This window comes from Amblyomma americanum, chromosome 1, assembly GCF_052857255.1.
Source record: "Amblyomma americanum isolate KBUSLIRL-KWMA chromosome 1, ASM5285725v1, whole genome shotgun sequence".
NCBI lineage: Eukaryota > Metazoa > Arthropoda > Arachnida > Ixodida > Ixodidae > Amblyomma > Amblyomma americanum.
The window spans coordinates 204,954,219-205,015,166 of NC_135497.1; the positions used below are offsets into that span (position 1 = coordinate 204,954,219).

Here is a 60,948-nt window from a genome sequence, read left to right on the forward strand (position 1 = left end):
GTCACGTTGGCAGGACATGAATCGGCGTCGCACGCTGTGCTCCTTCGGCACAGACACACTCTGACGGCAGATTAAAGACGTCACCTTAGCCCGCGACTCAGTGAAGAAATACGACTGTTCCCATTAGGGTAGAAAACACTGCTTTTCAACTTCAACTTTTCATTTCGTTGAAGCTTTCGACAACGACCGTCCAACAAGGGCCGTAGAAAATATTGATACAGATGTGGCAGAAGTGAAACACAAGTTAGAGCACGCTATCGCCTAGTGGCGTTCGGTGCGGTGACGCGCCTAATATATCTTACCAAATAATGTCACAAAGAGTGATAAAAACAGGACGTCCCCCCCCCCCCCCCCCCCACACACACACAAAAAAAACGGGTGTAGTATGCGGTATGTGGATTTCACCGCCGAAGAGGGTCACTCCTCAACCCAAACTGTATGCCGTTGAAGGAGCGCTTGCATGGCGCAGCGATTATCGGTACCCACTGAATCCGGTGAAGGAAACAAGCAAATGTGGCAGCCAGATTAATGTTGTCTTCATTCTGCGTGCCTTAACACTCTCGAATTTCCTTGATCCCCAAACGCTAAAACTGGATGATAATCTTCACCAGATAAATGTGCAGCGCTTGATACTTGCAGCGTTTCTCACCTTGGTTGTCGTGGTAATTCGAGCCGCAATTTTGCTGTTAAATTACTTCAAACTGGGGAAGGTACTTGCGTGTAAGACGGGGTCTCAGAAATGAGAACGAGGCTTTCGTAGGGTTGCTGACAGTCATGAAATCCATGCCTTGAGCGGGAATAAATTAATGGTCGATGGACATCCTTTGTGCTCCTCTCAGCACGAAGGTGAGAACTTAACAAGGGCTTCAAACACCACTTCCCCCCCCCCCCCTAAAAAAAAAAGAAAGAAACCACGCAGCTCTTCCGGCCTACTCACATAGGCATACTTTGCGTGCAATCCGAGGTGAGCCTTCAGTGTCTTCATGTCTTTCATAAGTTGCCTGTAATTGCCCGTCTCCTCTTCGGAATGCGATTTCACCGAGTGAACAAAACAGCATTGTTGCTGGAGCGCCCCGGGAGAGGGGTAATGGGTCAATTTACAGACTGCCTTTGCAGTGGCTGCTTGGAAGTGCATCGTCCGTGCCTCTTGTTACCACCTCCATACTTTCGTCGTGTACAGGACGAAAGTTAGTGACTCAAAGTCATGAATAAAGGCAAAGTTAGGAAGTTACTGCTCTGGTGTGTCTTTTGTGTGTCTCTCCTCAGTACAATTCTTGTGCCTTCTTCCAAATAAATCTGCTGGAGTGCTGCGTGGTGTCTGCTCCATCCGTTTCTCGTTTGTTCTGCATTATTCAAAGCGGCCGCCTCGGTGGCTCATTGATTACGGTGCTCGGCTGCTGACCCGAAAGACATGGGTTCGATCGCGGCAGCAGCGGTCGCATTTCGATGAAGGCGAAATGCTAGAGGCCCGCGTACTGCGCGATGTCAGTGCACGTTAAAGAACCCCAGGTGGTCGAAATTATTCAGAGCCCTTCACTACGACGTCCCTCATAGCCTGAGTCGCTTTGGGACGACCCATTAAACCTAACGAAATTATTGTTCAAAGTGATCAAGTTTCGCCAGTCAACTAAACTGCACACATTGCAGTGCTCAAGATGACACACATATAGTCGGTTAATTGATGTGTGCGTTTCATGGTCTCAAAGTTGTTTTACATGGGGCTTCTGGGACAGGAAAACGGTGGCCAAAAACGCGCCGCTTTTCCTTCCCCATCGCTGCGCCTGGAACTGTGAACGTCTCTGAACGCTTGCAGACAGCAGACTCGGAAAGGTCTAAACTTCGACAGCAAACGCTGTAGTAAATGCAGTGGTGAAATAAGGGAGAGAAATGTCGTGCTGCAATGCGCTTGACTGCGTTTTGACTGGACAAAAATATAAGAATTCATCAGCCAAAGCCACTTTCGGTCGTTGCTTCAATGGTTGGATTACTTACATTGAGAAATAATACTGTATGAAATCGCTCCACGGTGACTCAGAGGCGCTCATTTTGCGAAACGCTCTGCAGACATCTTGAAACATCTAGAAAAAGCTAGGACGTCTGGAGCTTGAAAAGATGTCTGAAAGGTGTATTTGCTCGAAGCCTTACAGACGGTCAAGTAATGGAGAAGACAATTTCTTAGGACTTTTAGCATGTGGCACAACGTTTACTCGGCTCCGATTCTGTTACGTCTCCAGGTGCCGCTGTGTCATGTGCCGTTTCGTTGCTTTTCCAATACATCGCCGTACTTTCGTTGGGCACCCTCCTATTATTCACCAAAACATGAATGCGCGTGCGGATGATGGGAAGTGCAGTCGTTCTGCAACAGGCGCCCGCAAATTTAAAGTATCGCGTTGTTAACAGAGGCCAGCATTGATGAATGACGTCGCTCGGTGTTACCTGCTGTCGGAGCCAAGTGTTCTCACATATACAGACTGAAATAGCAGGCCATCCCTCATTTCATAACAATCATGACTAACTATACCTTCTCATGCCTACAATGGCGCAACTCCACAGGCTTCGCCACATTGCCCCCCTTCTCCCCAAAAAATCTAAGGACATCCATTCATCTACTTGCCTACTCGAGGATGTTTACGTGCGGACGTCTACGCGACGTGCATTTTGACACATAGCACTACATTTGTGAAATGAACGAATATTTCCATGATTTTCGGCAGTAAAGAGGTAACCACCGCTTTTAAATAAGAGCACACCGCAGGCGTGCGAATATGATGAACAGCACACAGCATGCGTAAATATCGACAAAATTCCTTCAGATAACTATATATTGATTACCAACACGCCACTAGCACATCAGTTATCTGCCTGAAATGCATGCATTAGGACATGGCCAGCAGGACCGCCTGCGCACACAGGCACCACCGTTTAGAAATACGGTATAGCGCACGCATAATTAATGCATGGCACTCGGTCTGCCGCTCTTTCTTGCATGCCCTCCTTCGTTCCCTCCACTGGGAATGAGACAGTTGGCGCGCTTTGCAAGGCGCCTGCATACGATTATACCGATCGAGTGTTTCGCCTAAGGTGTTCTGCAATTTTTAAAAATAGGTTTTTTGAGCTAGAAGAGTTCTTTTTTCGGTTTAGCAATTTCAGCGGTGTAGCGCGCCAGAATACAGCTAAGACGTGCTAACTAGGCTGGTTAACTAATACTGAATAGTTTACTTTTTTACTATTACTCTTAGTCTTCTTATTTACTGAGAGGCGTGTAGTCCATCGTAAGGAATATCTATTTCAGTTTTTTTTTTCATTTTGAAAACGCAGTCAAGCCCAACAAATTGGCTATTTCGACGAGTTACGTGCACTAGAGGGTTTGCTTTGGCTGCAAGCTTTTCGAAAGCACATGTAAAGTTTGGCGCGATGTAGGCAGAATTTGTTGGACCACAGTGCCGAAGGTAACTGCTTTTTTAAATAATTCTAAAGACTTATATGAATATTACTTACTGCAGGCTACACGCCTCTCGATGAATAATGAGACTAACATTAATAGTTAAGAGAGAGGGTTTATTTCCTGACTTTTTCCTGACTTGAAAGGCAGAGAGGTTGGCCTGAAAAATATCTGGCCTGCTACTCTGCACTGGGGAACGGGAAGAGGAGGTAAAAGAAGGTCACGATGGGGGGTGATGAGGATGATGGGAGGAGGCAGATGAAAAAATATATAAAAAGGCACACTTTCTAACATCACAAACGCGAGGCAAGGTCCGTGTCGCTTAAAAAGCGTGAGAGCGCTCGCGTTGCCTGTACAGTTTCCATACTATCTGGCCAAGCGCCGAGGATCAAATCCTCCGAGAGGGGCCTTGTGTCCATAGACTTCAAAGCAGATGCGAGCATGAGTCTTTCACATGTATATGCTGGACACACCACTAAAACAAGTTCTACAGTCTCTTGCACGCCACATGTGGTACAGTCCGGGGAGTCCGCTTGTCCTATTAAGTGCAACTATTTGCGCGCGAAGGCGACGTTTAAACGTAATCTATGGATTACGCATGCAATAGGGCATGGTATTCCGCGCGGAACAGAAAAGGTCATCGGCGGATCTAGCCGTTTAAGGCGTATGTGTCGAGTGTCTGGCAGGGCCCAGTACCTAGCCGTCGCACTCCTCATTGATTCCTAAAGGAGACAAGTGGTGTCCGGTCGAGAGAACGGCACAGCTGTACGCAGGCCACTGCTGAAGGCGCTCCTTGCTTCAGCGTCGGCGGTCTCATTTCCATCAAGTCCGCAGTGTCCAGGGATCCACTGAAACACTATACGGTGACCTTTTTCCTGAGCAAATGACAGGAGACTAATGATATCAAGAGCCAGAGCTTGGTAGGTGGTGTGGCGTAGGAAGCATCCCAAAATTTGTAGCGCAGGTTTACAGTCAGTGAAAATGCACCACTCCTGAGGCGGTTCTCCGCAGATGTGGCGAATAACTTCCCGAAGGGCCGCAAGCTCTGCAGCGGTTGAAGTAGACTTGTGTCCTAAAATTAATCTGCAGGTCGTGACTACCCAGTATTAGTCAACCAGCCGACTAGTTAGTACGTCTTAGCTGTATTCTTATGCGCTACACCGCTGACAATGCTATGCCGAAAAAAGCGCTCTTGTAACTCAAAAAGCCGATGTTTTTTAAGTTTCAGAACATCTTAAGTGAAACACCCGCTGTATAATCGCAGGAATGATTTAGGAAGTGCTCGTATATATTTCTATAAAAAGTATGAGCTATAATTAAACGCCTCTCAAACGTGTTGAGATCATCTTTGCAAGATGTCTTTTGTCCCTGATTTGGGGAAGAACAGTTGACGTTATGGGACATTTTGTGGAAATCTTGCTCAACGTCTTATACCTAGAAATTAGCGGTGAATTAGTGATGATACAGACGGGGCACAAGGTGTTATGAGATGTCTTTGCTATATACATTCTAGATGTTCTTGCAATTTTTGCTGAAATTTTTCAAGACATATATAGATATTTTTGTATTCACTAAGATGTATCGGTTACCTTGCCTAGACGTGTTTGAGATGTCAAAAATCTCTTCTTGTGTTGAGTGCAATTCGATACTTGGCCAACCCTAACAACAAGACATCACTTCCGCCTCCTCTCACAAAGCGGCGACGAAGAATAGCCGAGAAGTTGGAGTCGCAGCCACAGTGTGACCAGAGAACCAGCAGCACATCACGATACAGAAACAGGCCGAACCAGAAGCGCCGGCCGCTAACACCGAATACACCGACACAAAAACGTAAAACAGCATCAAACGGGCAACACATGCACAATGTCACCTGGGCAAGGAACACCCTAGTGGTTGCAAAGCCAATCAACAACGCTGCACTTGATGTCAGTGCGCGCCACGCAAGAAAACAACCCCTGACTATCGCACACTGCTCGGTGAGCGACTCGCCCCTAAAGCCATCTTCATCAACCTGCACTCCCATCTTCTTTCTCCCAAACCAGACACATCCCCCCCCCCCCCCTCTATGCCTCTTACTCTAATGTACATACCGGGGAACAACCTCCCCACTCATGAATATGTTCAAAGTATGACGGCCCATCTCTTTCAAACTTTTAAACCGATCTATAAAGCAAACCATCTAAAAATAAAATATCCCATCAAACTCAGTGAGAGTTAGTAAGAAAGACTACCTCGAAAAGACAAGTCATCAGGGAGAAGAAATAACCATCACACTGAACAGCTCGCACTCCAAGTCTAACGGCCAGCTCAAAAACAAGAAAAACAGCAAAATAACAATCTGGCAATACAACTAAAGAAGGGAAAAAGGCACGCCTTCTGTGGTGCTTGCTCAAACAGAGCTTCTATACGGTGACTTACAATATCGTGCATATCTTCGCGCAAAAGCACACAACATGGCTTGTACTGAGAGCACCTTCGCCAAAGACAGTTCACTCGCACGAACTCTTCAATGCAGCTTCAAGCAGAGCAGTGAAGCACAACAGAAAGCTATTCGGTCATTCCAGCTCCTATAGGTGGCGCGGTGGCTGTACGACATGGCGGACGAGGCGGTGATGGCGCCGATGCCATAGCGTGCGTCTCTACAGAACCAAAGCTTCTTCATGACGTTGTGGCACTTTCGTGTGATTTTTAGAGTCATAAGCAGCAGTACAATATTATTCGTTATTAATAAGATCCGATGCTTAACATTGGCTGCATTACAGGCTCGAAATAAATTTTTATCAATATGAGCATGGAATCGCCAGTTCGTAAGTGCCGCAAAAACTCCGTTGAAACTTTCGAACTCAGCATAGTAAAGTGCGACAAACACTTTGAACTGTGATTTTTTGTGCGTTAACTTTCTTGTTCTTTCGGCACTCACCCGAAAGCGGAAAGAAACTACTTTAATAACCCAGACAGTCTGACGCTATACTTGGTGCCTACCCGAGTGCGGCCCTTACCCGCATAAATACGGTATGTGTATTGATTGCGCGCTGATTTTATAAGGACACAATTGAAACGAAAATCAGCAGTTGGTAACTATGGCCGCGGTCCGCGGCGTAAAATAACTGTCCTTACCAATTACAACAGAGATCAAAATCAACCTTTTAATGTTAGGCTGCGCCAAACAAGCCAGGGAGATCAAAATCCTTGAGCCTACAATTTCGACTCGTGATTGGCTGTTTGTTTAGGTAAACAGAAAAGTTTTACCCGTGGTCTACATTTTCTCACGAATAAATTCTGTTCGGTTCTTCGAAATGTGGGCGGAGCTTTACTGCAGACTTAATTGTGTCCTACTATAGTCCATATGCAGCGTACGTTAGTCACATATATGCGGTAATAGAAAAGGCAATGTAGCTGTTGTTTGAAGCGGCAGCCAAGGGGTCAATCGAGTAATAGTTGAAATTAGCGCTCAAAGTGTGTTTTTGGCTAGCAGGGGATTAACCTGTACACATTTCTTATTGTGTAAATATTTTGTGTATATTACCTCTCCCGATATAGCCTCTCTTCCTGTCCCCTCACCTCTTTCATTTCATTTCTCCATTCTGCCTGCTATCCTTTAAATCCGCTTCCCCAGCTCAGGTGCTTCAGTATCGATAGCAGATGCCGGGGCTAGCAAAAATCTTTTCCTTCCTTTTTATTATTATTTTATTAAAATCCCTTAGTACTACTAGCGGATGAAAACGCTGTGATCGAGTGAGCAGATGACAGTTTCTAAGAAGCGTTTGCGGTTATTCATCCGCATTGCGCATTATATTCGAGAAATGAAGGTATAATTGTGAAGTTCTTGCCATTCATATCGCTAGTTAGCAATCACGTTGTGGCCAGAAAACAGTGTTTAATCTAGACCAGAATGGACAGCTTGATGAAAAATCTTTGTTTTCTGCAAACGTCCGCCTTAAAATATTACCAATATACTTCATATCAGCTCATTGTATAAGCATTGCACTGCTTTCATGCAGCTGTAATAGGCTACGCTGGTCGCATGATCAAAGCACCGAATAGGAATGCATTGACGACATGGTGTCGTGGCGTCAACAGAGTACGCCGCTGAGACGGCTCATTGGGCTGAAACTCATTACCAACCTGCAGAATGCACTTAATCACTGCTTTTTGAACTCTTTACTTGTTGGCGGAAACAACATGTTTGCTATTTGGAATGTTCGCGCATCGTAGAATAACAGAATATGCTCATTTTTGACGCGTATCTCACGCTGCAAACCACTGCGATTGCACTCGCCGCGCAGACGATCACCGGCTCGCCGATTAAGGAAGAGGCCGCGTGGCGCCGCCACCGTCGCTGGAACGTCCGAATAGCGCAGCGGCCGCATCATCTCTCGAGCAGTCATATTTTGCAGTGGCTCTCCTATGGCCCGCGAATGTTGCGAATACATCGAAGCAAGAAGCTTCAAACCAAACATAACGGGGTTACAAGAAATCAATGGCTACCAGGTGCAAATCTATACATTCAAACCAGCATCCCATAAATGGTCCCTGCCTCCCTCAGGCAGAAGTCCCAACTCTAACAGCCGCGTGCAATAAAATTCAGTTGCCAACGGTATAAGAAGACACCAATGACATCAGCATGAATAAGCATGTACTATCCCAAGCACAAGGGAAGCCAACTTGTTCATAACGAATACCTACCGAGCACCAAACAAACCAAACCTCACACTGCCAAACCTCCAACAAATAATCAAAACAATCCGCGGCGAGGAGACCCTAATATGCGGCTTCAAATGCGCGCATACAGTTTAAGGTTACGACCACGACGTCGTGACGGGCACAAAACTCACGAACCCCTCGGCAGTTATCGTTAGACCATCGAACCAAAAGTAACATTTAAAAGCTTAAAACGAAAGCATATTGGCAACCGTCGAAGTACTTCGCTCCCCGCCGCGGTGGCTCAGTGGTTAGCGCACTCGGCTACTGAGCCGGAGTGCCCGGGTTCGAACCCGACCGCGGCGGCTGCGCCTTTATGGAGGCAAAATGCTAAGGCGCCCGTGTGCTGTGCGATGTCAGTGCACGTTAAAGATCCCCAGCTGGTCGAAATTATTCCGGAGCCCTCCACTACGGCACCTCTTTCTCCCTTTCTTCTTTCACTCCCTTCTTTACCCTTCCCTTACGGCGCGGTTCAGGTGTCCAACGATACGTGAGACAGATACTGCGCCATTTCCTTTCCCAAAAACTAATTATTATTATTCGAAATACTTCGCAGATTGTGAGAAAGTTCAAATCTTGCTCAACCGAACAAGCTCCAGATGAAGCGCAGTGTGTGTTCCAGCCCATCAAAACATGCACAGATATTAATACCTTCAACTACAAAGAAGATTATCGAAACGTTGCCGCACATTTCATCATACTTCGCGCCAATATACAAAAATAGCCGAAAAACTGACAAGGCATCGTAACCCTTCAAAGAAAGGTCGCAGAAATGACTGCCCAATGCCAGAAGTACGCCACCTCTTTCACGCAGAACTGAAATCGTACATGCGACAAACTCAACGAAACACTAATAACTCCACTGAAGGGAGGTGTAAGGCCGCGCTTCATCAACGCGTACATTTTTTTTATTCCCTTAGCTTGCGGTCCCTGCGGGCCTCTGGCCTGCGTGTAGAGCTCTCTGTGAAGCTCCGAGCTCTCTCTCTCTCCCCCCCCCCCCTTAAAGCAGTGGCAAAGGCGCTGGAGGCACTGGCTGCTTGACAGCACCGCTGTGACGACCGAATACACCTGGCTTTGTTAAGCGCACCAAGAAAGCATGCGAGGCGCACACAACGAGCCCGTGGTGCCGCTTGGACTTAGGGCGCATTCACACTTGTCCAAAAATTCGGCGGATTCGCTCGCCGGGAAAACTCGGACCTGTTCTCATCTGTTGACGCCCGGGCGAGGCGGAACAGCCGCGCCGCTGCTGTTTCTCGCTTTTCCACACACTTCCCGGCCACCACGTCACCGCTCGCGGCGTACACAGATATGGTTAGAAAAGAGCATAAATCGATGCTGTCTGTGTACCATAACCGTATGCACGCTTGCGTACGTAAACGCAAGCACATTCCCATTTTTAGTTCAGCCTATGCAAACAGACTCGCAACGAAACGCCCAGCTTAGTGGCGCCATCTGCTTGTCAGGACGGGAACTAGTACTGTCAACAAAACCGGCGCTCCTCGTAGGCCTAGTGGCGGCAGAATCGTGACTCAAAATAAAAAAATAAAGCAAATTTATCACTTATACTTTTGCTTATAGTTGAGGTGAGACGAAGCGATGTACCGGTGTCCGATTATGGCCAGTGAACGCGCTGAACAAGGCCGCAACAACGACGAATTCATTCCGAGGCGAGGGGCCCTGCGTCGAAGGGCGCCGCCATGTTTTTCGCCGCGGCGGCGAACGCGGAAAATTTGAGTCCAGCCCACGGTACAAGAGTACGTTATTCTTACAACGTGGTCCAGCCCGATCGCCCTCGCCGCGCCGCTTTCCGCCTCGCTCTGCGTCAAAAGCGGCCGAATCGCTTCGCTCGCCGGATTTTTGGACAAGTGTGACGGGCATATTGGCTGACGAGATTCGGCGGATTTTTTTCCGGCGGCAGAATTCGGTCCTGGACCAATCGGCCTTTCCGCTGGGTATTTCGGCGGAACCTTCGCCCCTGCAGCGGATTCCGCTCGCTCTCGCCGCCGAAAGTACAAGTGTGAACGCGCCATTGGGCAGCATTCCCACAGCGGCAGACCGCCATACTGCGCGTCTGCGGAAATATGCGAACTACCTCGCATTCCGCGATGCCCTCCCCCCCCCCCCCCCTTTGGCATTCTCGATGGCACCAAAGCGTCGCGGGTCTACGCCGTCTGACATTCCTGCAGCGAGCCAGTGGATTAGTGGTCCCGCCAATTAGCTGAAAAAACTTTTCATCCTTCGAGAGGCGACGCGTGGGTGCGGCAGGGAAGGGGAAAGCATCAAGCAATAAGGGCGAGTACTCCCCCCGGGGAGACGGTTTTCAGAATGTTTTCGGTATGTGTTTCTTTTTCTTTTTAGCCAAGCCCCGGGCTCGAAGTTGGGTCCAACCTTCAGGGGCTGCGGCTACCTCCATTGGTTATCGAAGCTTAGGGCGGGCCTCGAAACATGACCGCCCTAACTTCTTTGTTTGCAAAAGCTTCAAAATTGCATGTAAAATCATTGGATTGAAAACTAAACATTTTGACAGTTTTGCCTGTCTGGTTGGGTTTGAAGACTTATAATAAACTGCACAACTCCAACCAAAATTTTTTTTTTGGTTTCGGGTGGAATTCCACCCGAAATCAAAGATTTTCCTCAGGTATGTCGACGACTGCTTCGCCGTCATCAAAAGATCTGAGACTCAAAATTTCCTTTATATCGGTCGAGGGTCGGAGGCCCCTCGACTTTAAGCCCTGATAATGACAAAACATGGAATCTCATAGCATATAGTCTGTTGAGTCTGTTGTATTTTTTTCTGGCGTGATATGAAATGTCACGCAAGGTTCGCCACATAAGAAAATTTTGAATGCAGACTTACCGTATTTATACTAGCATAGTGAGCGCGCTTTCTTTCCCAAAAATTCTCTGAAAATTTGGTGTGGGTGCGTTCATTAGTCGAGGTAAAATATTCAGAAAAAATGTGAGTGGTACAAACGAAAAAAAAAAGTTTGCAGGCGGAAAAATAGTACTTCATGCGGTATGACTCACCTTCTAAATGAAACAAAACGCACTCTTCAGCACGATTTCCGTGCTCGAGAACATAGCCAACAATAACCTTTCTGTTAAACTCACACGTATACCTCGCTCAGACCATATTTGTATCGGAAGAGAGCACAACTGGAATTTGCTCTAGAGTAACTGACATCATTATTAGCGAAGTCCAACTGCAACAAGTTGCTACAATCCTTACTGTGGCAGATCGAAAAGAGGAACCGTTTACGACCAGGCGCGATTTCTGTTGGTTCTTGCATTCCTCGCGGAAGTCCCTCATGGTGAGGCATAGTAGTCCTCACCTATTCGACAGCTGAGGCTTAAATTTATATAACTGCATAGTTTTTTCCGCGCGCTCCAAAAAAAGGTGTCATCTAATATTTACTTTTGTGTTGCTTTGGGTTTTATGGCAGCTGAGGCTATCTGGCGCCGAACACGAGGTTAAAATGTCTGTTTGCTATCTTTAATGGATTACACTTTATTCAACGTACAATTTGTTTAGAACATTTGCTATATTTAGACACCTAAAAAAACACACGAAAGATCAACGAGTGCGTTTTCACCTAAAAGCAGCGTTGGATGAAAAGAAATGTGCTCATTATAAAATAGAATAAAATATTTATTCTTAGTTTTTCATGTTTGTGCAAGAGAATAACACGTGGTTTGCTGTGACTTCGTCTCCACATTTTTTACATAGCTGGCTTTCTTATTTTATAAGAAGTTATTTGTACGGGGTATGTGTCCAGTGCGAAGATGGTATAATTCCCCTGTCACACGGACACTGTAAAGGTACTTTGAACTAATGCTCCATTACTCTAAGGACGAACGTGCGCTGCCACACGGACGCGCCAAAGGACACCTAGCTCAAAGGAGCTTCTAAACAAGGCAGCTCGAGTTCGTCCTTTGAGGCTTCAAGGGAGTACTCTCTCTCCCAGCGAGTTAACAGCATAAATAAATTGAGAAAAGAAACGTTCAATTTTCATTTTATAAATTCACTTCATAAGATTAGTGGTGTTTTAAAATATAAGATGGTCATTTGTTTTGTGGCAGTCTCACCACGCCATACTCTCGTTCGAGATATACGAGCGTCACGGTAGCCACGGTAAATATGCCGCCATGTCGGCCATGTTTGTTGTTTGTTGCTTTAACATATTACGGTTATAAAACTAATTTACTAAAAAAATGTGGCATTTCTGTATTTACATGTGCAGTGAGGTTTGCAATTTTAATAACGCTTTTCGCCGATGAGGGCGCTAAAAACTTCTTGTGAAGGTCGTTCCGCAACCGTGTATAGCACGGACGAAGTCCCTTGAAGTAGTGCTCCTTTGGGAGCATAAAGGAGCATTAGTTCAAAGTGCCTTTAGAGTGCCCGTGTGACAGAGGTATAACATTACTTCGATGAAGCGTTCCTGATACCTACATGACTTCTATTCTCCCAAGCTGGGCTTTAGAAAGTGCAGTTTGTTGTTTACTTCATTATCCAAAGCAGTCTGGCATTTGTCCTTCAATTTAGCCTGTATTAGTTTTATGTTGTTTACCTTTTCGCTTCACCAGTGCGAGCTCGTGCAGCACATAGTCGGCTCTCTCGTTACCATGTGCTTCAGTAAAACGGCAAGTTGAGCGAGTTGGTACATACTTGAACAAAAACAGCGCAGGAACAGGGACAAGAAAGAAGAACCCGGCTACGTGAGCACAACACTTTGGAGCGGCCCCTTCCTCAAACCTGGCCCTGCACTGCCAAGAATGTTGTAACACCTCAAGCCTTCTGAAGAACGTACTCCACTTTTTAACGATACTAAGATCTTGTACAATCACAAGATAAACAAACTATAGAAATCAGCGAAGCATTTCATATTCACAAAAACCGCGAAACATGCGTAAGAAACCCATCGTTCTCGTTCGTGACTGTGAACTATTTATCTCGATCCCCATGGACTGAAGTTGCCAGCTTACCAGTGTCGCTGCTGCAGCTCATGCGCGCTATTGGTTGTAAAGAGAGTAAATTTTATGTGTTCCTTTTCAATAAACCGTCAGTTGCTAGACAGCGCCTGTCCCGTGTCCTTTCTTGTCCTGTTCCTGCGCTGTTTTGTTCAAGTCGTTACCATATATCCCAACGTGGCTTGGGGCCCAGCAGAATCTCATCATGTGTCCTTGTGTTGCGCCTTTTCCAAATTTTGTGTGTGATGCTTTCTACCAAAGGTTCAACCACATTTCCGGAATGTAGCGGTGTGAATATAGGCTCAGGGAATCGGTATATATATTAGGCTGTATTCGATGTTCTGATTCATTATTTCGCCTATATCTTTACAGACAGCACAACGTTCGGAGGTAAAACTTGGTGCCTGCTTCGGTAGCCAATCTTTATTTTTCCCAGTTACCTTGTATTAGCGCGCTTTATTTATTTTTTCTTATTTTTATTTTTTTTAAATATTATCATCTCAAATAGGGCCATGATAGGAGTGATTTTATACAGCCTATTGTGGAAACGGGAAGGGAACAAGACATTTCAAAATAGTGCCAACAAAACAGTGGAAAATACACCAATAGGAGTGGTTTCAAACAACCTATTTATAAACTGGAAGGAAACAAAATTGTGGAAACAAATCACAATGCACAAATAATTCAAGACGAGAGGTTTCGTACAAGTTCGTATTAGAACATAAGAAAACAAAACAATGGAAAGCAGCGCAGCAAAACAAAGGCCAGCATGCCTCAATAACACGCATATATAGCATCACATTTTTAAAAAGATCGAGAACCAGCAATAGAACACTTTACAGCTCTCAGTCCTTACTGTTTGTTCTGGGAGCTTGTTCCAATCGCACGACGTCAATAAAAAAAAAAAAAATTCCGCAGAGACACTTTAGACTGGTTACGTGTTTGAGCGCGAAAGCATTACTGTCCCTGGGTGCATTGTTTACGCGTAATGTTTGTACAAGCATTAAAGTTCTTTTCTACGAGCGCATGTGCTTGCTTATTGGTTGCGCAGCAGACGGCAAACGTTCGAACCCTCTCGTTGCAGGGCGATGAGGTTATCCGAGTTTGCATGTCTTGGACGCAAGACGTAGGCGTTTGGCTGTTGGGACACCCACACACACACACACTGTACGACGAACGGTTGCATCACGATTTTTATACAAAAGCCTGGGAGGGCATATAGTCGAAGGTGCATATGTCGTCGGTTTGAATCCCTGTCTCAAGCTAGCCTCCAACTTGACTAGCACATGTAAGCTATATGTAACAAAAAATCGTACGACACCACCCAGCACGCTGTGCGACGAATGGTTGCATCACAATTTTGCTAGGAATGTCACCATATGAATGGCGCCACATGGAACTCAGCCAGTGACGAGTATATACGGGCTCCGTGCGCTGCGGTTAGGCGCGCGCGAGTAGCGCCACCTGGTTAACAGCGGTGGCGAAAGGCGGACGCAGCCAACGCAGCTCTCTGGTTCAGTTTGCAGTGAGCAAGGCGAGCGGTGAGGTGTTGCGTCCGAAGGCGAAAACAAACTTGGATAATTATGGGTACTCGACCTACTGCTGTCTTTACCAATGTGATAACAGCTATAAAAACGCTGCAGTCAAGGTACCGAATATATTTTAACGCTTCCTTGGACATCGTGCAGGCTCGCTCCTGCACAGAGGGTCTGCTGGAAAATGGGTGTACTATGGAATTAAATTCATGAGTGCGAACTGGGAAAGGGTTTACACCGACTGGGGTGTTTTGAAAGTGCCATCATTGGTAGTTGTTTTATGTCTTTATGTAAAGGGAAGGAATGCGCTCAGTCAGTCGCAGGATATGGTCCACGGTGCAGTTCTTGGATCTAGCATCTGCAGTTTGTATTCGTTTGTTATGCTCCTCTGTGGTTCAGCATGTCAATTTTGTTTCTAGTTTTTTGTTTCGTGCGTGTGTGTATGCTATGGAAGCGACGTCGTACTTCTGAGAGTGCTTACGTCGTTTTTCACATTGTTTCACCCAAGCTCTTTTGTATTTATTTATTGCATCATTTTATTTCCTACACTGGTTTAAAATTTTGTATCTTTATTTGTTGCATTTCTGAGGTCTCAAATCTTGTCCTGGACGAATAAACAGAAAAATAGAGGGCGGTTCAAATTTCCCTATATATATATTCCTTGGATTTCACAATACATCGCTAAACCCTTAATTTATGGAAGTAGGAGGTCCCAGATAATTTCAGCCACTAAGCAAGAAACCCGTCTTTTTCTATGCTTAGAGCTATGGTAATTATTCTCTGGGGAATGCGCAAAGTAAAGCAGGGTCAATCCTGCAGTACAGCATTATCATCTGATATGTGCAGCAAGTTTGCGTTTTTCGCCATTCTAGCCGACCATAGTGGATGTCACAGTGGATGCAAATTATACATAGCTGATTTCATTATGAGGAAATGAGAGCCTTGCTTCTCAAAACTGTAAAGGTACTTAATTAATCTCAATAAGCTCAACTGCGCTGCCGGATATTGCAGTGCGTCGGGATATCATAGTCGGGACTGCAACACAATCATGGTTGCTCGGAATCAGTGATCAGCCCAACCTGAAAGCAATTGAAACTAAATGTAGCAGCGGTGGCGTCAAGGCTTTCAATGCGTTGAAATCCGCATAGAAGCAGGCGTTGACTTAGAATGGCATCGCGGTCAGTGGGCATCTGCAATGGGGCCGGGCTGACGCGAACGCATCGGGCATGGAGGAAGGCGCAGGGACACCAGGGCGCTTGAGGGGGGGGGGGGGGGGGGGGGCGCTCTCCCATCGAGAGACCGGCCGTGACTGAGCGTCCGGTTAACGCGGCGAGTGCCACGAGGCGGCGCTGGCGATGTGGTCGCTGCTGGCGCCACCATACCAGCGCACGGAGACTATAGACGGACGACATGTATAGCATTGTCTGAAGTGGTGGTGCTGGACTTGCTGTATGTCTCGCTTAATGGCGTCAACTTATTTTTCTTGCCATCACTCGGATTTTCTGTGCGATCTGCGAGTAGACGTACACACGACGCCGGCTTTTTCCCTCTATGGGACTAGTAATGCTTTCGCATTAAAATTAATATTTAAAAAACTTTTGCTTCTCTGTGGTTTCAGAGTTCTTAATTCGCGTGATACGTGACAGTTTCTTTGAAGTATTTTCTATGAGTGGTTTGTTATTTATGCTATAAAACGGACGCAATCTTTTTATCTTCCTTCGAACCTTCAGTGCGGGTGAGTCAACTCTAATGTATAATGTTGTTTCGGTGCCACGAAAGAATGAAACTTTGCGCACGTCTTTGTGCATGCTCCAGTTTTGATGTTAGGCACTTAGTGCGAGGGCCGCAGACTTCACAAGAATACCCAACGTTGGCCGTACTATCATTTTGTAATAATTTTGTCTCTGATGTGGCAAGTCTTAGCGATCGTCGTAAGTATCCTAATTTTTATTTGCTTTCACTATTACCGGCTGGCATGCGGGCCGTGCGGGGTTCGAACCCCAGTGCCGCCGGGTACCCACCGGTGATACAATGGTTTGATTTAACGCCCCAAAGTGACTAAGGCTATAAGGGACGACGTAGTGGAGGGCTCCGGAAATTTCGACCACCTGGGGTTCTTTAACGTGCACTGACAATGCACAGTACACGGGCCTCTAGAATTTCGCCTCCATCGAAATTCGACTGCCGTGGCCGGGATCGAATCCGCGTCTTTCGGGACAGCAGTCGACCACCACAACCACTGAGCCACCGCGGCTGCTGGTGATACAATGGGTACAAGCTTTCCCCTGCCTGGTGCTCGGCTTGTTTAGGGTGAATTGCTCGGGAAATGGGTCTTTGACCCCCACCTTGAGCAGAAGAAAAGAAGAAACAACCTTGTGACATGGCGCTCCTTGGCCACAGATGCCCCTGCGCCGTAAAAATTCATCATCATCATCATCATGATTTCACTAGTATCTCATCTATATGAGTGGTTCACCTAAGGTTCGAATTAATTGTAATCTCAAGGTGCCTCTGTGATCCTTGATGGAGTGTTCTCTAACGTTTATGCATATTGTTGAGGTTGGTGCTTATTGGAAATTGTCATACACATCGTTTTTTTTTCAGGTTCGAGGACATTTTCCAGTCAGTACACCAGTCGTTTATTTTTATTAACTGGTCATTAAGTCCAATCTGGCTGGCTACTGATTTCACGTCAGTGTAAATAAAGCAGTGCATTTACACATGATTTTTTAATCAGGTCGTTTATGTTTTTATGTTTTATGTTTGTTTTTTGCGGGTCTTATGCATGTGCCACGTGTGGGTCGCTGCTGCAGCCGGAGGTAGCGTCACTTTTTGTGTTTCTTAAATTTTGCTTCGTATGCACGCTGAATTGTATACACGTAGGCGCAGTGCATGACAAATTAACTTGGTCGTAGTCAGCGCTTTGGGGTGTCCCTCTGTCGTCCTTGTCCATTTTTTGCGCTGTGGATTTAGAAGCATGAGATACGTACCAACCAGCCCAACAATTCGTTTTGAGCACGCTTCGTTCACACACACTAGGAACAGCAAGGGCTCAGGGACTGAGCCTTAATTGTGGCATGCCAGACTGCACGCTGCATGCGTCCGCCCTATACCCCACAATAACAACAAACTGGTGCTTCTAATTAATAAATTCTTCTATCCGTCGCACAATATTATTATTTCCTAGAATATTTCTTAATTTCAATAGTGATTTTTTGAGAATAACAGAATCAAAAGCACTTCTAAAATCAAGGAATATTGTATCCATTTGACTTCGGCGGTCCAATGGCTTACTGGCGTCGTGTACTATTTCAATCAGTCGTCTTAATTTGCTGTTTTTAATTTTATTTTTATTTATTATTCTAGAAAGGTCCCCTGTGGGACATTACATGAAGGATTTAAGCCGGCTCTATGAAGTTCTGTGTAGCTCACAGATTTTTTTTCCTTTAGTATCATTCATCTAAAGTGTTCGCGTGGTGTTTGCTTTTTATGAAAGCGAGTTAATGGGAAGTCACATACAGAGGGAAGGCTGTACCATGACGGCAGTTGATCATATGCCTTGGTGAGATATCGGCAGGGGCATCTATTATTCGTAACCCTCTGGCATATATCTCGAAGCGTAGTAGTAAAGGCATCATCGAGTGGAATCTATTGAACATTATTCTGGATGTGCACTTAGTAACTATGCGGTAAGAGAGACGTTTTTGTACGGACCTTATTTTCAGTATGCGTGCACATCTAAGCATTGTTATCCTGTCTGTGAGGAGCGGTTCTTTTGTTTCTACGTACGGGGGACGTTCTGCATGTTGTGTTGAAAGTTTCAAACCTAAGGTTTTGTACTAGATCCAGTCTTTTAAGTATGATGGCCTCATTGACCCGTACTCTACACACCCATATTCTAAGGAAGAGCTCACTGCGGAGCGATATATGTGTAAAAGGCACATCATATCGGACACACAGTGTTTTCGTGAGAGCCCTATGTGTATGTTCAGGGATCGGAAAGCTTTCTTCTTGAGAATGTTTATGTCAGCTAGGCCATCACAGCTGTGGCTTAGTCGATTGAGCATCCGCATCGAATGCCGAGGTGCGGGGTTCGATCCGCACTGCCGCCGGGCGCCCAACGGTGATACAATGGGTACAAGCTCTCTCCTGACCTGGTGCTCGGCTTATCTGGGGTTTGATGCTTGGGATATGGGTCTTTGACCTCACCTTGAGTAGACAAATGATACCTTGTGACATGGCCCTCTTTGGGCAAGCTGAAGCTTGCACCATAAAAATTCCTCATCTATTTGTCAAAAGTTATGCCTAGAAATTTATGTTCGCTTTTTACTGGTGAACAGCGACTTTTTTTTTTTTTGGTGAAGAAAACTGGATTTCATTTCTGCCTAGCTCAGGTCGCTAGTTTATTGTAAGCTGTACAGTCGTGCCCACACCTGAGCGCTCGAACGGCCCACCGGGGGGTGCACTTGTGTCATTTACGAGTGGCCTGAGGCTTAAAACCTGGCCTTATCGCGCATGCACATTCCCGTGGACTCTATTCAACTCCATAAGTCTTAAGCTACATTAGGCAAGCCAGGCAGCCGCGATTTTCTTAAATGCATAACAGAGCGCGCCGCTTAAACGATCCATGTGGACGACTGTACTTGTCTCTCGAGGGTTGATACTCTGGATGAAGTGCATGCTATCTGGAGGTGAACATAAACTGAATACATAATACACTTGTCAATTATTTTGGCTATTGAACTCACTTTCACTCTAAAGGTGGGTTCATGCGAGCGGACCGGATCGATGACGATCGGCGCGGACCGCCTACCACGTGAACCAAACCTCCCTCCGGTCCGCTCTTCGTAACTCGCCTTAAAAATAGTGGTGCTTAGAATACAACCCTGCGGTACTTCATTCTCCTCGATAAAGTTATTTAAAAAGGTAGTACCTAGCCGGACATGAAATGAGCGGCAGGGCAGGAAGTCGTTCAAACAGTTAAGCATGCTTCCAGATTGTGTAGTATGCTCTTTCCAGGTCGAAGAAGACAGCAAGACAAGTGTTGCCTGTGTGTCATCGCTTCTCGGACATCTTTTTCAAGGCGAACCTAGATGGCCAATTGTTGAGCCCGCCTACTTAAAACTCTGCGTTGATGAACTTCGAGAAGCTCACAGGATTCAAGGATGAAGGTTAATCTGTTATTCAGAACGCTTTCAAAAGTTTTGGCGAGACAACTGATAAGAGTTGTCGGTCTATAAAAAATGCTAGGAGAGGTTGGTAACTTTCTGGGCTTCACAAACGGTACAGTAATGGCTCTTCTTCCAAGCCTCATGTATAATTCCTAAACCATTTTTTTTTTAATTTTCAAAAGTTCTTCGACAGCGGGTTCTGAAATAAGGGCAGCAGTTTGTCATGCATTTCACCAGGGCCCGCTATCTGTTTACCGGCCCGCTATCTGTTTACCCTTTCATGTTCTTGGAGAGCAAATTAAACGATTATACGGCTCGTTTGAGCCACCACTTGTTGGAATTAAGTCTCTATTTCATCTGAATTTTCGTGTTTTAAAAATGATTCTGTACAGTGCGAAGAAATAGAACGTCTGAAAAAAACGTTCACCTAAACTGTTCACCTTTTCTTTTATACTTGTTTGCATACCAGGGACTGTCAGAAGAGCAACCGTGAATAGGGAGTATATGCCGTTTAGTTTACGAACCTGCTCCCACATCTTTTTAGATATGATTGAGCTCTTCGTAGACGAGACATGCCTCTGCAATGACACTCTTTCGGTATTGCGACAGGAATGCTGTGCTTTAGCTCTTGCCTTTCAAAAATTTAGAAGGCAATTCTTCTGTGTGGGGTATCTACGAAATATACCTCAAGCTTTATTTTGTTTTTTTCTCGCTTCCTCGCATTCTCGTGTCCGCCACAATTTGTGGGTCTGTCATACCGCTCCCTAGGACCGAGGAATAACTAAGTGTGCGGCATCAAGGATACATGCTGTGAATATTTCACTGAGTTCATCTATGCTAAAAGGGAAGCTGAAAGCACTTTTCGAAAAAAAAAAGTTCCCTGCGACATTTTACAGTTATTTTGTCTGCTGAAAAAGAACATCTCAATCAAAAAGAGGGGAAATAAAAGCAAAAAGCTATTTTTTAGAAGAAAACTCGCCCCATCACCTCAGGGCGCCGAGCGAACGCCGCTCTTGCCCGCGATTGGCCGGGACCGTCGTGACGTCATCCACGGGGATCTCCGGCCGACACGGACGCGTTGCTGCGTAGCGCGTTGCTTCAGCTGGCTTAGAGAACTGCATTTTGGAAATTATGGATAATTCAAGCAGTGTTGAACAATTTGGACTCTCTTCAGAAAACGGCGGAACCAACAACGCCGCGGAGTGCGCCGACAGCGAAAGTCAGGTCGCGACATTTTCACGTGTTGGAAATCTCAATTTGATTTTATTTAGGGAGTTTAACGTCCTAAAGCAACTCAGGCTATGAGGGATGCCGTAGTGAAGGGCTCCGGAAATTTCGACCACCTGGGGTTCTTTAACGTGCACTGGCATCGCACAGTACACGGGCCTCTAGAATTTCGCCATCATCGAAATTTGACCGCAACGGCCGGAATCGAACCCGCGTCTTTCGGGTCAACAGACGAGCGCCATGACCACTGAGACACCGCGGCGCTCGACTGATACGCATGTTTTTCGTAGATGCATGCACGGATATATCTTGTGTAGGTGCATGTGCAAATGGCGAAAAAAAAGGAAATTGCGTCGAAACGTTGTCGTGTACCACTTCTGCATGAAACCCTGGCCACCATCTTCTTGTAACGCCTGTAAGCATGATCGAATTAAGATCACCAGCATGCTTACACGAGTCGCGCAAGGTAAATCATTTGTTTGTTCATTTATTTATAGTGAAGTGCCTAATTACACCCGTAGGCCTTTTAGAACTACAAAAGAAAGCCAATTGGATGAGTTGGAGTGGGTTCACTGCTGTACTGCAACGCGAAGAAACGAGGCGACCGGGAGGAAGCTCCCGTGCGCGCTTTCCTTAATTATGGCTACGTTTCGGAGCTCGCAGTGCTGCTCATCATAACTAGCGTGCTGCGAGACATAGTTGCTGCTGTTGCGTATCGAGACAACCAGCAGAATTACTTGTGGCAGATATATGCGCACCGCAGCTCGACGACGTTGCCGTTCTGAGTGAAGGACAAATTTTCATGAATTCTGACGCCATTGTCGATCGTCAGCCATGACCAGGCGTTCGTGAATGCAAATGTTCGCATTGCCCAAGTATACTAGCTTGATATAATAGGTCTTTTATTCAGTTAGGTGCAGCTGCATGTGCTGCGCGCTGATGAAAGATTAAAGGGACTATGTGACGAATAAAAAGTCACTTGTAAATTTTTTCAATGCTTAGAAATGATGCTAAGAAGCATTCACACCAAGTATGAGTCTTCAGAACTGAGCCGGCAATTTATTATGAACTTTTAAAAACCGTGTTTTTCAAAATTCGCGGGCCGATTGGTTTACTCGTAGTGACCGATTTTGGAACTAAAATCGTGGAAGAAAGACGTCACTGTACCATGACGTCGCCAGGCCACCACACGCTCTCATTCGCTGGAGCCACGGCAGCCACGACGTCACGGGTACACTTCCGGTAGCCGTGAAAATCGTCTGCTCGTGCCGCCGCGCGAGCCTCTCGGGCAAGCGCGGGCCAGGACATTGCCTTCGCGCATATGGTTTCAATTTTCCTCTGCCGCCTCCTTCTGTCGGGAGTTCCGGAGCCACTCGCACGGCTATTCGTGCGCACGCATAGGGCTCGATGCCCATCGCGGCCGTAAAAGCGAGCAGTCGCACCTCGAGGTCCGGGTTTATTACTGCTAATTACCACAGATGACAAGCAAAGAAACCCGACGTGCGCCGCAAATCCAGGAAGAAGAAGAGACCGGAGAGATGCCGCCACGCCGCCGACGCTGCTGCTGGGGGGCTAGGAGCGACAACCGGAAGTTGCAGAATAAACGTCAGCGGATGACTTATTCATAGGCGGGGCCCAGTCCCAGAGCTGTTTTCTTTATTTTTGTCTGGTGCCCCGCGTGTACGAGTTGAGGGGGAGAGGAGGAGCGCAATTTTTAATCGTCTATATCTTCGCTGTTATTGATGCTAGCTCGAAAATTCTTGCAATGGGGTGACGAGTGATCGAATGCCTATCTCTTGTCTGCTTTACGTAATCTCAATTAATTTTTTGCATAGTCCCTTTAATAGGGTTGCTTGTGCTGCCAGGAGGTGTCTGAAATCAGAAAAAAGCAAAAAGGCACACAGTGCGTAACGAGCTCAAAGAGAGTTCAAGACTCTGCCTCAGTAAGGCAGTGCTGGAAGTGGCTTTACAGCTGGAAAAGGCAAAAAAGTTTACAAACAGGTAAGGAAGTAATATTACGAAAAGAGAAATACTGATGTACATATTTTGTGCTGGCAGTTTTGGTATGCTGCGTACCGCCAGTTTGTCTAGTTATCGTGCAAGAGGCTGGAGGAGAACAACCAACGTCTTCTACCAAGCTATGCCCTGAGCGCTGTTCGTAAGTACCATACCAAAACTGGTTTATATACAGGCTTCAAGCATTGCACAGCACGCCCTAACCAGGGAAAGCAAACGGCACTGCCAGAGGGAATTACGCTGATCTGTCGTTCACAAAAGCGCGGGCCTCAGAGGAGCAAGCACAGCCGGACGGCCGACTCTCCCTGAATGGTGTCACTTCCGCCAGTTCTCCCTTTTTGCCGTCCCCCCATCCGGCGCTTCCGGAAGTGACGAGGGCGTGTCGGCGGCGGGTTTTTAAGGAGCGACTGCAGCTCTTTTTTTCGGACAGAATCGAGAAAAAAATCGCACTCATGATTTTCAAGGTCCCTTCTTCCCAACCACAGCGTTTCATGCGACTTGAAAACCGTTTCAGCTTCTGAAGATGTTTTGACTAAACTGGCTTCTGCTCTAAACAGGGCCCAGTCAGCTAAATGCAGCTTCCAACGCCGTGTTGTGTTGTGTTGTGTTTAGTGGCGCATAAGCATCTAAGGCCATCATGCGCTAAACATAAGGTATAACGTCGTTGTTTTGTCGGAATTATTTCCGGTGAGAATGATAAGCTGAATTGTGACAGGCAGTGGCCGCTTCCATATGGGTTGTGAGTGACATCCCATTTAAAAGTGGCAAAAATGGAAGGTGAACTAAAAGCTAAAGCTATACAACAAATTTTCCCTGAGCTCGGAGAGCAGTATGCATGTTTATCGTTGTACAGCAGGCAAAGATGTTTACGCAGAATAACATTATCCGTAACGTGTCCTCTAGTGTCGGTTTTTTGGCCACCCGAGACTGGAGTGAGCATCAAAATTCTCAGCTACCAGACACGGCTCTGGTAGTTCCTATAAAAGGACTTCTATTTCATGGCTGATTACTCTGAAGTGTGGTTGGAGACATACACGGCACACTGTAGTTTTAAATGTAAGTAGGATGGCTGTCGCGGCTTCTAGTCTGGTTTTATAAGCTTGTGTTCCCGAATTGCGATGCCACTTTGTTCTATGATGGCAATGCCCCCTAAAAGCCTGCTTGCCTGCTGTCGGTCGCGGCGGAAGTCTATAGTATTTCTTGAGTGTATTGGTATGCTGAGGACCTAGGCTTGTTTTTTGTAAACATAGAGCAACAGTGCAGAGTACAGCTGGGATGTCTTCTATGTCACTGAACTTACTTAAAAGTCTCCTATAATTTCAGTGCACTATGAATGTCATCTAATACCATGTGTGTAAAGTAGGCAACTAGGTTGTTGTTTTCGACGCCTTGATTCTGGACTTGTCTTTTCTGGACGATCCAAGAACTTCCGCCGTTCCTCCGACGTCGACAGCACGGTGCTACCGCGTTCATCGCCTCTTCAGAAGCGCTGTAGAATCGTGCATAGATCAAGTGGTTTGACCTCACCTTGTGCGCGGAGGCCTTTGGCACGCCAACCTGGGTGCCCGCATAGCCTGCTTTGAAGGTGGCGAAGCAATATTAGCTACTTCCACCAGGGGCGTGGATAGCCCTACCATAGGCTCACTGCATGTGATCTGGGCAGGTGCCGAAGGCCGCGTCTTGGTTCATCGCCCCGTCGCACCACAGCGGCGAAGTTTGTGTTTGAAGTCAGTGAAAATGTATGCTTTTTGATTAAGGATCGTCTTCTCGCCTCTTTAAATGTGATATTTTTCTTATACTACAGTGTTATGATTTCGTTTTAATTTTTCTATGATGGACATGACCTGGGGTATGTGGGGTGCTCCCGGTCACAGTTCGCGCAGTGTGGCGCAGTGTGGCGCAGCGTCACAGTTGTCAGAAGGTTGGTCGTTCGAGGCACATTTCGCACATGTCTCACGGCCACGGCGACTCTGCGTGCTGTGGCCGCATCTCTGACACTTAAAACGCAGTCGGGGTTTAGGTATACATCGTCGGACATGGATCTTTGTGCCCACTTCAATCCAGTAGGGTGGTGTACTAGAATTTAATGTGAGAACAAGATAGTTTGTAGGTATTTATTTGTTTTCATTTCTTGTCTATATTCTATGGACATTGATGACGTTCTGATCTTGTAGTCCTGATAACATTTCTTGTTCTGTCAAGAGTGGCGTCACTTTCTGAGATAACTCCGCGAGTTCTATTCAGAAACTGGCGGGATGTAACAGCTACGACAATGTCCCCGAACGACGCAATGTTTGGAAGCTTAGATTACTGGTCTTTATCATCGATCTGAATGCATAGGTCTCCACTAGCTGGTTTTGTCACTTTGTAGCCGGGGCCAAGGCTTCTGACTGTTAGCAACAACAAATGGCGGTATTACTCTGGCCGACTTTTCTGCTCGTTCGCTGTATGGCGCGTAATCGCGGAAAGGTTTCTTTAGCTTTCTTGAAAAGCTGTGAAGCCACTTCGGCACACACTCTTTCGTAAGGACGATCACTCGGGGGTAAAAGAGGAGCCAGATATATACTGTTTGGACGCAGTGCCAGCCACCCACCGGATTTCAACGAGAGACAGGGACTGTGAAGCCACTTCGGCACACACTCTTTCGTAAGGACGACCACTCGGGGGTAAAAGAGGAGCCAGATATATACTGTTCGGACGCAGTGCCAGCCACCCACCGGATTTCAACGAGAGACAGGGACTGTGAAGCCACTTCGGCACACACTCTTTCGTAAGGACGACCACTCGGGGGTAAAAGAGGAGCCAGATATATACTGTTCGGACGCAGTGCCAGCCACCCACCGGATTTCAACGAGAGACAGGGACTGTGAAGCCACTTCGGCACACACTCTTTCGTAAGGACGACCACTCGGGGGTAAAAGAGGAGCCAGATATATACTGTTCGGACGCAGTGCCAGCCACCCACCGGATTTCAACGAGAGACAGGGACTGTGAAGCCACTTCGGCACACAATCTTTCGTAAGGACGACCACTCGGGGGTAAAAGAGGAGCCAGATATATACTGTTCGGACGCAGTGCCAGCCACCCACCGGATTTCAACGAGAGACAGGGACTGTGAAGCCACTTCGGCACACACTCTTTCGTAAGGACGACCACTCGGGGGTAAAAGAGGAGCCAGATATATACTGTTCGGACGCAGTGCCAGCCACCCACCGGATTTCAACGAGAGACAGGGACTGTGAAGCCACTTCGGCACACACTCTTTCGTAAGGACGACCACTCGGGGGTAAAAGAGGAGCCAGATATATACTGTTCGGACGCAGTGCCAGCCACCCACCGGATTTCAACGAGAGACAGGGACTGTGAAGCCACTTCGGCACACACTCTTTCGTAAGGACGACCACTCGGGGGTAAAAGAGGAGCCAGATATATACTGTTCGGACGCAGTGCCAGCCACCCACCGGATTTCAACGAGAGACAGGGACTGTGAAGCCACTTCGGCACACAATCTTTCGTAAGGACGACCACTCGGGGGTAAAAGAGGAGCCAGATATATACTGTTCGGACGCAGTGCCAGCCACCCACCGGATTTCAACGAGAGACAGGGACTGTGAAGCCACTTCGGCACACACTCTTTCGTAAGGACGACCACTCGGGGGTAAAAGAGGAGCCAGATATATACTGTTCGGACGCAGTGCCAGCCACCCACCGGATTTCAGCGAGAGACAGGGACTGTGAAGCCACTTCGGCACACACTCTTTCGTAAGGACGACCACTCGGGGGTAAAAGAGGAGCCAGATATATACTGTTCGGACGCAGTGCCAGCCACCCACCGGATTTCAACGAGAGACAGGGACTTGAAATAAAATCCTACCCGCGCCAGCTGAAATCAAATACGCGTCAACTCAAGGTAGTTAAAACCAAGAAGAGAGGAGAAGACAGGAAAGTGGTGAGAAAAAGGATAGGAAAGTGAAAGGCGGAGAGGAGGACAGGAAAAGGCGATTGTTGATTTCCCCCTGGTCGGGTCAATTCGGGTGTGCCGTCTACGGGAAGCGGGGGCCGAAGTGCTGCGTTGCCTCCACCGAGTTAAGGGCCCGAACACTCGACGTCGGCACAACCATCACGATCCCCTCTTCCCCGGATAAAGCCAAACGCCACGCACAGCTAGATGTGGGTGGGCCAGGCCCACATCTGCATCTGGTATCTGGTATACATCTGGTATGGGCATCCAGCATCCGGTATACCCCCATCTGGTGTTCACTGGCGTTATCAGCAGACTGCGAGCCAGAAGAAACGAGTACTTCTTACTCGAGGGAAAAATAAATCGTACTTTCTGGTGTTCATTATGCGAGTACATGACAGTACACGAGGTTTGCGTTTTCCGAGCAGCAGAGGTGGTGGCATGAGCGCCGAAATACAGCAGCTTGAAGTGACGAAATGCACGAGTCAAAGAGGCGACTCAGCAGTAGACTTCACCGATTCCCCTCGGTCAAAAGAAACAAAAGTTTAGGACGCATGCTGCCGCAGAGAGCGCAGCGAAATAACTAAATTAGCAAACTAATGAGTCGATAAAGCAACATAAATGCAGTAATTCATGCGCGTTTTCTTTAATTTTTTGGGCGTCCCTCATAGCCCGAGTCGCTTTCGGACGTTAAACCCCCATGCAGCTCTGCCCCCCCTTCAACGCCGGCGCGCCAGAAGAGAGATTTGAAGGAAGCAGGTAGGCAGTGCGCCCCGTCGCGCCCCGTCCTGCCCTCGTCATTTGGCACGTCCAATAAGAAGGCTAGCCCCGATTCCCCACTCTACATCAGGGGAGGGGAGGGGAGGCTAAGAACGCGTGGTGAGGTGTCTCCCAACATCGGTTGCGAGTAGAATTTTTGAGAAAAGATGAGTAAGTTACAGGGTCCACGCAGAGCTTTTAAATTTGACTCAGACACTCACAGAGACCATCTCTATACAGATCTGTTGCATTAGAATATGGCCAACAAAATCATTTCAGGGACCTTTTAACGTTCCTTCCTGCGAACTTTACGCAAACGCACACTCGCCTTTGAGAAGCAATATGCAGCACAGTCCGGTCATGTGAGCGGCGGCCATAGAGTTTCAAAACTGCCGACACGGGATTTATCCACCGCGCGAATGCTGAGAAGATGTCGTTTCGTATTTGGCTTGGCTAAGCGTGAATTCTATCGTAATGATACAACTTTTGTCGAGACGAACCTCAAAGAAATGCATTGCTTATTTTCACAGGAGCCCAGTACCAAACTTCTAATTACGCTAATTTTTTTAAATAACTAAAAAATCTTATCTGCACAGAGTGGACAGCATCGCGGCTATGGTGGCTTGGTCTGCAGACTTAGATCTAGCCACCGCATCGCGGCATAGTCATGACTCCGCAGAAGAATACACGCTTTCAGCCTAATACTAGCCATACTAGCAAGCACAACTTCACGGCATTCGACGGTGGATGAAGTGCTCACTTTTTCCATACGTAACTTTCAGACGGTCTTGGCGGTGGCACTGCGGCGGGCTCTATGGAAGAGTGAGTCGGTGGATCGTAATTCAAACTGTACAGCATGAGTTCGGACGTCCGAGTTAGTTGGAATATAACGATTTTCACACAGATGTGTCTGCCCTGAAATTATTGCACATGATCATTTGAATAGTGATGAGCGGTCTGCAGTTATACGTAAGTGCTGTACTTAACAGCGGTAAGTTCGATGGCTTAAATGATGATTTCAAAGTCAGAATGACTGATGTGAGGTCTGCGATACAGGTTCACCGCGGCGTTGACAACCAACTAGCTTACTTTTTTTTCACTTACTTCACAAACGTTTTTCTATTATCTCTTGAGTGACACGTTGTAAAAATGTTTCTGAGCAATCTTCTTGATGAAGACCTTACTCGGGCGTCTCGGCCTGCCTAAAGACGTCTGCCGACATTTTTTTCACTTACTTCACAAACGTTTTTCTATTATCTCTTGAGTGACACGTAGTAAAAATGTTTCTGAGCAATCTTCTTGATGAAGACCTTACTCGGGCGTCTCGGCCCTGCCTAAAGACGTCTGCCGACATTTGCACCCGTTTCAAGACGTTTTTAAGACGTTTTGATTAGCACAAATGGTCTTTCTTATGACCCAATCCTTGATCACATTTTTGTATACCTGTACCCACAAAAATTACAGGCTGGAGGCGCTCACTCAAATGTGATAAATATATATAGGGAATGTTCTACAGCTAAAAAAAAAGAAATGCTGACAATTTAGCATTGCTAAGCCCGAAATGCCTAAGCTAAAGCACAGTTTTTTGCACGTGGACACCACCTCCATGTGCCTGAAAGCGCGACTGAGTGTCCACTGACCCAGGGAGCCAGTTATGCGCGCCTTCAACTTTTTCATCGTCAATGCCAGTTTACCCAATGTTCATCGGCGGCCTATGCTCCAGTTCCGCGTGTATGCAGCAACGTTGTCAATGCCAACACGTATTGCTCTAGTGCAGCGTTGTTTCTGCCACAACGTTGTCCACGCCCATGCAGCCCACATCTCTCTATCGCCACTGCCACATAGCTGAAAGCGCGGGTAATAGTTTGACAACAGTATTACACGATGAAGAAGACGATGTGCAATGCACAGCGCGAGAATGTGTTGCAGTTTGGCATGTCCGGCTTCGTTTGGCATGTTCGGCTTCGCGCCGCCGCGGTCACAACGCCGAGCAAAATCGTCTGTTGCTTGTTCCGTTGTCTGCTCGCCTAGCGCGAGCGCTTGTACGTGCTTTCGCGCTGATTCGAATGTAGTAAACATTCCCTGTACTTTTTATTTATTTTTATTTCTTTCATTCACTTGGTTCCCGCTCACAAACATCGCAAGATCTTTCTCGATGTTCACCACCATCGGAATAGTGCTTTCGCGCTAAAATCTATCAACGAGCGCAACAACCTTTCTCGTCAGCCTCTCTAGTCAACCAATCTACAAACTCACTGCAATTCACCCATCGAACACATTGTCACCTCATCTTCTGGCAGCACATATCCACCGCCTCGCAAATAATTTTTTATAATCCTACCTTCCGAGGTTCAGAGCTTCTTTAGGCGTTTAGAACAAACGCCCGAATGAGTCTTTCTAATCTAGAATCTTTCTTACCTTCCCGCGCAAAACATTAGCATCAGCGATTTCAGTGCGCATCACATCCCTGTCGTGCTTCGCATGCCATTCGCTCGAGTGACGGGAGATTTACTCGCAGGTGTCACCGCGTCGCTTCACTGCTATGAGTCGGATACAACTCAAGAACGCAGCGTTTTTTCCCCTTCAAAGGACCCCTTCCAGGCAATGGCGTCGACCAATTCTCATGACCCTGCTAGCGTGACAGTGCAGGGAGCGGCGCTACAATGGAAATAGAGGTCTATCCACGGCCATAGGGGGAAGGAATCATACCCATCAACCACTCCCTGCTTTATCAGACGAGCAGGGCCATGAGAATCGGCCGACGCCATTGGCTGGAACGGGGTCCTCTGATGGTGAAAAGTCGCTGCGTTCTTAAAGAGAAGCTGAAGCACTTTTGAAAAAAAAAATGAGTTCCCTGCGGCATGTTATTGTTTTTAGTCCGCTGAAAAAGAATATCTCATTTAAGAATGGCGGAAATAAACGCGAAAAGTTGTTTTTAGAAGGAAACGCGCCCCATCGTCTCAGGGCGCCGAGCGAACGCCGCTGTTACAAGCGATTGGCCGGGTCCGTCTTGACGTCATCCACGGGGATCTCCGGCCAGCACCGACGGCATTGCTGCGTAGCGCGTTGGTTCGGCTGGCTTGAGAACTACATTTTGGAAATTATGGATAATTCAAGCATAATTCAAGCAGAGTTTAACAGTTTGGACTCTCACCATACATGTTGACCCATCGATCAGCAGCTTCAGAAAACGACGGAGTCGACGACGTCGCTGAGTGCGCCGGCAGCGAAAGTCAAGCCGTGGCATTTTCACGCACCCGCCGCGGTGGCTCAGTGGTTAGGGCGCTCGACTACTGATCCGGAGTTCCCGGGTTCGAACCCGACTGCGGCGGCTGCGTTTTTATGGAGGGAAAACGCTAAGGCGCTCGTGTGCTGTGCGATGTCAGCGCACGTTAAAGATCCCCAGGTGGTCGAAATTATTCCGGAGCCCTCCACTACGGCACCTCTTCTTCCTTTCATCTTTCACTTCGTGCTTTACCGCTTTCCCTTACGGCGCGGTTCAGGTGTCCAACGATATATGAGACAGATACTGCGCCATTTCCTTTCCCCGAAAACCAATTATTATTATTATTATTTGTTTTCACGTGCTGGAAATCTCGACTGGTATACGCATGTTTTGCGCAGGTGCATGTACAAGTGGCAATAAAAAAAAAAGAAATCTCGTCGAAACGTTGTTGTGTACTCGCTGCAGCATAAAAGCCGACGACCACCTCTTTGCAACGCCTCTAAACACGGTCGAATTCAAATCACCGGCATGCTTACACAAGTCGCGCGAGTAAAGCATTTGTTTGTTCATTTGTTTATAGTGAAGTACCTAATTGCACCCGAAGGCCTTTTAGAACTACAAAAGAATGCAAACTGGATGAGTTGGAGCGGGTTCACAGCTGTACTGCAGCGCGAAGAGACGAGACGACGCAGGAGGCTCTCCTGAGCGCTTTTCCTTCTGTCGCATGCTCGGCCACGAAACTTCTGCACTTACCCCCGCACGTTTTTTGTTTTTTTTTTTGCATGCTGATCCCGCTTTTGAACAATAAATATGGCGGCGTTTCGGAGCTCGCAGGTGCTGCTCATCATAACTAGTGTGCTGCGAGACATAGTTGCTGCTGTTGCGTATCGAGACAAACAGCAGAATTACTTGTGGCAGATATATGTGCACCGCAGCTCGACGACGTTGCCGTTCTGAGTGAAGGACAAATTTTCATGAATTCTGACGCCATTGTCGATCGTCAGCCATGACCAGGCGTTCGTGAATGCAAATGTTCGCATTGCTCAAGTATACTAGCTTGATATAATCGGTTTTTGTTCATTTAGGTGCAGCTGCATGTGCTGCGCGCTGATGAAATTTTTAAGAGAATTACTTGTGCTGTCAGGAGGTGCAAGAAATTAATAAAAAGCAAAAGGCGCACACTGCGTAACGAGCTCAATATAGTTGAGGCTGTGTCCCCTCAGTAAGGCAGTGCTGGAAGTGGCTTTAGCTCAGCACGGCCGTAAACCAGCTGGAAAAGGCAAAAAGTTTACAAACAGGTAAGAAAGTAATACAAGGAAAAGAAAAATATTGATGCAATGAACATATTTTGTGCTGTCAGTTTCGGCATGCTGTGTTCTACCAGCTTGCCTGGTTAACGTGGAAGAGGCTGGAAGAGAACAACCGACGAATTTCACCAAGCTGCGTGCTGAGCGCTGTTCGAAAGAAGAGCCAAAACTGGTTTATATACAGGCTTCAAGCAGCGCCCGAACTAGACAAAGCAAACTGCACGGGCAGTATATAGCATTGTTCACCAAAGCGCGGGCGGACCGCCGCGGAGCAAGCAAAACAGAACGGCCGGCTGACCCTCCGTGGAATGGCGTCACTTCCGCCAGTTCTCTCTTTTTACCGTCCCCCCCACCCGCGTTTCCAGAAGCGACGAGGGCGTCTCGGAGGCGGGTTTTTGAGAAGCGATTTCAGTTCAATTTCAGGCGAAAGCGTTTAATGGCTCATGCTAGCGTCCGTCCGTCCGTCCGTTACGCTCTTCAAATCCATAAGAAAAACCTTTGTGCGCGATGGGATTCGAACCACCATCCGAGCGTGCTAACGACTATGCTACTTCCTGCAAACACATATGTAGTTCCCCTTGTCTAGGACGCTGGAGAGTGTTTGAAGAAAGGCGTCGAATCAGACGGATGCCTTCCAAACGTCCTCCAGTGTCTTCAGCATTTAATAGTCACAAACAATTGTGTACTTAATTTACATCTTAACCACACATAAGTGACACATGCAGCAACACCGCGCTAAAGGCTTTCGCCTCACCGTACTTTAAGTAAGCAAAGTGCCCCCCCCCCCCCCCCCCCCCCCCCCCGAGGTTTTGCGGACAGAACCGAGAAAAAATTTACACGCATGAATTCCAGGGTCCCCTCTTCCCAACCACGACCATGCAATTTGGAAACCGTTTCAGCTTCCCTTTAAGTGATATTCATAGAACTGCATTAAAATCTTCCTCGTCCATTAAATGCTCGAAAACAATTAGGATGCAATTGTATTCATGCATCTGAGACGTGCTTTTAAAAACCAAATAAGCAAAGCGGAAAGGGTTAGACGCGAGTGGTATTGAGCTCTATGATAACCCGCGTTCAAATAATGCTGTGTCGCACATCTCGCACATATTTTTCAGCAAGGTTTTGTGTGTCGCAGTGAACGGGTTCGCTGGGAGGGATTATGTAGCTGAAAACAACCTTGCCGCACAACATTAATGAGCGTTACATTTAAGTACAGGGCAAAATGAATGCTCAAGCACCATCGCTATTCGCTCAGAAAAAAATTCGCCCACTGCACCGGCGTCCGAGCCGCAGTTCAAGTTAGGCAGAAAAGATGCAGGGCGCCTAGCTTTGCCACACCTTTCCATAAGCCGGTTACGCAGTGACAACTCAATGCTCACGCAACTTAATTCTTCATATCGCAGGATATGGTACGAACAGCTCAACATATTCTACTTGTCAGCAATCTTCAAGCCAACGTAGCTCGTGTGAGCATGCATTCACCGGACGGCTGCATTCAGCTATAAAATGACAAAAAGCGACGGAGGATAGCCACATCCCAAACCCAACGCGACATTCACGACATCATCCTCATTATAATCGTCCCAAGTACGTGCAGTGCAGGACGAAGGCCTCTACAGTTTATTTCCAATTATCCCTGTCCCGCGAAACTCCGAAAGTCAGCTTTTGTTGCACGCAAATACTCAATTTAGTATGGCAGCGCGGCCCGTCCCAGGGTCAGGAGATGGGTGCAGCGCTCCAGGCTTCTATTCCAGAGCTATGCTGTGCACGCACCTGGCGGCGAGCAGCAACTTGGTACAGCTGCCCTTCCTTCACGATTCCTGCGAAGGAGGGGCTTGGCAGAGCCGCACAGCCATACGCGGCAGGAAACGTGCGCGGCATTCCGATTCTTGACCCCCCCCCCCCACGAAAAAAAAAACATTCAGGCCATGGTGAAGGGTCTTGTTGCCCATTCCCAGCGTTCCAAACCTCTTGGAGGCGAGCACTTCGGTGAGCATTTTCATGCTCACCGTTCCACTGGTTAGAGCTTGCACAGGTGCTACAAGTTCCCACTACACGGCTGCTACACCGCCGGGGTGCTACAAGCAACCCCGCCGGCTTCTAACTTTTGACAAAGGCTGCAGAACTCAAGAACGAACCGACGAACGCCCATCAAAGGACGCCCTCCAGCCAATGGCCATCCGGAATGTCAGTCCAACCCGAGATTGTAAGAGATTTTTTTTTTTTTGCAGAAAAAAAAAATGCCAGGGCCCTGCCGAACAGGCTTATACCCCTGTCACACGGCATTCCTCTAAGGTTTTTCCAACAAAGGCACCATTTTTCACCGAAGGAGCGAAAGCTTAAAGGAGCAGCGACGAAGCTACACGGTGCAGCCCAAAGGGGAAACGGTCGTTAAGGCTTAGCACCCGCTGCTGTGCTCGAGGCGGCTCAAGTGGGTGTTTAAAAATATAGTGGTGTATTCTGTTCATTCGTTGAGCTCAGACAATTTTTTTTGTTCTAACTGGTTCCTTGAAAAAACTGCAACAGCTACTCTCATCATCATCATCAGCAGCAGGTTTTGTATATTGCCTTGGCCACCAGGGGCTGTTGCTGCAACACTTTCACTGTCTTGAAATCTGGGCATAAAATATAAACACCCGTAGAAAAGGCAAAGCCAGACACACCTTTCCTATTAAAAAAAAAAATGTTTTCAAGCATTGTTGGCTGTGTCTATTTCTTTATTACTTTTACTTTTTGACGTTCGGGGCCACTGCGATCGCAGGTTCTCGAAGGCCGCGCCTTTCGGCTCCAAAGGTCTCTGACGAGCGCCTTCGCCTCCAAGGCCCTTAGTGGCAAAGGCGCAACATTTGTGCCGTGTAGCTGCACTCCTTACACCTTTGGATATAAGGACCTGATTCTCAAAGGCCTTTGCGGTGCCCGTGTGACAGGGCTCCTAGCCCGCCTGGCTCTTCTGAACGTGAACGTTGAAATGCCCCACCTGTCTGTTCTCGCGTTCATTTCACTCTGACTGGGAAAATGTCGCACGAATCACCTTTACCTTTTAATGTCGCTTTCAGTCATACATTCTATGACTTGAATTGTGCTGTATGGATTAATTTTGCCTTTACATGTCGCTTTAACTCACACATCGTTTTCCCAGGTGTAGTTTTTCCGGGCACAATCCAGTCCAGTGTTTTTTCCCTTGTTTTGTCGCTAAGCTCTTTTAGCGTAGCATTGCCTCTTGAGTGGCGCTTTTCAGACAGCCAGAGCAACAGCTTAATATAACATTCATACACAATATGGGCAGAAAACATAAAAGCAATCGTGTTTTCAGTCTACCACTGTGCTGGAACTGTGCGGCCAAAGGCGAAACAAACTTGCAACGTTTCCTCTATATTCTCAGCTCAAGATGGAGTGGATAATGAAAAGTTTAAAGTTAATTAAAGTTTCAGTGTGGGCAAGCTGGTTACTCACAAAAATTTACAGCCCTAGTCTAGGTTCGCATTGCAAGGCCTGTGACCAAGACTGTAATAGTTTGCATTGAGCATTTCCACCTCAATGATTTCTTCTAGAGCACTACCGGTGAACAGTGATCCACTTTTTTGTCAAGGCTTGCTCATGATTTATGTCAGTCAAACTCATTGCCTACCTGGGGTGCGCCAGAATTTTGGTTGGAAAGGGGCTCTCGAGCAAACATGCGCAAGGCAGCGTTCATCAGATCACGCGCGCTTGTATTGTTGTTTTAGCGTTGTTTCTTTGCCGGAAACGTGCGTTTGTCAACGAAAGAGGGTGATAGAGGAGGAGGACACCCCATTTCCGTTTTTAGAAACTGGGTTAGGGTGGCTAGAATTCTAGCCACCCTAACTGGGTGGAGCGAAGACTTTTCGCGTTGTAGCCTGAAAAACGACCATGTGTGGCAATACCTGCACTCTACTACCTCATCGGAACGCCGAATGACCAAGTGAAAATGCGCATGAATGTGCGCCTACGCGCGGGCGAGTGTAACGATGCCCTTTCCTAATGAGCACAGGCGTTTATGTTTGCGCTTCCTTGATAGGGCAGGAGTTTCTGCTGACTTCATGCAGCACCTTTTTGCCGCAGGCCACACTCAACTGATTAGTAAACGACCCGTTGCGCCATCTCAATCCCGGCTCGTGCTGATACGGCAGAGCGTTGCTTTGCGTGCTAACAGGCCGCTGGAGCGTTAGAATGCGCGGATATACGCGAGGCTGTGCTCTGCCGTGCTCCCGCTGTTCAGATAGCACAGCTTTACATTGTAGCATTTATGGTGAATGTTCATACTAGTATATATATCATTCCGTTTTCACCAAATGCGCAAGCGCATCGATGTCAAAACTCTTCTAGAACCATCGAGCTGTGTAGACTTGGCAGCAAGTGCAAAATGTAGCATGAACACCCATTTTGAAACTTGCTGGATGCGCGCTTTACTGGCTCCATCAACGGCTTAGTCTTTTGTGTCTTGTATCTCGTCGCGGCATTTATTACGTCGAAGTTTCGCAGTTGCAAAACGCGTGGTTAGTTTAGATAGAAAAACGTTGCAGTTAGATGGCAGTTACGTGTCAGTTACAGTTTCGTCTGGCGACGAGAACTTTTGGTTGGGAAGAAAGCCTTGCGGACGAGCTGAATTACAGATTTCTGCAAACGGTCCGCTCTTTCCCGACCTGACCTGAAGCCTGGATCAAAACTGGGCTTTTCAAAAATTTAAAAGAAGGTTGCATTTTTAAGGAAAGTGCAAGCATCAGTTTCAGTGAAAAATAAAACCACTTGGTATGAATTCGTACCCGAGTCCGTGCAAACTCATCACTGCCTTGCAGAAAAACGCTTGGTGGGCTTGTGCTAGGTTTCTTCTGCCGCTCACAAGTGCAGCTGCGACTAAAATGAATTCCATGCGTTTTTTTTTCTCGCCACCCTTCGCAAAAAAAAAAATAAAGTAAAAACAGCTTGCTCTTTTCCCTACCCCAAGGCAACGCGTGACCTCGAAGCAATCGACACTGGAATCAGCTGCAGCTGCCTCGCCATGGGCTGAGTCGACCCGGGGGGCTGCGGCACCGGATATGCCAGAGAGAGAGGGGGAAAGCGTCCGTTCTCCTGCGACCTAGCAAGCGACGTCCAGGCAGCGATCGCCTTTCCCTTTTTCTGAGGTTACATTGATTATATCCTCTCGCTGCTAGTTCTGACTGAACTGCTCTTGGTGAGAACGTGCCGACTACAGTTGTCTCGTTTCCCGCGGCATTTTCTCACCTTGGATTTCTAGCCTTCATGCGCCGACGTTTCTGTTCAAAAGCTTCCTCATTATATAATATGTTCTTGCATCTGCAAACCACCAGCCCACCTCTTGCAAATCCATGTCTCACTCCAAGTGCGCGCCTGAGCTCGCCAAAAATGAATGGGCTTGTAAATGAACATTTGCTTGCATAAGCTGCAACACATGCCTCGCAAACGCAAGCTGACGCAACTCTGAGATCGCTCTTAGTAATGGGACGGGAGTTGACGCGGCAGTTGGGTCGAATCACCGCCACGAATGCGCTAACTGGCGACACAAAAACCGAAAGCGTCATGTCGCACAAAGCACGCTTACAATTTCTTGTCCCGTCTTTTTCATTTTTTTTAATTTTTCATTCTTTTCCGCCTTCCGCATTCGCAGCTTGATGCAGGTACGAACACTGTCGACACAAAACAGAACAAACCCGTCAACACATTCACTCGGCAAGCCGGGCGCTGTTTACGTGGGTTCCCCTGCATCGGGAAAAGTTTTGTCGCCGCGTTTGGGACACGCGTTCGGAGAGCTAATGGGCGGAAGGCGCATCGCGCGCCGGAGCCCCGTGGCCATCTTCCCATTCTTCTCTTGTTGGCCCCGCGTTCTCGGAAGGTGCGCGCTCGCCGCCAGTGTCACGCTCCCCCGCGGCCGAAGTCCCGGCTGGCTGCGATAATTTGCCTCGAGGCCACGCCGCAGCACTACGCTGGGAGAAGGAGGGGGTCGGCCGGCCCTCCTCGCCCCCGGGGCGTCCTTTTGTTCCCAGGACCTGTTTCGCCGCATCTCCGCGCCCGCTGCGAGGGGCCGGGGCTCGGCCGCGGGACCGGCCTACGTGCCGCCAGCGCCCGCTGCACGTGGCGGCGACCGTCGCGGAAACGACGTCGTCTCCCCCCCCTCACTACCAACGCTCGCTCTCTCTTGCTCCGTTCGGGGACAGCGCTTGGACGCTGCCGCTGCGCGTTTGCTCTGAAGTTTGTGACCCTGGTGGCGCGTATGCATGCTGCCCATGGGCATCTTGCATCTCGATGGCTGCAGCGGGGGGTGGGGAGTGTCGCCTCCCTAAAACACCCCGGCACAAACCACCGCCGCGGATTTTTGAAGGAAGTGGGAGTTCATCACAGTGATATTGTCACAGCCGCGGGACAATATAAGCTTGATGCACAAGTGAACACGGGAAACTAGTATTCTACGCGTAAAAAGGCCTCGCATGAATCACATCCAAAAATTTACTTTCTCTTAATTTTTCCCTTCGGGTTAGCGATAAACAACAAAAATCTCTTCGGTAAAGGGCCCTGCTACGCAGATCGAGCAGTTTTTTTTTTTTACGCAGTAAGGGGCGTGTCGCGCCTCGACACTAGCGACAGAGCTGAAATGATAATATTCAATATTTAACCTGTTCCAGAAATGCGCATATTGGACCGGCGTTGTCAGCACATAACGGCTATTTCGTGGCGCTGACGTGAGGTCGCGGTCACAGGCTGCTTCCTCGATAATTGGTTGGCGTGCGGTTTGGGGCCATTTTTTTTTTTAACGAACTCCGAGGATTTGCTACAGACAAATGAACGAGATAAAATAACGTCAATGGCGACGTACATCTGCCACTTAGATCCAAATCAATAAATAACGTGGGGGTGAGCGATAGCGAAGGAGTTGCTGATACTGCGAATACAAAAGGAAAGAAAACTTTGCAAGCTAGCCCTACTTCACGTTCCCGTGGTACTTGTACGCCTAAGCAATGGAACAAAAAGTCATCGGCACAAAGCTGTGAGGCGGCATGGGTAGCAACCGGTATCGTCACTAAAATAAGTTAAATGCGCTGGTGACCTTTTCGCCAGCTTGCATTTTGTTTGTCTGCAGTGCACCAGAAACCCTTTGGAACTCAATGGTCACCCGCTTAAGATATCGTTTATTTTTTGCAGAAAAAAAAAAGTAATGAAAACGGCACGACCTCTCGCTGTTCGCAAACCATGGGCATCAGAAGACGTGGGGTGGAGCTCGAAAAAAAAACAAAAAAAAACAACGTCGACCAATGTTTCGCTGCCTTTCATGGTAGTGGTATAATAAATAGCCAAATCAGGAAGGGCACAACGCATTCCCAAAGGTTAATGCGTGAGTAATCTAATTTTTGTGATTGAAGTGACGATGGTGACTGGCCATGGCGTTTCTGTTTACCACTATGGGAGTCTTCTTTCGTGTTCTGTCCCATTTGGTGCATTTAAGCCAAAAATGAACTATGGGTCCGGAGTGCTTTGCACGACGCCTGAAGTAACCGCGCTGTGGTAAGTGGCAGATGGATACAGCCCGTTGACTACCTAAGCATGCGTGTAAACATGTGAAGACTTCCTAAGCATGTGCCAACTATCGGCACTGATCGCACGCAGGTAGTTGCAGTTAGCGTGGTTGCTTTCTATAACACTAATAGCACAGCAACCTCTCAACATGCGCAAAGGTTCTGTCACAAAGGCTGCTGGTTGGCTGGCGACATACTACCCTGTAGACAACACTTCCTGTGGTGGCCGGCCATGTTCCGATATGAAGCCTCGGGGAATTTCACAGTAATAGAGGCGCGAGACAATTTCACAACGATGGACTATGCTTTGGACATACCCGGTTGCCTGTAGTTATTATCAAGTCCTTTTGAAAACTATGTCAAAGAGCACAAAGGAGGAATGTCATGCAAATGAAGTTGGCGTCTTTAGAAAACACTTATCCAAACCGTAAACTATATGTTCCATGGTATGCGATTCCATGTTCGAGCGTTTATTCAAATGCGGTACGTGTGCGCACAACACGCTCTTGCTCGGACACATGCGAGGCAACGCCCCGCAGCTGTCTGCGCACATGCCATCAAAGCAGCGTACGCGTGACGCGGTTCAGTAATGTACAGTCTAACGAGATTTGAAGGTTATCTAATGCTTAACCTATACCCAATTAAACTGCTCTAACGCGGCTAATTTTCGCAAGAAAGCTTCAACGAATACGTATGCTTACTTAGGATTCCTTTATCTTGCACCGTCATGTCTATTAGCGTACTGAGTGACCCTCACGCGAGGAAAAAATTCTTGGTTCGTTTCAGCCGGAACGAACATGATAACCTTCACATCGCGCTAGAGTGCACAAGGTTCGCACGAAACTGTTGCTCCAGGGATACAATGCGGCGCCCATTAACCCTTGGAAAAGCATGCCTGTTGACTAAGGTGTTAGATGTGAGCAGGGCCAGCCTGAACCTTATTGGAGCCTTGCCATTTATTTCCTGTGACTGCGGCTGCACTCTCACTCGCAGCAGCCCCGCATTGATAACGCCGTACCCTCATGCCCTGCTATCTATATCGCGGAGACTGAAGATTGCACGCTGCTGATACCACCCATCTCGCCCCAGACGGAGTGCGTGGACGAACCTGCGCGTTGACAACACTCGCCGTCGGTGCTGGGTCTGTTTTAGCAATCTGAACTGACAGCGACCATGCACTGGCTGCTCTGGAAATAACCGTCGCGCATGGCTAATGTAAGGTCAGTACACGGACCTCAACTGTCTCGGCAAAGGCTTTCGCCGCTTGCGGACGCGAGCTGCTGGGACCCACTTCTATGGCGCGCAAACTGTGCGTGACGCATTTTGTGACTGTCTTGCTTAACCGGCTGTACTACGTGCACCCCGTCGCCCTCACGGTGCAATGGGCATGCACCGAACCTTACTGCTGTACATCGCATTCTTATCATTTGTGTCTGTTCCCTTGGTCTGCAATTTCTGCTAGCGAATGAGACTAACGATCGAGTACAAGTGCGCCGATTCGCGGAATGTTGCAGCTCTACTGGGCAAGGCCGGCTACCGCTGTTATGTCGTTAAGTACGAGGTCGTCCAAATGCCTATTTTCGCTCGTTGGTGCTATGTATACTGTACAGTTTTACATTATCCTTCAATCCCCTGTCCCTTTCCTCTCCCTGTCCCCTTTATTTCCGTTGGCCGCAGCTCGGCTGCTTCTAGCTACGGTGGCAGATGCCGCGGCCAACAAAAATCTTGTCTTTCCTTTTGTATTTTATTTTTCGAAAAATAAGCCACCAGCAATAAAAAAAAAACATTTTGTTCCTGAGGCGACAGAGACTGACACAGAGTGACGTTTCACAGTGAATGCGAACCAGTGGCAACGCAGAGTGGTCTTTATCCTCTCCCTATTCGGTCTCGTCACCAAAGACGAAGAGAACGCAGCGGCATTATTGAATGTACGCAGCCTCAGGGAACGATGCACAGTGGCCAGGCTAGCGTCATTTTGGCGGACGAATACCGACAGGCGAATAGAAAGTATGACGCGGCGAAATGCTTAGCAAAGCTGCCACCACTCTGCGACATTCGTTGTGTTATTTGTCCGGCTCAGCCTTCTCGCTGTTTACTGCCCTTAAGACTGCGCTAGCCGTTTTTTGAGCGTGATGTGGGTACGCATTTCAGGAATTTCAGGTGACAAATATGCCACATTACTTGGTGCATCGTCGCCATACCAATCTGCAGCGTCTGATCAGTGTGCTCGTTTCAAGCGCGAACTGTCACTTTTCTTTCCTTTTTAAATGAGCGCGCGAGCAAGCCCCGGCGTGTGTTCAAACAAGCGAAAACGTCTCTACCGCTTTTTCCGGGCGTTCAATGTGAGGCGGAAAAGGAAAACGGCCCATTTAATGCTTGTCTCTAAGCTGTGCGCCGGCTTCTTTTCTGTCTCTAGCGCATTGATTACTTGTAACGACACTGTCATCATGTGTTGCTGCATGCCGGTGCAGTGTCGGCGCGTACTAATTATTTTGCCATGACAGCACCTTGGACATGTCGCTTATTCATTTGTAGTGCCCGTCTCCTATCCCGTCGTTCTGCGCTGAACCATCACAAATCATTATTTTGGCATCATGGAGCTCTGTTTACAAGCTAACATGTTTTCTTAACAATCTTACGGTCTCGTCAATGGTGTCCATGCGCCCTAACTACCTGATAGGCTGTGTTCGCACTTCAAAGCTTTAGTTCTAATGCTTTTTATGGGACCTCTATGATAGGAGTTGCATATGCCTCCCTCCATTTTTCTACCCGCTGCACTGCAGTAGCCTGAAATACACTTTTGCGGCCGCTTCCAGCAGAGTATGAGTACGCGTCAGAAATATGCGTGAACTGGCAGCTTTTTTTTTTTGGACGCCACAACAATTAGGACAATACAGATCCTTCGTAGCGACGTCTTCGGGCAAAGCTGCGCTTCGATTGACTTGGCGCGAGGCAGAGTTTATTCAGAATATGTTTACGCTTTTGTGTCATATATGCCACGCCTAAAGTGACCATTTTATGCAGATTTTATTGTCAGTTTATTTTCAGTCAGTTTATTGCCCTCTCAAGCATTTCGCAGATGGAATTCTTCACTAAACAGCAGTCTATACAAAGCGGTCCGTCTCCTCCCGCCAAATAATAACAAAGGACTAAGTGGGAGGAGGAGTTCAGAGATCTTCCTTGAACGGCGGTGGCCAGACAGTCTGGGAGAAAAACGAAAGCACGTCTGGCCACACGGTCCGACTTCTTTCGAGCGAGAGGCGGGCCGTGCAAGCCTCGGGGCCGCACAGGTGCGCCTCCGCATTCGAAGCGCGCGCCGCGGCAACAGGTTGTCGGCGCCGAAGCGCCGCCTGGCAAGTGGTCGGCGCAGCGCAAAGAGCCGGCTGCCGTCACGTGCGTCTTCCGGCCGGCGGGCCAGCGGCGAAGACCTCCTCTCTCGCGGTGGCGAGCGCGGAGCTCGCGGCCGGCGGACGCGTGGTCGCCGCCGTCAGTGTCCCCGTTGGCTCGGGTTGGGCCGCGTATGGCGCAGCAGCAGAGGCGCGGAGCCCGAGCGTCGGAGCGTCAAGTCCGGACCCAGCTATCAGCGGCGGCGGCTGGCCGAGTTCCTTGAACCCTGCCCGCTCAAGGTTGGCGGGGCCGGGCCGCGAGCTGGCGGCAGCAGACGGCATGGCGGGACTCACGTGGAGCGACCAGGAGACGTACGAGCTCATCCGCATCTGGGCTGCGGACCGGGACCTCCTGGACGGCACGTCACGAAACAACAAGGTGTACGAGAGCATGGCGGCGCAGATGCGCAGCCTGGGCTACCTGCGCACCGCTCTCCAGGTCAAGGAGAAGATGAAACGACTACGCAAGGAGTACAAGTACGGCAAGCGGAGCAAGAAGATCGCCACTTACCACGAAGCGCTGGCCACTGTGCTCGCCCAGGGTGCCAAGGGCGGCGCGCTATTCATCAAGAGCGAGGTGGACGAGAGCCTGGGCTCCGAGGAATTTGCCGGCACGGACTCCGAGACAAACTACATGGAGGACGGTAAGTGCGGAATGCGGCCTTGGGGCGCGACCAGGAAACGGGCGGCGCGCCCGGGCCGCGGCGCGACGGAACCGGTTGCCGGGCGCGGCCTTGGACTCGCTCCCAGGCGCCATGTTGCGGGTCCGGGCCCCCCGGCCGAGCGGCCCCTCGGGCGGCCGCAACTGGGCCGCGGCCCCGAGAACCGGTTCCGGCGAGTGGCGACGACCTGCCAGGTCGCGGGCCCACGCTGCGCGGCGGCCGCCGCCGACAGGTGCCCGCAGGCCCGGGCACCTGCCGACCCGCGTTCGCAGAAAGAGCTCCCCCTCTCCGGGCCCAGCGCGCGATCGAGTGGGACCGCCTCCCCCCGCATTCCGCCGCAGGTTTCGGTTCCGCACGTGGCCGTTCCCCGCAGGGCTCGGGGCTGGCGAAAGCGCCCCGGGACGCTTTCCCCGGCCCCGCCACGCCGCACGGCTGCTTTCCAAAACATCGGTTTGAAAGCTGTCGGCACGACGTTTTGTTTTGTGTAGCCGACGTCACTTCCGCTGCTCTTGACGCCAGTTTCGCACGCGTGTAAATACGTGCCTTGCTTGACAGTGAAACGGAGCTTATCGGTGTGTGTGTATCCGCGGCATATGGCTGACATCAGCTGTTTGAAAGCATGCTGACGTTCAGTGCTGTTTATGTTGATACGTGCCATGTCGGGGTGTCAGTAAGCGTGATAATAACGTTAACATATCACGTTTTCGGTTGCACCCAATGTTAATTCCATGAAGCAAAGCCTTCGAGTTTGCCGCACTCGTTATGGCGCATTATTCCTTGCCGCTACAATTGGCCTTCGGGATGGGCCTGTTCCCAGCCGGGGCTGCTGGAAGTGCGCGGAAAAAGCGGCTTGTTCGGTGAGGGGCCACTTTCTCTCGCGCAGCCGATAGTATCAGCATCCCAGGGTGCGCGCCGAGCGGGCGGCCGCCTTGGCTGCTCGCCCCGGGGTTCTGGGTCGCTTGTTATCACCGGGAGCCTTTCTGGGTATGCCGCAAACTGGTCGGCCTTTTTTTTTTTTTTGCCATCGCCAGCGATCAGTCCCGCATGTGCTTGACAAATAGGGAATGCAGATTGTAAGCGAAGAGCTTTGGCATAGATGCGTCCTGCGCAGTGTATATCGTATGTAGCAGAGTGACGTGCCATCGTTCACGGCGCTTCAGCGACATAATAATAAAGCCTAGCACAAAAATAAGAAGTAAATATTTAGCTAGAAGGCATGAAGTTCGGCTGGCAAGTTTTCGTCCATTTTTGTGCTGTGCGCTGTGTTGACAAAAAGCGATACGAAGGGGCATGAAATTTACTGTTTACGACTGATATTATGGCCGTTGCTAGAACGAATTTCGAACCGCTTATCTGAACCTAAAAAGCTCTAGGACTACTCCGATCATGCGAAACGTATCAAAACGAGGTCCCTTGTCAGAATCACGTGCACATTTTTATCCTGGCCACGCAGAAAAATATAGCGCACTGAACATAACATTGGCTCCTGTTGAGTTCCCGAGATTGAGGATGTATAAAAGCGAATGTAATCAGTATCTGATAATTGTTTTTTTTTTGGCCAGGATACCGGTATATAAGCAGACGAAGGAAAAAAAAAAGCACATCGGCTATAAAAGTACCTCGTGTTAATGAGTGTATGCAGAACATTAACTTGTAACGGAACAGCACGAGAAAAGCAGCTCAATGTGAAAGACCACACAATCTTAAAACAGTCAACTGCTGCCGAAAAGCAAGCCCGTAAATAATGATTCTTTAAGTACAGAACCATTAGTTACGGTTAAGTCCGGTTTAAAAAACGCCCAAGGATAAACTTAACGTCAGCTGGGAGCGGATACGAAATTGTTAAAGCTGCGAAGAAGTTTGTTTCCCATAATTAAAGCTGTGATTTAGGTGTTCTGCCTCGGGAGGCTGGATGCGCATACCGGGAAAAGTTGTATAGCCAGTCCTGATGGGGCGTCAACTGGATACTGGTGAAAGCATTATTCTGCATTAGAACGATCCCCAGTTCGCTTCTCTGCGACGGTAGCCTAGTGGTTTGAGATCCCCAGTGCTGCCAGGTACCTGCCGGTGATACAGTGGGCACAGGCTGGCCCCTGGCTCTGCTTATCTCGGGTGAAATGCTTGGGAAATGGGCCTCTGCCCTCTCCTTGAGTAGTGTGAAACACCTTGTGCCATGCGTTCATTGGCCAAAGCTGCCCATGCGCCATTGAAATACACCATCATCATCATCATTTCGCTGCGAATCATCTGACTCTAATTCAGAGGCTGCCTTCTGTGCGAGGAGTTAGCGAAACGGCGTTCGCCCCGAGTTACGAGAGTGTCCGTGGTTCGTGTACAGTGGTCCTTTATGAGCAAGTCCTGCTCCCTCCGAGTTTGCTTCTGTAGAACTGCCGCCGTGTTAACGCTTCAGTGCGGGCAGCGTAGCGCGTCCTGGTCTCGTTCTTTATCCGAAGTGATCATTGCTAGCCATGGCCGTGCTTGACCTCGCCCAAGCGAAGGCTCCAAGTATAAACAAGCGCCAATTGACTCCTCAGTAAAGGATTAACGCCAGCAAATGTCTTGTGTTCAAGTATTTTTTTTATATTAAGATCCCTGGCGCAGTGTTTCAAGAGGAATTTCTTGCGAATACTTGCAATGAAGTCTGCACTGTCTCAAAAACGAAAATGAAACGTTCGCTGCACTGTATAACAAGTCAGGAGAGAGAGCTTAGCTTGAAGGTTGTGCCTTAAATTATACGCTCTGCGGCATCCATGTGCACAAAATGCAAAAGCAACTTAAGCTCCGTTTCCTGCGTTGCTGATATTTTTCGAGCCCTTTTCGATCTGCGCACACTTGCCGTTTTCCCTGCCGGTGTCTGGACTTGATTAACGTCGCATTAGAAACACATGGCTGCGCGACGGGCTGCAAGCCCCCCCTCCCCCCCCTCCCCCCCCCCCCCTCGCCGCCGAGTTCAGAAAGGATGAGCCATCGCATTTTAGGGAGCAGACCGCTCGAACTCAGGCGCACTTGCTTTGTACACAATGTCGTTATTACACTGGTAACCTGTGGTAGCTATTTCGAAGATATTCCACAACTCGCCTCCCTTTCTAAAACTCCGGGTCGGAGCGATGCGAATACGGTCGAGAAAAATAAACTATTGGCGTGTTATTATGCATAGCTCCCGCAACTGCGTACACGTAATGTGTGTCTAGCATTGTCTCATTTTTTTGTCCAAATGTAAATGCAAAGCTAAAGCAGAGACCAGTATATCGGACTAGGTGTGTGAAGGCTCCGGTCGTCGCCGGACTCCTTATTATTCGGCCCCATGGTTTGCCATGCTACTGATTACTGCCTTGTTCTATACCCCGGTGAACAAAAGCAAGTATCCCCCCCCCCCCTCCTGTTTCAAGCTTGATTTGCATAACTAATAACGACGCTGTGGATGCTGTTTTGTTAACGGCGTAGGTAATTTCCTAAGCACTGGTTTATATTCAGGTACAGCTACAGTTCAGAAACCAGGAGCGGGTGTGGAACTTCTGCTGTCAGAGATATGTGCCTCATTGCACAAAGCAGGGGCTCTCTGATTAGTTTCCTGTCAACACTCACCATGATGGGGGCTAGAGCATTCGGTGGGCCTTGAAAAGTATAATAGCTGGATATTTGGACTGTCTTAAGTGTTTAGCAGGCACAAGGTGCGGGATATCAAGTAAGGTGCATAGGACGAGCAGTAGCCAGGCCTGAGCCTTTGGCGCTTTCTCTGGGCACTTCTCATCATATTTTGTATGTCACACTAGTCGGTCTTGAGTGTTCTCACTAGAAAGAGCCCCTAACGTCATGCTGGACGTAGTGGCGTTGGTACTCTTGGTCGCGTAGGTGTTAATATGCACGCAGGAACTGACTTATGCAGCTGTAAGCAGTTACTTTTTTATTATGGCGACTTGATGTATAATTTTGCTTTCACGGGCAGGGGGAACTGTGTGTCTGCTGGAGTCTGTGAAAGGGAAAGGGCTGCAGTCATTGTTAAGCTGACGTTCTTGGCTTTGTGACCACGCCCCCTATGTCCCTGCAGCAGACGACGAGTACTGTTGACGTTATAGCGCAGAACACGGTCTTCTAGCTCCCATCATGGGATATGTATTTCCTCTCAGAATGTAGACATTTTCCTTTATGCTGTTTGGAGTGTAACAAACGATATATTTATTTGGCGGAGGTTCTATCGTGCAATCCAGGTTAAGTTCTGGGTGGCGTTTCACGAGCTATTGACGCCAGCACAGTACAATTAACGAAAAAATATACGTTGAAAGCTTAGATAAGAGTTCAGCTTCCTTAAGCTTAACTTTACACAGAGTTGAAGCAAGTGATAATGCTGCCGTTGTTATCAGCAAGGCTCTTCCCTGGGCCATATTTTTCAGTTAGCACGGAAGTTAGAACGTCGAACCAAAAGTTTTCCGTCTTTTTAGAAAGCGTACCTAGAAAAGTTTAATGAAAGACCGAAATTGGCTGTGCAAAGCAGTGGCTAGCACGACGTCTTGGCAAAAATCAGAGCTACGCCAAAGAGAAATGTGACAAATATCCACGAATAATGAATGGCGTGCCCTCAGCGAAACAAACATGGCGCCGGCGCAAGTTAGCGCTCCTCGCAGTGTCCTTGCGATAGGGTGTCACGCTAGAAACGTTCTTATGGTGAATAATGCTGGGCTGCCTGGAAGATCTGCCACATATTTCGTGAAGGCCTTTTTCTTTTTGCATAAAAGGCCGCCGTGTGGGCTCATTGGTTATGGCGCTCGACTGCTGACCCGAAAGACGCGGGTTCGATCCCGGCAGCGGCAGTCGAATTTCGATGGGGGCGAAATTCTAGAGGCCCGTGTACTGTGCGATATCAGTGCGCGTTAAAGAACCCCAGGTGGTCTAAATTTTTTGAGCCGTTCACTACGGCGTCCCCCATAGCCGGAGTCGCTTTGGGACGTTAAACCTTCATAAATCAAACCTTTTTGCATAAATATAAACGACGTGCAAACGTGAGGCATAGTCGCAGCTTGTGGAGAAGTGTCAGGGCATTTTGTGGATGAAAACGCTGAGACCGAGATACGTAGCGTTATCTGTACGACTAAGCTGTACTGCACAGTGTTGCGCAGCGTTGCTAGGCGCAGTTTCTCCGAACTTGCCGTGTCGTGCAAGGCAGCTGACTACTTAAAAAGTTGAAGTAAGCTTCGGTGCAATGTTTCCAACTAAAATGTCTCATTATCAGACCGCTCTGCACACAAAAGGACAAAGCGCGAGGTGTGATTCGCCCTCTGTTGCAATATTGCTGAAACTCGTGTAGCTAAAGTAGCCTGTAGTTGACTTGTTTTAATTGTTGGGGATAAGTCGAGGCAGGTGCTGGTGAGGCATGTTGGTAAGGTGGTGGTGAAGCAGGCGCTGTTGTGCCCTTTCGACTCCTGCCTTCTACGCGCGGTCTCGAAAGCAAGTCGTGGCAGCCTTCCAGAAAAAGAATGCGATAATGTCGTCTCTGAACGATGCCTTCAGGTTGGAGAACATCCTTGTGGATAGAATCTTGCAAGTTGTCCATTAGTCGCGCACTGATTTTTCGCCTCAGCGGACGAGGCATGGGCGGCACTTTCACGTGTCACGTCATGCTTCGTCCGATAGTGCGTCACACAGCGTGCAGGCGAAGCAGACAGAAAGCGTCTATTTTGATGCATATCTGTGTAATCCAGTGTCTGTCTTCTCGCTCACTGTCTCGTCAATGTCGCGTCTTTTTTTTTTCTGTTAATCTGGGACATCGCCGCTTTTTTATTCCGTGCATACGCCGTGACGAAAGCACTACAAACAAAAGTTGCGACTTCTTGTTAACTCGAATGTAGCGTGGAAGTTATGCAAAAGGATGAGACTGCATTCTCAACTCATTTCTGTGTATATAACTTAGGAGAGTTTAGGTAAGCGTGCTTACTCTCAGCTACGAAGCATGTGCTGGCTTTCAGTAAGTGGGCGTGGCCAGGTCGTTCCGTCCTATACAGTACTCAAGAACTGCGGTCTGGCGACCTATAAGGCACGAAACGCCACTTCCACTAGCTATAGAGCTTACCAGTGACAGCTGTGACGCCTCCTCAGAGAGTCGAGCACCTGGCCATGCTTAAACCAGGCTTGAACAGAAGCTTCATCTCGCATCCCATGCCATGCGCGGGGACTCATCACCTTATCCTTTCTGCGCGCATGCCTTTACGTTAAGCGTATATCAGGGGCACGGCGAAAGCCTGTTCGTTCGTTTAGTCATCTTATTGCCAATCTGCCCCGTAGAAGCTAAGGAGTGGTGCACCATCGTGTTGCCCCTAATGTCGTGTGCAAGCTATACGATGCAGAAACATGAATCGTCCGTGTAATGCTTGTCTGGACGTCGCGATTCCCCGCATTCGAAGCCACCGTAGGGGTTACAGCTAAAAAAGGGCGTGCAACGAAACAGACGGGTGCCGAAGGACAGCACACACAGAGCGCTGACTCTCAGCTTTGAGAAAGTCAACAGTTATCCGCAGAAGTTTTTGTAACACGGAATCCCCCCAAAAGAGCTAAATGTTTTTGCCACAGGCGAAGTGAAGAGTGCGTGCTGTGACCTCCACACGTGCACCCTCAGTGGGGCGTTCAGAATCGGGTGACGCTATCTGTTAGAAGCGTAGGGGAATGGCGGGGTTCCAGTGCGCTGGAGCAGCAGCACAGTAACCGGATGGAGGGGCGTCCTGCGCACTGGCCTCCCGCTATTCCCCTACTCTTCTAACCGATAGCGTCACCCGATTCTAAAGGTCTCTGTAAGGCCGCGTGTCCATGTTCCGAAAACTTGCGCGGGCATCTGCCTATCAGTCGCAACCTTAGAGGGAGCATTGAACATGACATCATGAGAGCATGACATGATACGAAGGAAAAGTAAGGCGCGGTTAACAGAGGTGAAGAAAGGAATACAAAACGCAGCACGCGAGAGCAAGAAGTAAAAATTAAGTGAACATAAGGAGTTGCGCTGTTCATGTGTCTTTCTTACGTCCTTGTCTGCTTTGCCGGGCTCCTTTTCAAATTGAAACATGTCAGGTTTGTGCTTCTCAGCGAACTGGATTCCGTGAAAGCACACCTGTTGGTGGCTTATGTCATTTACAAGTTGTTGGTAAACTGAGGGCTGTTGATAAAAATGTGCATTTGCTGTCACACCACGTGTTAATTCCCCACGTAGCGTACGTGGTGCCATCTTGCTATCTGCCAGCGAAAGTCCATCATTTGTTATTTATTTCTTTTTGGTTTGTGTAAACGTCTAGTTTCATGAGGCTAGTTTAGGATTAACCAGAAGGACGTAACAAAATACGAGCTGTTCTCGCTTATGTGCGACCCTTTGTTCTGATGCCACGCATACTTTCCGCGGCTGTAGTAGCCGCAAGCAGGTTCCACGAGAGCCGCTTTCTGTTCAGTCGAAGTTGGAATGCGTCGGGCCGATTAGTAGCCGAGTACGTAAATTCTCTGGGCACTAGGGATAGCGCATAACACGTCCGCAGGCTACTACTGAGAACTCGGACAGGTTCTGGCGTCGTCCTAGGTGACATTGCATTCTGCGTTAAATTTGTGCGGAACGGGCGAAAAGCGGTGCGAAATGCTGAAAGGCACATCGGCTACACTTTTTCGCGGAAGCAAAAAAAAAAAAAATTGGGAGGAGGAGGGGGGCGGGCACACCAGATGCACCATACTCATAGGAACTTGCGTGGTCCCCTTTTTTTAGCACCTGGTTGATTCTGAACTCGCGTACACTTGTTGAAGGCTTTACTCGGTATTTCATTCTGTGCCTGCAGGCTAGACTACCATTTCGTTTCTGGCAGTGCACCCCCTGTACAGTACCTTCTTAAGTACAGCATCACGGTGCAGTCGTGGTCTCCTTGACCTCTGTGGGCCACACACTGTTTAGTGCATGCTGTGAAGATGAAGGTTGGCCTGCTTGATGTTTTTTTACATTGAAAGGCCTTTCCGGCAGACGTTGATCTTGACGGTCACTGTCACGCGTCATCACGTGGCCACCGTTGGGTACATGAATTTGCCCCCGTTGCGATCGGTGTGGTACTCCAGGTTGGCACAAAGTTTCTTTATTCTATGTCTTGGGCATCAAAGACAGCCATCAGCATGGCGGCAGCTTTAGGTGAGCTCAGCGCGTTACGCAGCAGAGCTTAAACACTTAGCAGATTTTTACATCAATGTTGGGTCAAAGCCTGCTGATACATATCGAACATTGGCGCCTTTTTAACAGGGTACACCTAGGCCGGGTATGCTTTTGATCTACGATGTCGAATTAAAATGCGAACACTGCTACGCGTTATTTTCTAGCTGTGTAGCGCGGCATCGATTTGCAACCACTTCAATATAGTATACTTCGCGGGACCTTTTAAATAAAAACACGAATCGCGCTTCCAGCTTCCTATAGCTAATGTAAAAACGAAAAAAAAGAAGATTGTGTTGAGCCTTCACAGGCGATGTTCGCATTTGGTTTCGGCCTTACAGCATGTCATGGGCCCATTTGATTTCCTTTATTTTCCTAGACTGCATGCACAGTTTCCCACAGTGTGGACACAGCAAAACAGTCTCTTGGGCTATTTCGCAGTTGCAGTGTCTTTGAAAAGTTCTAGAATGGAAAACAACTCTAAGGGAAGGGGACGCAAAAAAAAAAACAATATAGCGCGCGTCCTCTGAACTTTTCCACATATTTTGCGTCCTCTTTGCAGTTTTTCATAAATATAAGGAGCTAAGCCGTGTGTTTCAAGCTTTTGTTAAATGCGGAGGTATATTTACAATTCGTTGTTTCCGACCCGCATAAACCGACGCGCCAGCATTAGAACTTGAGGCGAACACGACTGGTATGACGTGTACGTTGACATTCGTCCGTATTCCAAACAGGGGAATTGAGTCTCACTGTTTCGAATCTTGACGAGTTTCAGCTCCACACTAGGTGATTTCATTAATTGATACGCACTGGCTTGCTTTGTTTATTGGGTAGGTCGCAACTAAGATTTAATCTTGGCATAACCTGGGTATAGTTAAGGTTCATCGCTGAGGTATAAGTTACCTTTCCGGTCATATTAGTTGTGCGCACGTATGCATGTCCAGAGAGTAGTAGATTTGCTCAGTAGTTGGAACTAGTCCACATTTGGTCTGTGTGCTTGCAGAGGATAATTCGAAGGCGCATTGTTTCGACTGCTGTCGAATGTCGTCTGCTTCGCGTACTGGTTTTCTTTTTTTCTCTGATTCGGCGCTAGTGTGAGCGGCTGCAGCAGTTGCATCTGCCGTGGTGAAAAAGCGGTTGCTGTTTTGTGGCGTTGGGAGCGCTGCGATAGTGTGCCGTTCGAAACGCTTCCTGGGCCCCGGTGCTGTTTGGCAGGCGTCGGTCTGGCAGCGCTCGCTCCCCCTCTGCCCAGTGGCGCTACCGAGCTTGTGGGTCGCCAAGTAGCGTCACCGTGAGTGTCCCGGGGAGGAAAAAAGCCGGCGCTTCGGGAATGTTCGAGCGCCGCAGTTTGGCTCGGTGGCTGCAGCCTGGAAACAGGTTTTATTGGGGCGAGCCTTGGGCCTGTCTCCTCGCGCACGGTCTCTCGGAAGTCCCTGAGTCAGCGGCCGCATACGAGTTTCGGGAGGGGGGGGGGGGGGGGGGGGATCCCCCGGGGGGGCCCTCCGGGGCGCGCGTCCGAGCGGCGTCCATTAGGCCTTCCGCGGGGGGCGGCTGCCGAGCGGAGCGGGCTCGGGCGACGCGCTCGGGCGCTCCCGCGAGGGCAGCGGAGGTTGTTGGCCCTGCAGCGCAACAATGGCTCTCTCGCTCGCAGGTCCAGGCTGCTCGGCGCCGCCGGCCGAGGGCAACGGCAACGACGAGCGCGCCCAGGGGTTCTTCCGCGGCAGCAACCAGGGGCTGGACTACAGCCGGTCGCCGGGCTCGCCGGCCGTCGAGTGCGCCACGGCGCTGCGGTTCCCGGCCGACAACTTCCCCACCATCACGACGACCACCGCCGAGCCGGGGGACGGCGCGCGGTTCCCGGCGGCCGGCGCGGGGGGCCCCCGGGCGGCGCTCAAGCGCAAGCTGCCCGACGCGCCCTCGCCGCCCACGCTGGCCGCCTCCACGCTCACCGACCTCATCACGCGCGGCATCGACAAGTTCGTCGAGCTGGAGCACAAGCGCATGCGGCTCGAGCTGGACCTGCTCGAGCGGCTGCGCCACGAGGAGCTCGAGCGGCTGGAGCGCATGCGCCGTGAGGAGATGGACCACGAGATGCGCCTCATGAGCGTGCTGGCGTCGCTCTTCAACAACAACAACTCGTCTTCCAGCGTGAACCTCAACAGCAGCAGCAGCGAGCCGCCGGCGGGCTCGTGACGCGGGCCCCGCGCTGCCTACGCTAACATTCCAGCTGCACTTGTGATGACTCGGCCCCAGTGACTCGGGGCTCTCTTTTAACCTCACCTCAACGCGCAATAAAAGGCGATCTCTGGTGCCACCTCACGGGCAGCAGGGACTGAGCCCCGTGTCGAGCCAGCAGCGAGCGCGGGAAAACGCTACAAGTTGCGGGAGGCTGCCTTCGCCGGTCTCCGTGTTTGCTTTGTCTAGTTTGTGTTTGGTACTGTCCACCGCTGTCAAGGCAAGGCTCACCGGCCACGATAATGCCGATGAGGGCACAGAGGACTCGTTTCGGAGAGCAACGATTGTTTAGCTCATTTGAAACACACTATAAAGCAGACGCGGTCATTGACATTTGCTAATGGAGCGAAGTCACTTTTCGCCCGTTGCATTTTGCACCGGCTGTTGAACTCATCTTCCACATTAAAGGTGTAGTGTCTGCTTTTGCCATGAGTCATACCACCGTGGGTATCACGTGATGTTGTGAAGTGCTTTCTCACTGCAGTAACGTTATTTTCGACTAATTTGTCGCCGTCATGTCGTCTAACGTCGGCATAAAACAATGAAGAGGCATTCCGTCCATTTCTCTACTGCATTGAAGTGTGTTTATGCGTATTATAAAACATATTTTTCCAAGTCAACGTACGTGCACTGTGCTTGAGCCGACTGGCCAAACTGTGCGCTCGGGCCCTTGGTCCTTATTTCGGCTGTACTGTCTAGTCTCCGGTGCCTGCATGAAACAAGGTACCCCAAGTGGATGCAGCCGCGACTGCTATAGCTTGAAGACTCACTGCCAGTGACTTTCTCTTCCCTCATGGATGCCAGGTGTTTGAGCGCGAAGGTAAGGTGCAATTTCAATCTACAGTAACTACGCACAGAATCGTTCTTTTTAAACGTGATCAAGCTGAAATCAAAGTGCCTTGAAGGGTTGTTGCTGTTCACTCTTAGTTTAGAGGCTGGTTTTTACGTAGGGAGTGTTTTGAGCGTAGGTACTATGTATTAAAGGAATGAACTTGATTTATCGCGGAGGAAGTGAAGCAAAAATGTTCCCGGAGATGGCCTTTCCCCTGGAGCGGGCATGCGACAGACAGTAGTTGTGCCGTAGACCATTCTCCGCGATTCTTGCAATTAACTTTATTGTACTGGCTACCAGACTGCGCAGGTGTTTTCATGGTTGCGCCATGAGCCTTGGTCGGGTGCTGCACGTTTCTCCGCATTTTATCACGGGGGCGCAGATCAGTCCTTTCGGTGTGCGGCGCTTGCATTTCCCATATGCGAGAAAGGGGGTCATGAATAGCCATGAACTGACTGTTCCTTTATCGGTTCATGAATGTTGACAGTCTTCGCGGTAACTGCAAGTATGTATCAACTAAGCGTCCGGCAACTTAACCCAGATAGTAGCTTGACTTTCGGGTAAGAGGCGCTTAAAGGGTGAGAGCGATTGTCATCTTACAAAGGAGTGCTGGCTGCCTCAATCTGCGGCAGTTCTTTTTCGAAGTGTGCAGCCACTTTCTCGATTTTCTTTGCCTTCCTATACGAACTTCAAACATTTCATCATGTTTTCTCATGAAGTCGTTTGTTCCAAGTCCTAACTTTTCCCTGATCTCAGTCGTTCCCTCGACCATGCAGGGCCTTACTCAGAATTGGGATACTCCGCACGTGGCTGCTACAAGTATTACTATGGTCTACTTGCCTTGTTTTTTTTTTCCGGGGGCGTTTCTTCCTCGAACACCCATCTCTACAGGTTCACAAAGTAAAGAACTTGTTTTTGGAATTATAAAATATCTTCATTCTGACCTCTTCAGAAGTCCCGTGTATCTCTTACGACGGTTTATAACGGCATTTTACTTCTGCAATAAACTTTCTCTGAAACTTACTTCCCTCAGGTTTACCTTTTGTCGGTCCTCATGACTCGCCTGTGTGCTGCATGAGGCTCGCCGCAGGGCTTCCTATGCGCCAGTACTGCGTCTCGCAGTCTGCCGGTACTCAAATGGGAGCTGCCAGAAGATCGAAGGCCGAACTGTCAAAGCATGCCGCACGTAACAGCAGTGCTTGGGTGGCTCGCGTCCGCGACTTCGGCATCAATGATAGCTCTGCGTCCGATTCTTTACTAAATATTTTCAACATCAGTACTGAAGGGAGACGCAGCCGAAAAAAAAGGCTTGACTGGGTCTATGCATCTTTACCAGGCGGTTGTAGCAGCGAATATTTTCACAGCATTGGGAAATGAAATGCGATGCTATTAATGGAATTGACGATTCTGATGTAAATTGCAAACCAAGTCACAGTGCATGCAGGCAAAATGGAGATACTTTGCAACCTAAAAAGAACAAACTCAATGACAAAGTCAAACTACGCATAAAATTCGCTGTCCACACAATTCGTTAAATGCAAGAGAAAAAAAAAGGCAGCAGACGCGTCGTTCAATAACGGACTGTTGTAAGGTGGGACAGCTTTGAGAAAGTTTGGTGTTACTCAGCGCAGCTCCACGCTCTTAAAAAAAAAAAAGGTAGTAAGCGCAACAGTTACTAACTTGACGCCATCACCTCACATAATTTGTACATGTAATGCACAATAAGCTTATAAACCTAAGTGTGTGCGTGCGTTTTAGGGCCAGCACACACTGATAGCTTTGACTGGTTTCGGGAATTAGTGAAACTGACTATGTAGCTTTTTTATTTTTCCTGTATGCACAAATTTAACAAGGCACGCCTGCACACAGTACACGAGTCTAGCAGCATATGCGAAAGTTTCTATTCATTTTCTCAGTAAATACTACTAGTTTCCCTTTACTAGCTGCGGGTAGCAGCCGTTACTAACTCAATGGGTTAGTAACTTACTAACCTTCCCGTTACTAACTGCAGTTACTAACAGTGTAGTAACATATGACAACCAGTTACAACCCTAAAGTTAGTAAGTACTACTACTTTTTTCTAAGAGCGCAGGATCAAAGCGCGGACAGCAACAGCATGGCAGGGGCGCTAACTTCCAGAAATGCATTGCAAAATGTGCAGCTTTGTACGTATATGCGCAGGTCGGCTACTTGGAACAAGTAAAGTTGAGATTACGGTGCGTAATACGGTCTCCTCGATTTGACTGCACTTTTTGCACCAATCTGAGGAGAGCAGCACTTTTGCATTCGTTTTGCCAGTGCATCGCGTGCCTGCTGCACTTCCGCCTTCGTTTTTCAAAAACGCCAGCCTAGTTAAGCACGAGTTCTTGGCTGTCTTATACCCCTGTTACACGGGCGTTTTCAACGGCAGTTCAGTTGACTCTCAGTTGAACTGAACGGCAGTTAGCGGTGTTACACGGCAGTGCTAACTGCCGTTGAAATCTCAACGGCAGTTGAGTTCGACTGAGATCGGGGACCCCAGTTGAACGGCCAACTGACAAGATGGCGACCAACGGGCCGAAAAACTTGCCCCCTTAATGGATTGTTTTGGCTCAGTGTGCAGCGGCATAAGAAAAGCATAAAACTAAATAAACAAGACAAATAAAACTTGAGATGCATTAAACAAACGTATAAAAATAAAACAACAACAAAGAGGTTTACTTAGTTAAAAGTTTTGTCGCGTGATTACGTGACTGAAGGCGTGATCACGTGACTGTCCGACTGCCGCGCGAAGTGTGAACCGTGTGAGCGGCGCAGTAGCAGTTGTAGCAGCACGTGGGCAGCAGCATGGAAGCCACCGAAGAAAGTTTGGCAGCAGCGCAGCGTGGCCCCGTCGTCGCCAAGCGCTTCGTATGGACGGAAGCGATGACGAACCTTTTGATTGATTTATGGGAAGATTACCTTCCCCAGCTGCGATCGCAGAAACATAATGCATCTTTATATGCTGAAATGACCGTGCGGTTCAATGAACTAATCGCCAGCACGTGTTACTGCGTAACAGTCAAGCAGGTGCGGCAGAAACTGGAGAATTTGAATCAGCAGTACAGGTAAGTGGCTGCGTTATTATAATTCAGTACGAACTTTGCTGCCTAAAAGCGTTTGTCACCCGGCTTGGACAGACAGGAACATGCAGAATGAATGTTTACTTGGCAGCTAGCAAGATCAGTGACACTGTATTGCAGATTGCTATATGTGCGATTGCAATTTCAGCTTGGCACAATACTATCTGCAGCTCTACTGTAACCTCTATCGCTTGCATTTCCACGGTACAGGAAGCTTTGTTGGTAGTACCGAGAGTGTTGATCAAAAGGAATAACTAAATTACACTCGGCTTGGCAGAGCGCCCACGCACAAAAATAAAACGTGTGGGTAAGTGGAGGGATGGAATTCCAGAACAAATAAGTTCCAGATAATCTTAGGGATCGTCGGAAATGGCTATTGAAACGGTGGAGTGTACCCAGAATGTGGGAAACAGAAGTGTTCATTTACTGAGTGATTGTCGACTTCAAATGAAACAATTTTCTGCAATTGTTCCGGCATTTGCTTGCGTTGAAAAAAGAAATTATTTTTAGTGGTGCACCAAGAGAGCCTCACAATTCCATACGTTGCGACTGAATACCTTTAATGGTAAGAAATGTTGCCACAATTATAAAATTGCTGTTTATGCTTCTCTTTATGTACAGGAAGCGTGTGAGATGCTCAACTGGGTCTGGTGCCATCCAGTGGCCTTACTTTTACCGCCTGCTCCGATTTTTGGGAACGTTGCCTTGCAATGATGGAAGCCTTTTAGAAGAAAGTTTCCAGGTGGGTCAGTTGAGATACGTTCTCTGAAGTCAAGACTGGAATGTATGATTCTGAATCAAATGAACAGTTTGTCTTGCAAAATTGCAGCCATATAGTGCAGAATGTTACCTTGGCAGTAATAAATACATCATGCATGATGTCAAAGCAGATCACTTTATTGCACATTTGAGTCTTATCGGTATAGTTGTCTTGCTGTATGACACCGCACCCTGTATGGTAGTAAGGTCAACAACAAAAATTGTCTGCAAAATATTAGCTAATTCAACAAGTACAGATAGCAAGAGTCCAAAAAAAGTCGGCCATTAATGATGTGTTGGTGAAGGTACAAGTTTCTAGAAGTACCATTTCCTTTATTCACGAATGTAAAATTCGGCCATGAAACAAGTTAAAAGCAAATGAAAGTTTGAAGCTCGGCACATAACAGTACAAGGAAGTGTACTGGGGTTACTTATGTAAATGTTCCTCTTTTCTTTCAGCTGGAGGTGGTCACTGAAATGTCAGCAGGTGCGAAAGTGGTAGCTTCTTCACCAGAAGAGGCTGCAGACGCAACTGCACTGGGCACAGAGGAGGAGGTCTTCGGAAGTGGGAGCCCATCGTCAGCATGCAGCAGATCAGATGGGCCTGCAGCTACAGTGAACTTTAGATGCACTTCTCGAGGAGAGAAACGAAAAAAGAGTTCTGCATTCGACCGACTTATGAATGCTTACGAAGCAGAGTCGAAAAGAGCAGCCCTACTCTCTCAAGAGGAACTAAAAATTGCAAGAAAGGCAAACCGCTTGCAAAAAGAAGCTAATGAGATACAGAGAGGGATTCTTAATGTCATATCTAAATATTTCAATAATGGAGTTTAATAAAATGTGAAGGTGTGAGCAAGTAAGACGAAAAGCGCGAAAAAACACACGGACGCAAGAAAGACGAAGGACAAGCACTTGTCCTTCGTTTTTCTTGCGTCCGTGTGTTTTTTCGCGCTTTTCGTCTTACAATGTATTACAAACTAGCCCACACCCACACCTTACTGAGCGAGTCTTGTTTTCTTTCTCATGTTAGTGTCTACTCGCTGAAGCCGCCTGCAGTAGCTTACAATATAGGCGAACGTTTGCCTCGTTACTCTAAAGTTCGCCTTAAAATCTTGGTCCGAGAGCGTTGGCACTGTAGTGTCATACCAGGACGGGGGTCGATGAAGCGACCACAGTCGTGGCTCCGCGCACATATCTAATGCGCATGCCATGAGGAAGCGGCACCGCTTCTCCGCCGCTTGCCTCTTCCTTTTTATGGTGAACTTCTTCAGTAGCTGTGCGTGCAACTCACATCTTTTGGAAGCAAGAAAAGCCTGCTGCTGCGCCAGCAGAAGGCACAGCTCATCGTGGCGATTACGATCGCGCTGATATTCCAACATAGCCGGTTGGCGTGCGTCACAGAGCCGAAGCGAGCAAGCGCACCGCAGCAATAAAATGCTTCGAAGTAGACACGTTATAAAAAGGCAGCTTTCGACGATGGATGGGCCGGCACACGATGGATTGCAAGAAGCGTCACAAAGAAAACGACGACCAACAAACCGGCCCACACATCGGATAGTCTTGGCTACCAACCGACATCGTCGCGCAAATTTCTACACCAAACCAAAAAATACGGAAAAATAATTGTAACTATAAAAGAATATATACACTGCGGTCATTTACAACAATAAAAAAATGCATGCACTGCTTTTTTTTTCATATTTTTAGTTGGCTCTAGTTGCGAGGTCACGTGGTTAGAGGGCTAACTGAACTGAACGCGAAGTGCTCGTGTAACAGCAGGCGATTCCAGTTGAGTTCAACGGCAGTTGAGATCCTCAACTGAGGCTCAACTGAACTGCCGTTGAAAACGCCCGTGTAACACGGGTATTACACTCTCGGAATTGGAAGCGCAGCTGTAGTGCAGCAATATGACGGCCCTCATGTGTAGGTCGTAGAAGTCATGACAGCATTCGTAATGA

At 48.3% G+C, this 60,948-nt stretch overlaps 1 protein-coding gene and 1 long non-coding RNA gene across 2 annotated transcripts; one reads left to right on the forward strand and one right to left on the reverse strand.

The window, feature by feature from the left end:
• The first annotated feature begins 43,523 nt into the window (after positions 1-43,523).
• Positions 43,524-54,918, forward strand: LOC144114526 (uncharacterized). Its single transcript, XM_077648331.1, has 2 exons — positions 43,524-43,887; positions 53,715-54,918. Exons 1-2 carry the CDS (start codon positions 43,524-43,526, stop codon positions 54,254-54,256), a joined length of 906 nt encoding a protein of 301 aa, XP_077504457.1. The 3' UTR covers positions 54,257-54,918.
• Positions 54,919-59,112: 4,194 nt separating this feature from the next.
• Positions 59,113-60,706, reverse strand: LOC144094749 (uncharacterized). Its single transcript, XR_013306557.1, has 2 exons — positions 60,137-60,706; positions 59,113-59,594 (listed from the first exon to the last, which is right to left on the reverse strand). It is a non-coding gene; the product is annotated as an uncharacterized LOC144094749 (long non-coding RNA).
• Positions 60,707-60,948: the final 242 nt, after the last annotated feature.

Excerpts from the sequence above, each read along its gene's own strand:
- LOC144114526 (XM_077648331.1), top strand. The coding sequence starts at position 43,524 with ATGGCGGGACTCACGTGGAGCGACCAGGAGACGTACGAGCTCATCCGC. Across the intron at positions 43,888-53,714 it reads GACAAACTACATGGAGGACG|GTCCAGGCTGCTCGGCGCCG; the intron begins GTAAGTGCGGAA and ends TCTCGCTCGCAG.